Raw genomic sequence first — 72,089 nt, 5'->3', positions numbered from 1 at the left:
CATTCTACTTATTTATAACTATTTTAATAATTTTTAAATGGACGTAGTTTTCTATTCTTTTGTCTTCATTTTCTTTTTTTCCTTTGTTGTCTTTTGTTAACATTTTTATTCAAATGTTTCTATTTTTTTGAAGTACCCTAATTTTCTCTAATATTTTTTCTCTCTCATCTTTTTACATATACCATTTTGAGAGATAATGACATATATAAACATAGCTAGAATATAATATGTTAACCATACATCGATAGAGAATGAAGTTGCAAACCTTTTAGATGATTCCTTTGATTTGTATAATATCACCAAAATATTTTCACAAAAAATTTTGGCAGCACCTCTCAGTCCACTCTTCCTCCTCCTTTCACTTTGCAGTAATGGCTTGGGCTGGAGGAGGAAGAAGACCTATAAAAAGAAAATGATCTTTAGTATCGGTAGGTAATACCCACCAAAACTAAAGATCCTGAGGACCTGACACGGTCTGACAATATTTGAACTAGGATTAAAAATGATCAGTACTGATACTAAAGATTTTAATGTGCCGTTGGGTATTTTAACCGGTACTAAGGAATATATTTAGTACCGATTTGTTTTACATTTGAGATATTTCTGATTTTGGCCGATCGAGCAAAGATCGGTTCTCTAGCAGTGATAGGTCGAAATTATTGGGAAGCTTGCTCTAATATCATATAGACAGGTCAAAAGAGTCGCGCATGAAAAATACACCAGTGTATGTACTAGCGAAAAGCTAAAAAAAAAATATAAATCCAAACTCCTAATCCCTACCACTTCTAATAATAGGTCTTGAATACCATGTACCTTAGATTATTTACAGTGTGCTCCCTATTTTTCCCTCCCAATTCAAGGTATTAGGGAGTCTCCTTATCCAAACTAGCTAGGTCCCTATTTATATGTGTTTGCTTCTAAAATCTGACTATCTATTTCCATCATCTTTATATGAATTTCTTGCAACTACCATTTTGCACTATGTATTTTCAACGACCCTTTTTTTCTTTTCATATCGGCCATATTCAAATGGGTATATTATTTTCACTGTCAACGCAAAATATATCATTGATACCCATGTTATTATGTCCACGCAACATTTTCAAATACCTAATTATTCTTTCAGTGGTAGCGATGTACCCATCGATAGTGAGGTACCTGCGCGTGGTGACTTCGTCAATCACAAGATATGCCGACCGAATCTTTTGGAAGTGCTCATAGGGGTAGGGTGCTTGTGTGTTCATAGGGGTGAATATGCACGCATTGTGGATACCTACGTTTGTACTGTGTTACTTAGAAAATAAAATATTTCCAAATATCTCTCCATTACGCCAAAACATGCACCCATAATTAACAACATATAATTACTTCAATGGAATTCTCTGAAAACAATACCATTCTACTGAAAATCGTCGAAAAAACACTCATAAATTCAGAAAAAATTAACACTGATTAAATCAGTGCAGAACACTTTAAAATATTGTGTTCTTAGTACTTAACGTGGAACTGCATCAGAATAAATTAACTCATTCTCTCACTCTACTTTTGATATCCCTCCCCTCTCAGCCTCTAGATCTCTCCCTCTCCATATCTCTGTGCCCTCATCTCTTTCTTCCTTCGCGGCTGCGCAGGAAGAGGAGACCGGGGCGGTCGGTGGTGCTTGGGTAGAGATAAGGTGAGTGGCGGTGTAGAATTATCGATGATAGTGATATTTATATTTCGAATCTCATTATTGTTGCTGCACAGTAGATTGTCCTTGGAAATTCAAATTCATGAAGTTTACATACAAAATCAGGGGGAAACTGATTTTTATTAGTTATTAAGATAATAAAGAAAATGTGCACAAGTTCTAACAATTTTTTTTACCTAGGCCACGCCTACTGATACAGCCCTAGGCCTCTTGCAAACTGTTTTCTTCCACCGTTGGAACTCTTTTTAGTGAACTTTTATCTAAAGATGACAACCCTTTAGATATTTATTCGACGTGACAGATTTGGATTACATTGTAGCAGTAGTGGCAAAGCAAGCTTATCAATAGTACTATGGAATACTGGAATATTGTGTCACTTTTTCTTGATGTGCACCTTGAACCGTGTACGACCTATGTGTAAAATAGCTCATCAAGAATCCACATTGCTCAGTTCTTCCCTGACATCCAAGAACAAAGGGAGCTATAAGATTTGACAAGAAATTCTTCGTGTTTGCTGATATGGGTTGCTTGTAACCGAACAAGTGAAAATGGCCGGACAAAATGATATTTACTGTCGTGTTCATGAACTTCTTTTCTTTTTTTTCTTTTTTTTTTCATCTGCAAATATACCACTACCAAAAACTGTTACAACCACTTTTCATCTGCAAATATACCACTACCAGAAACTATTATACCTCTGAAGACTAAAACCCGTTAGAAGTAAATGAAAAATAACAACAGGAAATAGGTCATTGTTAGAGGCACATTACTCCTAGTATGAACTCACGTCAGGGAGAATTTTTACGGTACAATTCACCGGCAGTATATACTACCGGTATAAACGATCCAATGGTGTAGATTAGTTCTTCTACCAACTTAAATAACTTGTGGTATGAAATAAAAAAGGGTAAATTTGTCTTTCCATGTGCTACGTAACTACTTAAATTACTGAAAGTTTTATTTTCAATTATAAATTATTGAAAGGTTTATTTTTATAATTAAGTTTTTTAAAAATAAAACTTCCAATATCTATATCTCATCGTGTCAAAATCCCCTTGCGCAATTCTTTGGCTCTGGCTTCACAGCGCATTCTTGAATACCATGGAAACATGGTTTTGCATCATTTAAAAAAGGGTTTTGCAAACACATTCATATTTCGCAGCCTCAGAGGGGTGCAATAATTAATGACACAAGCTAGCAAAGATTTCAGGTACTCTCTCCCTTTCAGGTTATAAGATGTTTTTGACTTTGGTCAAAGTCAAACTGTTTATGTTTGACCAAGCTTATAAAAAATTAGTAATTATATGCAGGCATATAATTACTTTATTTGACCAAGTTTATAGAAAAATTTAGTTTGACCAAAATCAAAATATCTTATAACCTGAAACGGATGGAGCACTATATATGCATGCATATCACATATGCAACTGAGCATCTCAGATGATCTATATATGTTATGCAGAAATAGGCAATAGATTTATCGGTAGTAATTATACAGTGGAATGGCAAGTTGCTATATATTGGCACATCAAATCTGAAAAACAAAATTTTAGAACTTTTATTTCAAAAATTGTTGTACCTGTTGCGGTCTCCGCCAACGAATCCACCACTCTAGCCGGTGGTGGCAGATACACCCATCGCAGGGCCGCCAGTGAGGATCCACTCGTGGCAGTGTTGGCAGTGGTGGATCCGCTCGTCACAGGACAACCGCCACCTGATCAAGTGTCGGCTCCCTCCAGCTAATGTACTGTCGGCCGCTCTTGTCATCGCCTATCGATTAGGGGGTTGCGAGAGAAGGAGGAGAGGAGAAGTAAGCAAAAATAATATTATTTTCGTATATGGGTCTCTTAAGTGGTCTACCTGTGAAAATTAATTTTCACAAATGAGCTTTTATTGGGCACCTCTAAACTCTTTTACATACGAATCTTTTTTTAACCTGCATGTAAAAATAAGAGGGTCTGTAAAACTCAGTTTTTTTTAAAAGTAGTGTTGGAAACTCGAAATGTATTAGCTAGCCTTGAGTTGGGATATGCCAGCCACGGGCCCTGATCGTGTCTCGGGCGGATAGATGGTATGGTTCCTGGTTCCTGCTACAAGAGTATACTAGTTCTCCTCCACTGTGTTCTCTTCAAAAAAAAAAAGAGTATACTAGTTCTAAAATTTTAAAGTAACAAATTGCAAGTTATAAACATATATGAAGATCTTCGGTAGTTTACATATATGAAGCTTTTAGGATATATATGATATATCAGTTTAGAAATGAAGGAGGTGACTATATCATCTCAATACATGGAAACTAACTTTGGTGATGATTTACGCACATGAGACAAAGCATTGCCTGAATCTCGATATATATACAATGTTGGTCTATTTATTAATTGGTGGCTAGTAGTGTTCATCAGATCCTAGATGGTACTGTACGTACATGCTAGTTATAAGTTATTGGTGGCTTCAGTTGTTTTCATATATGTGCTACTAGATACTGTTGACGTCGACGCAGACACTTGTAGCATTAGATTTCATTGTTTTGTCCATAAATATGAAGTCCTATTTGTTGAACTTGATCTCAAATTTACATCATATAATATATATGTGCCACGAGTGCCCTTGGTGCAATAGCTTTCTGAATGATTGCACTGAGCACAATCCAAAGATAAGTATAAAAAAATCGATATACCTCCTGCTGTTGCTCTTGTTCACTTGTGCTCACAGCACCTGGTAACCCCACATACAGTGATCACACAACAAACAATATCTGTTGTTTGTGTATAAATAGCCCTAACATGGCTTCCTAATTCCTATAAACAACAAGTGTGAGAAAACCCAAGAACGAAACACATAGGAGAGAAATGAGTTCTCTGGATGCCACTACTCCTAGATATGACGAGTTTAAAAGGATCTACCACCTTTTCCTTTTCCATGCACACCCATTCTGGCTCCAACTGCTGTACTTCCTCTTCATCTCCCTCTTGGGTTTCTTGATGCTGAAAGCTCTGCCGATGAAGACCAGCATGGTGCCGAGGCCCATGGACTTGGACCTGATCTTCACGTCGGTGTCGGCGACGACGGTGTCGAGCATGGTCGCCGTCGAGATGGAGTCCTTCTCCAACTCCCAGCTCCTCCTCATCACCCTCCTCATGCTGCTTGGTGGTGAGGTCTTCACCAGCATCCTTGGCCTCTACTTCACCAACGCCAAGTACTCCTCCAAGATGATAGCAACCTTACCTGATGATGACGACCATGGTGGCAGTGGCAAACCACCACCACCAACGACGTCACCTTCGTCTACCCTAGTGGAGCTCGAGCTCGCTCCTCCCATGGACGTCGTCGTCGTCAACCCTACCACCACTGCGACGACGCACGACGAGGTAGAGCTAGGGTTAGGACGTCGGAACAAGCGCGGCTGCACCTGCACTACTACTCACACGTCGTCGTCATCATCGGCATCGAAGACGACGACGACGAGGCTACTGATGTTCGTGGTGATGGGGTACCACGCGGTGGTGCACGTCGCCGGGTACACGGCCATCGTCGTGTACCTCAGCGCCGTCGGCGGCGCGGGGGCGGTGGTCGCCGGGAAGGGGATCAGCGCGCACACGTTCGCCATCTTCACCGTCGTCTCGACGTTCGCCAACTGCGGGTTCGTGCCGACGAACGAAGGGATGGTGTCGTTCAGGTCGTTCCCGGGGCTCCTCCTCCTCGTCATGCCGCACGTCCTCCTCGGGAACACGCTCTTCCCGGTCTTCCTCAGGCTGGCCATCGCCGCGCTCGAGAGGGTCACCGGGTGGCCGGAGCTCGGCGAGCTCCTGATCCGGCGGCGGAGGGGCGGCGGCGAGGGCTACCACCACCTGTTGCCGAGCTCGCGCACGCGGTTCCTGGCCCTCACCGTGGCCGTGCTCGTGGTGGCGCAGCTGGCGCTCTTCTGCGCCATGGAGTGGGGCTCCGACGGGCTGCGGGGGCTCACCGCGGGCCAGAAGCTCGTCGGCGCGCTCTTCATGGCGGTCAACTCGAGGCACTCCGGTGAGATGGTGCTCGACCTCTCCACCGTGTCGTCGGCCGTCGTCGTGCTCTACGTGGTGATGATGTATGTATATTTGTCCTCCTCAATTATTATATTTTTGACAGGCCCTCCTTAATATATTAATTACTATCACATGCATGTGTGCACACGTAAAAACTAAATAAATTACCATATCATACATGTGGGTACTTAATTTAGTACTCTGGCCTGGGACATATTTTAAATCCTATTGGACATCTCCTTTCAATTTTTTTTTTGAAACAAAGTAAAAACGCAGGCGCTTATAACGCGTGCACACTCACCCTTATGAATACAAATCTTACCCCTATAAGTACCTTCGAAAGACTGAGCTGACATATCTTGAGATTGACGAAGTCATCACGGGTATCTCACTGTCAACAAGTACATCACTACCTACCACTAAAAGAATAATTAGCCATAAATACAAGCACCCGTGTCAAATTTATTATTTGAATCTTTCATTCTAATTATATGCGATCAAAATAGTTATGAAAAATTCTACTTTATATGGGGGTGCAGGGTCTCGAGGCATCTAAATAGTTATGAAAAAATCTATAAAAATATAAGAGATATATGGTCTTCGATGCTGTGGCACAAGTGGACTAGTGGTTGTCATTTTACGCGCTCAAAATGTAACCGAACGAGGCGCCGTCATGGATCACTATCAAAAGCAGCTTAGTACCGAATTAACATATGTGGCTACAAATGCTAATCAGCTAAATGATAGGAAAGATTGATTGCTACTGATAGACATGGATTGACGCTTTCAGTTTGTTGGAGCCCTTGATTTGGCACTTTCACGACGATAATCCGCAAGGATAATTCTCCAAGTCATATTTTGCAACAAAATACAACTACATCTAGTTTAATTTCCTCTAAGTTAGTAAGTTGTGACTGCAAATTAACAAGTGTATTGATGTCCGAAACCTAGCTAGATGAAGGTTATGTACATTGGATAGGGATCGAAAGAAAATAGACAGAAACAGAGAACGATAAGTCAACTGCAAGCACATACTCCCTTCATACTCATAAAGGAAGTCGTTTAAGACAATGTTTAAGTCAAACCTTGAGATTATAAATCATAAATAACTCTCAAGTTGTTGAGTTTGAAAATGTAAAAATTATATGAATAAATTTGTCTTGAAAAATACTTTCATAAAAGTATACATATATCACTTTTCAATGAATATTTTTATAGAAAGAAGAAGTCAAAGTTGTATTTTGGAGACCGTGTCGATGTCCTAAACGACTTTCTTTATGAGGATGGAGGGAGTATATATACTCTGTACTTAAGTATACGATAATGTTATCTTTGTTCAGTGAAACTTTTGGAACTTTGATTGTTACTAGCTATCAAAATGTTTAGTTTGAGAATATAAAAATTATTAATATTATAATTTTGTTAGATATTATCGTTATGTTTTAATAAAACAACGGTGGTCAAAGTAGTACACACCAAACACCGAATGAAGTCAACATCGGTGTGTGTATATATATACGCGGAGGTAGTACATGGTACAACTTTTGAATTAAACTCCCGAAAAACATATGTTCTCATGCATGCTTTTGTATACAGATATGATATAGCTCTAAATTAATAACTTGCATGACGGAAATTGAACATATTTGCTACACTGAATTATACTGCGTGAACCTTAATTTGCTTATATATTCTCATGCTTGCTGCAGGTACCTGCCACCTTACACCACTTTCGTACCTGTCCAAGACAAACACCAGCAAACGGGAGCACAGTCCGGGCAGGAGGGCAGCAGCAGCAGCAGCATATGGCAGAAGCTGCTCATGTCGCCGCTCTCGTGCCTAGCCATCTTCATCGTCGTCATCTGCATCACGGAGCGGCGGCAAATCGCCGACGACCCCATCAACTACAGCGTCCTCAACATCGTCGTCGAGGTTATCAGGTACGCATAGTGGTGGTCTAACCTTAATTTTAACTGCTGGCAAGTGCCAAAAAATTACTCTCTCCATCTCTAAATATTTGACGCCGTTGACTTTTTAAAACATTTTGACCGTTCGTCTTATCAAAATTTTTAAGTAATTATTAATTCTTTTCCTATCATTTGATTTATTACTAAATATATTTTTATGTATACATATAATTTTACATATTTCTCAAAAGTTTTTGAATAAGACGAACGGTTAAACATGTTTAAAAAAGTCAACAACGTCAAATATTTAGGGACAGAGAGTATATTTCCCCCTTGAGGGTACATACATTTCTCCTCGTTTTTATATGTCATCCCAAAAATTACAAAAGAAAATCTAAAAGTTATTGATAAAATGGACATGTGATATATTACTACACTAATATATACACGTTCAAATATAACTTGAACACATGTTAGAAAAACACAATAAATTTAACTATAAATGGCATGTTCAATTCGCAATTAAATTTAATATTTTATTTCTGTTTGAACAAATTGAATATCATATATTTAAAAAGAGATTAATTAATGATTTTTTAAACGAATGGATAAAATAAGAGAAAGTGAGGAAAATCCACATCCACGGAGATAATATATATAACTAGAACCATCGTGTAAACTAACTATATGTTACATACTCCTGGATGCAGTGCGTATGGCAATGTGGGGTTCAGCACGGGGTACAGCTGCGCGAGGCAGGTGAGGCCCGACGGCAGCTGCAGAGACCTGTGGGTTGGCTTCTCAGGGAAGTGGAGCAAACAAGGGAAGCTCACTCTCATGGCCGTCATGTTCTACGGCAGGCTCAAGAAGTTCAGCCTGCACGGTGGTCAGGCATGGAAGATAGAATAACGCCTAACTGCAAGCACCCATGCATGCATGACAACTTCGTTACTAATTAATGGGGCATTTCAGCCGGCCGCCGTACTAGACTACAAGAGATCGATCGATAGGTCTCCCCTCCTAAAACTCCTCCTTAATCTGATCTCCACGAGTTCTTGATCAGGGTTACTTATATATTATAAAGGAATGATCAGATAAATATATGTCTATATCAGGATCTGGTCGATCTCTAGATATCTGTCTTTTTTTTTTTTGGGTAATGCATGTAAGCAAGTAGCAATTGCTAGACATATATATGTGTTAGCTTACGAGAGTATATACTGGCGCTTGAGTCGTGATGATGTGTTTTTTCCTCACCATATAGACCACAAAGGACATGCTAGTTTTCTTTTCTCCACTACTACTCCCTCCGTTTCTAAATATTTGACACAGTTTATTTTTAACACATATTTGACCGTTCGTCTTATTAAAAAACTTTTGTGAAATATGTAAAACTATATGTATACATATAAGTATATTTAACAATAAATCAAATGATAGGAAAAGAATTAACAATTACTTAATTTTTTTTATAAGATGAACAGATAAACATATTTAAAAAAGTCAACAGCATCAAATATTTAGAAATGAAGGAAGCATATAGAAACGTAATTGTCCTCCATATCTCTCAAGTTGCATGCAACCACATATCCTCGAGAAAATCTCTATTACTATAAAATCACTTCTTCTCCCTCTCCCTCACGTTGCATGCAACCACAACATCCCCAAGAAAATCAGAAAAACTGTAGGATCGAATCACAAGAACTAAGCCAACCAGAAGGGGTGAATGGTTGAGATACCCAAAAACCAAAAACTTTTAGCGGAAATAAAAGTTACCCTCGAAATCGATGAATCGCGGTCTGACCGAGATAGTTGTGCCGGTCTGACCGTCTGAAAGCCACCGGTCTGACCGAGATTGGAACTCCGGTCTGATCGCCTGATCAGCTGCCGCTTGCTGTCGCCGCCGCCGGTCTGACCGCCGCTGAGATGCCGGTTAGACCGCCGAAACCCGGTGAAACACAAATCGAAGAACTCTCAAAGTAGATGACAACTTTATTACTTCTATCTGTGTTTACAAAGTGCACCAACATCACTCCTTACAAAAATCTCGACTAAACTTGAAACCCTAACTAAACTAGCTCTCAAAAGCTATACAAAAGCGATACCGGGAAGCCTCACGCTCCCCCTCTATTTATACATGAGGTAGGCAGCCTAAAGCCACGAACTAAACTCATACTAAGAGTCCTAAACACCTTAGGAAACCCTCTAGTACAAGACACAAACTTTACATAACCAATTGTACCAAATTTAGACTCCTTCCAAATTCGACTTCGCATCCCATACGCACACAATACCTTCATCGTATGCCATATGGAATCTTCACCAACCACGTGCATCAACTCTAGCCTTAGTATCCCGCATGATATTTGACCACCACGGACATCGTCTTACCACCAAGCCGACTCCCGGTCCATCACCGCAAATACTCTCCCGAGGTATCGAGTCACCTACATATGAAATAAACAAAGAAACCATATTCCGAGACCAAGCTATCCCCAACTTGACTCATTGTTAGCAAACAACAGTATTACATACGTATAGTATCCATCTAGAAGCCATAACCATGAAACAATCACGGATATCCAAAGAAACAACCCGAAACCGAAACCGACACAGCGTCGGCCAGTCAGACCGCGGGCCGGCCGGTCTGACCGCACACATAACACCGGTCTGACCGGCAACCTCCGCCCGGTCGGACCGGACACATAAAATAACAGAATCCGATCATCACCTTTGATTATCTCCAAAACCACTTCAACGATAATCTCCAAATATTAAAACCAATAATCACAGATGCCAATTGTTCATCACAGAATAAGAATCAAAACACACTTTGATCTTACAAAAACAACCAAGCGTGACTAAAAAGAAAATCAGAATAACCCAAGTGATGGATTAAACAATTATTAAATTAACCGATTCAATTCATTTTCAACCTATATATATATATATATATATATACACACACACACACACACACACACACACACACACACACACACACACACACACCTGTGCAGCCAATATCCCCTATATAAACTTGTTATAATTCACAGGTATGTTACTAGTAATTACATAAGGAGAATGCATAAATGCAAAATATCATTGTATATGCACATCGTAGGTAAGTAGCCTCACGAGCAGAACCAGAAATTATCAAAGCTGAGAGCTTAGCTAGAGCATAACCAATGGGTTATTGATTTTCTCCAAACTTTTCATGGTAATTTAAAACGATCTAAACATGATTATGGAGGCACTGACCTTAGCTAGTGCAGGCAGCCATGAGTTTACCTCTTATACACAGTGGCTGAGCCACCATCGATCCTGGCTGGGTGGACGGCCGCTGGAGCTGTGGGCTAGCCATGGCGATCTACTAAATTTAAGTTTGCCATAAAAATATATAGCTCGAAAGCAGTATGATCTCTCATGCTGCATGCTCGACCTTTGCAACACTCATGGCTCCGTCACTGCTCTAAACATCTCCAATGGACAGAGGCCAACGATAAATCCATAAATCTCCTAAGTATATTATTAAGAGATATTGAAGAGAGGAGCATGAGAGAAGAAGAAATCAATAAGTGAGTTATGTTGAAAATAATTACCTAGACTAATTTCTATTTAACGGCTACTAGAAAAATATTTTTTTCACAGCACCTAGGTTTGTTTTTCTTTTCAGGTGAACTGTAAAATTCCTGCTTGTAAAAATAGCTAGAGGCCCTACAATTCTAGTTACTACAACAGAAACACTCATCAGCGCCGGTTGGAAAACCCCCTTAGGTGTTGGTTTTCTTAACCGGCACCATGGAGGCGGCACTGATTACTCAGACCTTTGAGGCGCACGTACGAGCAAAAAAAAAATCAGCTTGATGTATCAAGCCGTCAAGCCGATCCAAAATAATACCCAAATCCAAAAATTGCATCAAATCCATGAACACATGAACTAAATTGCCTCAAATCCATAAATTGCCTTAAATCTATGAACACATGAACTATAGTCAATAATCCCTAGAAAAACAACACATCTAGATCAAATAATACACATCTAGATCATATCAACATCAATAAATCACAAAGAGGAAGGGGAAGAGATGGATTCGTGGCCGCCGACGCCATCACACCTCCACCCTTCCGCCGCTGCATGCCACCTCCCGCTGCTAGGCTGCTGTTGAGTCACCGTCTCCCCTCCTGCTAGATTTGGCGGAGGGGAGGACCCTGTCATTTCGTCACCTCCTCTCCCACCGGATCTGGCGGAGGGGAGGGTGTCGCCGCTGTCGGACCGCTGCCTCTCCTCCCGTTGGCTATGGCGGAGGGGGAGGACGCCGCCGTGCTGCCACTAGACCACCGCCTCCCCTCCCGTTGGATCTGGCAGAAGGGAGGGCCCCGCCATGCTGCCGCCGTTGTAGATGGAGGAGGAGGAGAGGAGAAGAGGTGGAGAGGAAGAGAGAAGGAAGAAGAAGAGAGGAGGAAGTGGACTGCGGGAGAGAGTTCGAGAGAGAGAGGGGGAAGAAGAGATAAGGGAAGGAGTAGATAGGTTAGCTCAACGATCAGCTCGGTTGGTTCGGCAAATAGGTGTCGGTTTTTAAAAAACCGGCAACTATAATATATTTTAGGTCTCAGTTTTTAATTAATTGACAGCTATAATATATTATAGATGTCGGTTTTTTCACCTATAGTATAAGTGTCGGTTTTTCTTTAAAACCGACACCTTTAGCTGTTTGAATGTGTCGGTTTTTTACATTTTCATTCCGTGGAGGTGGGAAAAGAATTATAGGTGCAAGTTTTAGCACTTCTGGCACCTATAGTGCCGACTTATATGTCCCATTTTTAGTAGTCTCTCCTACGAAAATATATTTTTACAGGTGGGGCCTATAAAAGGACCATCTATAAAAAATACCGTAAATTTTATAGGCAGGCCTTTTAAGGCCGCACCTAAAAAATTAATTTTTGCATGCGAACCTCTAAGGCTGTGCCTGCAAAAATCGATTTTCACATGCGAGGGCTTTAAGAGGTCCACATGCAAAAATTGGTTCGCATTTTTGAAACACCGCATAACACCCTTTCTCCTCTCTCTCGGCTAGCCTAAGTCCCTCCGCGTCTCACCTCTCTCTTCTCACCCTCACCCTCTCCTCTACTCTCCTCTAGCCAGAGCGGATGAAGCTGGCACATCAACGACAGCCGTCCCTCTCCTAGAAGGCGGCGACGTGTCCATCCTCTCACATCCCTCCCTCTCCTAGATATGCCAACAGCAGCAAAAAGCAGGGCTGGCTGAGGAAGAGGGTGGGCGGTGCGGCCCTTACCTCCCTCCCTCCCTCCTTCTTCCTCCCATATCTGGCCATAGGGGGAGGCTGGCAATGGGAGAGGGTGTGGCGGTGTGGCCCTCCCTCCCTTCCTCCCTCTCCCTCCTAGATCCGAACAAAGGGGGTGGGTGGCGGCAGCTATAGCAGAAGGTGGCAGCGGTGAGCAGCAGAAGGCAAGGAAGTAGCAGTCCGACCAGGCGGACAATACCAGTCAGGCCGGTGGCATACGGATGGTCAGACCGGTGTGCACATGGCGGTCGAGATCTCCATTGATTCGAGGGTAACTTTTAATTCCGCAAAAAGTTTTTGGTTTTTGATTTTTCCTACCATTCACCCTCACCCTCTCTAGTAGGTTTGTTTGATTTTGTTCGATCCTACAATGCATACGTGTATGCCCACTTCGCAAGCCCTGAAGATCTAGCACTACTACAGAAAAGGGGAATAGTGCCGGTTGGGAAACCCCCTTCGGTGTCGGTTTTCCCAACCGGCACAAGGGAGGCGGCACTGATTTGAAAATAAAAAAAGGTGTCGGTTCAACCGACACCTTTTAGATTCGGCAAATAAAAAAAAAGCCGGCTCGATGCGTCAGCTTGATCGAGCCGACGCATCAAGCCGAGCAGTCCCTCCTCCTCCCACATCGAGCCAAGCAGTCCCAATACACAAAATGAAAAAATTGGCAACATTCATCCCACAACATTCAAAGATGGGTTCATCCACATCAAATTTTGGCAACATTAATCCCACAACACAAATTTTGGCACTCAAATTTATGCAATAAAAAAATAGCACCTCATCGTCGTCACACGGTCGGTCTTCGAGCCGTCGCGCATTCTCCCGTCAGCGAGCCCGCTGCCGCTGTCGCCGCCTCCCCTCCTGCCAGATCTGGTGGAGGGGAGGGCTCCTCCCCGCCAGAGAGGCCACCGCCGCCTCCCCTCCTCGAGCCCATCGCCTGCTGCCAACTCCTCGAGCCGTCCACCGCCTCCCCTCCTCGAGCCACCCCGCCCGCCGCCGACCCCGCTGGCCCCGCCTACCGCCGACCCCGCCCGCCGCTGATGCCTCCCCTCCTGCCGCCGCCACCTCCCCTCCCGCCGGATCTGGCGGAGGGGAGGGCGCCGTCGCTGCTGCCACCTCTACCGACGAGCAGAGAAGGGAGGAAGAGAGAGAAGAGAGCAAGAGAAGGGAGGGAGAGCGAGACAAGAGAGAAGAGACGATGAGAGCGAGACGACATCGACCTTATCTCCTCTGGTAGGGCGGTGGTGGTGGGGCCCACTGGACGACTCATCCGATGCCGGCTCGGCTCGATTTCTATAGGTGTCAGGTTTTTTTAAAAAAAAAGGCACCTTTAATATATTATAGGTGTCGGTTTTAAAAAAAACGACACAAAATATAATAAGTGTTGGTTTTTATTTGGAACTGACACCTATAATTACTTAAAGGTGGCCACAAAGGTGGAAAAAGGTCTATAGTTGCCGGTTTTAGCACTATCGGTACCTATAGTGCTGACACCTATTTGATGTTTTGTAGTAGTATAGGCCTCATAGATTGCAGGTAAACACTTTTCCAACTATCCATTGTCGACCACTATGTCAACGACTGAAACCATATAGTGTTATAGATCAGAACAAATATTTCCAACACGATTACACGAAATAATTAACCACAACTGCACACAACCTGATATGTCCTAGGCTGTTTCCATGTTAATTCTGATGCTAGACAGGCAGTGCATAGAGGACATATAGCTAGCTAGACCAAGGGCCGGGATTTAGCTAACTTTGGAAACAAAACTGACATGATTCTAACAAAAGCACATATCGATATGCTTGTGTAGTTTTAAAGGATGGTTGAGAGCTGAGGACTAGGATATGGGCTATGTATATGGCTTTTGATCTATTTTATCGACTGATGTTAATCTATATTCCTTATTCCAAGTCTATCTTAATCTCTGTATGTTTCTTTTCCCAGAACTCTCCTTTTTGATTGCAAGACAGAGAGACCCACCTACTCCTAGAAAGGCAAATGAACTTCTAATAAGAAGGATTAATTGATGTAGAGGCCTTAGTTTGGTGAAACTGGAGATTCTGAGAAGCATGTAACGAGTTAGCTGAGTGAGAATCTGAAAGGGTTGGGTTTTTCAACTTATGGCTATTAGTTTATTTTCTCAATTAGTAGCTACTAATTATAAGTATATTCATGAATCTCAATTGTTTGTGTGAGATGAAAATTTTAGGAGAAGCTACAGCTGTGAGAAACTTCCTCAATAGGGCCAGGCGGTTCTTTGCTAATTGTTATAGCTTTATCTTTTCCATTGCATATTTATGTCTCGGAATATGATGCTTATTTCAATCACAAATACAATCCATCTAAAGCTGGACAGTACTACCAGAGCTTCCAAAATAATACAACAACCACTACATTTTTAATATAAAATCTGCATATAATTTGTATATATCAAATCTAAATATGTATTGGCATTCTCCACAATAAAAAAAATTATGTATAAATATACTGGTCCAAACTATCTCAAATTATGTACTGGTGAATGTTCAAAACACAATGCGCGCACAGTACGTTGTGATGCAATGGTGCCCTGGTGCAACGACCATGTATGACAAATAATTAATCTATAAAGAGAAAAACTATAATTTATTTCTGGAAAATAAAGCTTTTTCTACATGAACAATATATATCCTCTTGATATTTTTGTAGTGAAAAGATAGGCTAGAAAATTATCGTATTTATCTCTTCTTTCTTACTTTGTGTGCTTAATTTTATATGAGTTGTAAATGTAAAGTGGGAATTGGGTGAAATTTCTTGTTTTATTTGTTTTGTTCTGATATTGATTCTTAAGGTAAATAGGCATGCTTGGCCTATGCGCTGCTGTTGCTCACGCCGAAAAAAAAGAGGAAATTAAAGTGCATGCACCACTACGAATCCAGGATGCTGCGCCCACTACTGATGCCCGAGACAACAGCTGGTAGATGTAATAAAACTATAAAAGTGTAACATATAGAGAATATTAGTGTACAATCAGAAATACAGAAAAAGTGAAATCCAACTAAAATCCACCAGGAAGAGATTCACACTGTAAAAGATTCCTAAAGAGAAAAATGGATCTATAAATTAATTAACTAAATAGATCATGATGATTTGAGATAGCCTGAAAAATAAGCTGATAACTTTTTTACTGGGATCTAATAACGACGCTTTAAGAGGCTTCATGGGTGAAGAAAGCACAAGAGGCTTTAAGAGGTTGACGGGAAAAAAAGTAAGGGGGAGGTTGGGATGTATAAAGACAGGAAATTCAGAGGAAAATAAGAGTGCAGTGCAGTTAGCCAGCCCTGTTTTATCACTCCTTGTATGGTGGCTGACTGCAGATTAGGATCTTCCAAAAAAAATTTAGTGATAGTCACAATTAAAATCTACCAAATCATTTTTGTTTGAAACAGAAGAGCAAAGCTCCTCCCATTTCCTTATCGGAAACACCACTGCAGGAAACACTAAAAAAGCAAAAAAAACATGGTGCTTTCACCTTTTTACATGCATAAATTCATCATAATTAAGGCCTAAAAAGGTTTAAAAAGATCATAACAAGAGAAGGAATGCATGGATCTAACCATTGCAGAAAAATCCACCGAAATTTCGAGTTCAAAACATCTTCCCTATATTTTGCTTATTTTTGTAGAGAGACTTCAGATGAACTAAACATGACATTAGGAGGAAAAAGATTGTATCTTCGCAGACTGTATCTTAAGTTGTACGCCTAGGAGGATGTATCTTTGTAGGCGGGCGGCCATCCCTCCCCCCCCCCTCCTGGGCTATGACAATGATTTTCATATACGAGATGCTTTTTACTATGTATAATATAGACATGTACTTTTTTTTCACCAAACGTCATTTTGAAATATGGGAGCGGGGGTAGGGGACGAGATGGCCGTATACCTGTGAGGATGTATCTTCATAGGCGGATGGCCATCTCGTCCCACACCCCCACCCCCCATCCCGCCACCCCAAAAAAAATCCCCAAAAAAATACTTGATTTGTAAAAAAAAATGACATACTCCCTTTGAAAAAAAAAATCATGGTACATCACAGCCAAAGGCGCTTTCCCCAGCCGCTTGTCCTCCCATAAGGCCAAAGTATCTTCCCCTTGTCAACCTTTTTGGAGCAGCAATTCAGAAAAAGAAAACTCCAAAAGAAGGAATCGCGGCCCAGATTTTCACACACATTGTTTGAGAGTTTTGTTTCTCAGGTATTTTTCTCTTAACAGATCTTGCCAAAACCCTTTTCATTATCATTTTCCACAGCCATTTCCCCCAGAGTGCTTTGTCCATTAGCTCCAGGCATTACACTGGCCAAGGTCACCTGTGACGGGCCCAAACCCTCATCTTTGACGGCTTCGCGCATGGTCAGTGATCAGTGGTCACTGGTGAGTCCAGTCACCTTTGACGGGTGGCCGGCCGTCACAGGTGACACCCACCTCTGACGGGCAAGTTACTAGAAGGCCGTCAGAGGTGTTGGTCTCCGCTAGCCTTGAGCGAGTTAGGACCCGTCACAGGTGACTCATCTCTGACGGCCCTTTAAATAAAGGCCGTCAGAGGTTGAGGTCTCCATAGTTAGAAGCTGTCACAGGTGATCTACCTGTGACGGCCCCAAAAGTAAAGGCCCGTCACAGGTAGGTCACCTCTGACGGGCCTTTATTTGCTAGTCCGTCACAGGTTATGTTACCTTTGACGGATTTTTGTTCCGACCCGTCACTGATGAGTTAATTCCAGAAAAAAAATAAATGCTAAATATTGGCTAGCCTCAGGATTTGCTAGCCATGCCCTCTGAAAAATAGAAACATCACAGATATATTCCAGTGACAGATCCATCACAGATACATCACCCCCCCAATATAACATCATAGATCTCCAACAACACATATATGCAGTTCAAATGCCACAATTTTGCACAGCAAATTCACACCCCTTGAAAGCCACAATTTCGGTCGTTGCTCATAGAACCGCATATATACTTACCAAATGGATTAAAGCCATAATGTCATCGACCTGCACAACCTGTCAATAAGGAAAAAAAAAGGAGAAAACAGATGAATAGTACAACATAAATCGTAGTTGATCAAATGTGATGACAATTTAGTAAAGTACCATAAATATTGCACATATGAAAGTAAATTACATTGCACTCTATAAAAACATAATTTTTTACATCGCCAGAAATTATAAAAACATCTTTTTTACATCACAATAAATTATCTAGCCAATTTCATGAGTCTATTTGGCATGAAAACGTCCTTTCTTGTTCATTATTTCTGCAAGAATAAAGGCGCACAATTCGCCTCTGATAGCGGGGGGGTTGATGGGTGAGATCTTGAAGCCAGCTCTACCTTTCTGTTTAATAAATAAGAGGTTAATTAGCACGTTTTGAATAGCAATGTAGATATTGAAATGAGCTTATTCGCCATTAGCAACAACCTCAGGGTCGAAATCTTTCACCTCTCTTAGAAGTGTTGACATGTTGTGGCACACGTGGAAACCACATTGGTCTCCGATCTGTTGTGCGCATGCAAACTTGGTGTCATGATAAAGTTCATTCTTGCCCTCCTTGTGCCTACCACCCTTTTCCACATATGGGCCCCAAGCCATATTTAAGGCCTTGGTGATTTCACTGAAATCATAATCTTTGGACTTATTGGAGTTAAGGTAGGTAACCCTACTCCACTTAGGTACGATGACTAGGAGAATCCAATGTCGCCTGCGCAGTGGTTATGTAGCGTTAGTACTAAGAACCTTAACTTCAAAAACAATATACACGAAGGGTATTGTCCTCTTACTCTTGGTTGTGTGCGCACATGATGTACTCCTTGTCTTGATGGGCCCATAAACACCGGTTGACATAGTCAACCACCTCAGTGAAGCTCTGTCGTAAATTAACCTCATTCACCATGGATGGATCAAGGAACCCAACCTGATTACCATGGCGACGACTCTCGATCCAACACAACCTTAAAATATTTACGTATTAGAACTAATTTAATTAGGAGATATAGTCCAGTCATATCACAAGTATAGAAGGTATGCACTTACAAGGAGTAGCATTTTAGAAGACCAGTGTCCAACTTCCGGATCCTGAAAAGGTCGAAGAGGTCATCAAAGCCTATAGTTATATAGGCAGGCGACGATAGGAACGGCTGGTGGTCGTGATGTCCAACTATGGATGACTCCCTCATTTTCCGCTTGGCATTGCTTAGCTCCATGTATTGCTTATGTAGCTCTCGGCAAGCAATACCCATCACAGCTAACACATTGTCCTCCACCAATGGCATGCCTAGCTCAAATTGGGCTGGCGCCCTCACGACCTTCCCCGATTTGCTCACCGGCATCGACGTCGCAGCCTTGCCCCTTTTTGGCTCCGGCGCCAACTCCCCGACCTTCCCCTTGCCGCGTTCACGCTTCTGGCCCTTGACAAGTGGTGGGGAGCTATCGGCCTTTCTTGTGGTCTTTATTGGAGCCAAGCTTTGAGCTATATCTGCCAAGTCCATATCAGCTCCACCGGGAGAATGAGGTACTGACAATGCCGGTCCACGGGGAGCCTCAATTGATAGCTTACACTTGGGAGGTGTAAGCTCCGTCGGTCGACTTGGACGAGGAGTCATCTTCACAACTATGTCTTCTTTGGGCCATTGTATGAACGTCTTGCGCGCATCGCCCAAAGTCATGATTTCATCATTTGGGGGCACGGGCAGCGGATAGACTGACCAGGTGTCCTTTACTGTATCGATGGACACCTTGGCATACCCAGCTAGCAGGTCTGCGCCGTGGACCTTGTCTGTAACCGAGGGCTTGAAAGCCATGCCCTCAGCGACTTCAGGAGCGAAAGTTGGGTGGACTCTCGCTAGTAGGACACACTGTGCTGCGCCCTGCATAAGGTGAAAGTTTGAATTTAATATTGGAATGTGTAAATGTCTTTTATTAGATATGGATCGGATAACAACAATTACCTCGATGTGGTCCACTGCAGCTAGTGGTGCGATCGGGAGACCAGGGGCCGGCACCTCTGTGGATGCACAACTACTCCTATGCTGTGACGGACTCGCGTCGTGTTGTACACGAGGAGTTGGTTGCACAGCAGATGTTGTGACTCGGGGTATATTCATGTCGGCGAGCACCTTGTTAACCCTTTCTTCCACCCTTGCATTCATGCTAGCTTCTAGTTCTTGAATGACCTCAACCTTAAGTTCGGCCTTCAAACGAGCGTCCCTCTCTTCCTTGGAGACTTTCCGTTTCCTGTATTGGGAGCTGTACTGAGGGAGTCCATGCTTCCAGGGCACATCGCTACCAATTCCCCGAGTTCGGCCAGGATGTTCTTTGGTTCCGAGCGCCTTTGTGAGGATGTCATCTTCGCGCCTCTTCGGCACGGACTCAACCTCGCTTTGTGAAGCTTGTTCAGCAACCAAGCCCAACTAGAAAAGAAGATAGTCATTTATACGAACTTGTACTTTATACGAACGGAAATTAGTTAGGTTAAGTAGTGAACTCACCAGTTCCTGATAGACGACGGCATCACTTTTGTTCTCAAATGTGACAGAGCCGTCCGGGTTGACCTTACCCCTTGCCCACGCCCAGTTGCGAGCTCTTTGTTCAGGGATGTCTGAAAACGGGGCAGGGACATTCGCTGCTGCAGCGGCTGCATCTTCTTGGGCCCATATTGCCTCCTTGCCGATGTACCCTGCGGTGCCCAGCCGATGCGGGTGCTCATTCCGCTATTGCAGTACGCGATGTGCCTCGCTGGATTCCCTAAACTCTTGGGTGGTCTTGAGAGAGCAGAATTCCTCCCACACCGCTTCGGTTATTTGAGGGTATTCATCGAACGGCGTATGATTGCCGGGCGGGTTGACATACTCGGTGAAGAGCTTCGACTTCCAATTCTTCCAAGCTTTGCCCATCTTTTGGAATGCCTTCCGCTTGAGCCTATCCTTTGCTTCGGCTGGAAATGTGAACCATTTCTCCATTGCCGTCCAAGCTCGCTCTTTCTCGGCTTCTGTGACCTTCCCGATATCTTTATGGAGGATCCCGAAGTTCTCACGTGCCGCTAGCCCGCAGCAGTTAGACCATCTTCCAATGACAGTCCTGGGCGCCGTGGGCCTACCACTAGCATCAACCTCTCTTATAACTTGCACTGTGGTCGGCCATATATTTTGTGACCGCGGATTTCTACTAGACCTACTTGCACTTGTCTCGCCCGACATCGACGTATGTTGTTCCTGCGGCAATTCTGCAGCACAAACAGAAGGCAATATTTGCTAAGGGGTGCTAGCTAAAATTTATGTGGTCATGTGGTGAAAATTTATCCTATAAATTACCATGAATTTCGGGTCGTTGGACCGCCGTTGTCGCGGGATGACCTTCGGCAACTGCCTCTGTGGCTGGGTTTGCTTCTTCCTGGATCCTCGCAGGTGTTGGGGAGGGCGGGTTTGCGCCGGGCGTTGACATGGTTTAACTTTCGCGAAAAAGATTATAAATTTCCTACCATTAGACTAAATAGAATTAGATCCAATGTAATACGGGGTATACTATGAAAGATATGGCCTCAGTTTTGCTGAGAAATATGCATCAATTACAATCATTTGCATGAAGGGATAAAAAGAGGAAATCAGCTACTAGGAGAAAAAAGCAACCCAAAGAAAATAGAACAAGTGTAGTTCATCTGTTCTTATCCATAAAATAGAACAAGTGTAGTTCATCTGTTCTTATCCATAAGGAAAAGAGCAAGTGCAGGAAATTAGAGTAGTAGCAACAGCATGGCCATATAATAGCAGCAATAAGAGCAGTAGCAGGGCCATATAACAGCAGTAGGGGTATATATGCCACAGGGGCAGCAACAGCAGGGGGAGATTCACATAAACAGCAACAGCAGGGTGGAAATTCACATAAACAGCAACAGCAGAGGGAAATTCACATAAACAGCAACAGCAGAGGGAAATTCACATAGACAGCAAGGGTATATAAATCAACAAGTGTAGATAATCTGTTCTTATCCATAAAGAAAAGAACAGGTATAGATAGAATGTTATTAAGCAATTCATCCTTGGCCATTTAACAAGAAGTACAGGGGCAACAACAGCAGTGGTATATAAATCATGCATATATTATTGTAGATAAAAAAATGAACAAGTGCAGAAAATCTGTTCTTATTGAGCAATTCATCACTGGCCATTTAACAAGGAACACATTGGGCAGCAGAAGCAGGGGCAAAGATACTCCACAGGGGCAGCAACAACATAAAACAAGGAACAGGTGTATTAACAAGTAGCCCACAATAACAGCAGTAGCAGGGGTGTAGATAAAAAAGGAGACAGTACTACTAACTTCATGTAAACAGCAATTCATCCATTCAATTCAAGCAAGTCTAGATAATAAAACAGCCCACAATCATTGTGGCAGCAGCAGCAAGGGTATATAAATCATGTATATAAACAACAATTCATACAATTGACCTATTCATAGACAAAAAGGGTATATAAATCAACAAGTTTAGATAATCTGCAAAGCCTCCTTAATCATCAAATTATGACAGAAAACAAAATGCATGGAGAATTTTGGTGTCTAGGTCGGTTCCGTCCATGGACTACACTGGCCTATCCACCAAAATTCCCCATGCATTTTGTATTCTGTGATGGTTTGATAACCTCGGAACTACATTAAATCTGCGGCCAATCTATCAATTCTTCCCTTGTAACTAGATTTCAAACCCTACACCTAATAAAGGTCCTTAATTATCAAAGATTTCAAACAAAATGCTTAATAAACTATTTCTAGCTAGCTTAATAACCCTCAATCCATCCTTTTTCAGCTAAATGTAAACATGATCCACAAAATTCAATAGGTCTAGCAAAAGGGAACAAAACAACATATATAGCAGTACACACTCCATGGATGGTTATATAAATCAATAAGTGTAGATAATCTGTTCTTATCCATAAAGAAAAGAACATCCACTGCAGCAAAATTCATGCTAAGATCCTCTATTGATGCTAAGATTCACTGCACCAAAATCATGTATATAAAATCTAGCCCCTACATTCATCCAAAACATCCACAGACAACAAATCACATTTAATTCATCTATACAGCAGCACCAATAATCGAAACAACAAATCACATTTCATTCATCTAAACAATGCAATTCATCCATCGGAAAAAAGGAGGAATGGGGGAGGGTGGCGGCATACTTGGAGAAGCGGCGTACTTGGAGACCGCGGCGCAGGCCGTAGTCGTCCTGGATCCTGGTGGCGGCGGTGGAGAGGCAGTGGCGAAGAGGTCGAGGCGGTCGGCGGTGGTCGGGGATCCCGGCGTCGGGGAGGTCAGGGTCGGGGAGGTCGGGGAAGTCGATGGACGGACGGCGGAGAGGACGACCGGCAGCGAGGGTGGCGGTGGAGGCGGCGGCGGAGATGGCGGTGGAGAGGACGGCGGAGATGGCGGCAGAGAGGGCAGCGGAGATGGCGGCGGAGAGGGCGGAGGAGAGGTTGAGGCGGCGACGGTGGAGATGGCGGTGGAGAGGATGGCGGCGGTCGAGAGAGTGAGTGAGGAGGCGGCGGTGGAGAAGGAGGCGGCGAGGGCGGCGGAGATGGATGGCGGCGGTCGAGAGAGTGAGTGCGGCGGCGGTGGTGCAGGCCGGCGTCGGGAAGGTCGACGGAGAGGGTGAGCGGCAGAGAGGTCGGCAGTGGAGAGGTCGAGGCGGTGGTGGGGAGGTCGAGGCAGCGGTGGAGAGGAGGGCGTAGAGGGTGGCGGAGAGGACGGAGAGGGCGGCGGATTTGGCGGCGGCGAGGACGGCGGTGGAGAGGTCGAGGCGGCGGTGGAGAGGAGGGCGTAGAGGGCGGCAGAGAGGCGAGGCGGCCGTCGAGAGAGTGAGTGAGTGAGAGTGGGCGCCGGATCTGGATCGATCTAGAAGATGTCCAACCCTAGGTCAACCCTAGTCAAACTCACCTGTGACGGGCTCCAACTATGTGGCCGTCACAGGTGGCCTCACCTGTGACGGGCGCCAACCGTGGAGCCATCACAGGTAAGACCACCTGTGACGGGCCCAACACTCTGGGCCGTCACAGGTGAGGTCACCTGTGACGGCCCTACAGATAGAGCCCGTCACAGGTGAGTTTGCCTAGAGCAATTTTATTTTATTTTATTTCACTTAATTATTTTATTTCCAATGCTTATACTTGCTTAATTATTTTATTTCACTTCTAGTGGGTGCTTCACTTAATTATTTTATTTGACTATTTCATAAGCAATATACTATTGATCATTGCGAACATATTAGAGTCATACAGATAACAGACATGTAGACATAAACTACGTACATAAATTACAAAAATAATCCTTCCTCATGGTCGACACGTGCATATTGAACTTCATCTTCTTCCTCCTCCTCTTCTAGAGGTATTTCTTGACCTATGCCGTGGACGTGCTGGTTGTAATCATCCTCGTCTGCAATATTGTCCAATCCAACAATTCTCCTTTTCCCTTCACGAACAACATGTAGTTTCTTGTTACACGGGTCAACTATGTAGAACACTTGAACAACTTGTTTGGCGAGAACGAACGGTTCATCCTTGTACGCGTTGTTAGCCAAGTTGACAGTGGTGAAACCTTCATTGTCAACTTTTACATTGCGAAGATCGACCCATCGACAACGAAACAACGGGACTTTGAACTTCAAGTAATCTAGCTCCAATATTTGCTCAACTCTACCATAGTATTGATCACGACGACCACCGTCACTAGCAGCCTCGATGCGTAACCCACTGTTCTGCACTGTGCATTTGCTGTCTTGCTTTACCGTGTGAAAGGTGTATCCATTTATGTCATATCCTTGCCAGGTGGTGGCACTCCATTCAGGACCTTGTGACAACCACTGAAGTGTTTCACTAGACAAGTTCTGCAACCTGGCAATTCGGTTCTTCAGCCACTCGTTGAAAGAAGACATGTGCTTATTCCTGACCCAACTCTCTGATCGGCCTGGGTTCTCTTGTCGGATAACTGCAAGGTGTTCGTCAACGTACGGCACCACCTCAGTCATATGCTGTAGTACCGTGAAATGAGCTTTATCGTACACCTTCCGATCCAACCTAATAGTCTTTCTTCCAACAGTACCAACACCGTCAAGCCTCCCTTCGTGATGAGATCGTGGTAATCCAATTGAAGATGTTTCTGACATGTAGTCCACACAAAATTCGATGGCCTCTTCGGTGGTGTAACTCTCGATGATACTCCCCTCGGGGTGTGAATGGTTCCGTACATAACCCTTAAGGATCCCCAGGTACCTTTCGCAAGGATACATCTGCGTCATGAATGCTGGACCACAGCACTTTGTTTGCCTCACAAGGTGCACCGGAAGATGTTCCATTATGTCAAAGAAAGTTGGAGGAAAGTACATCTCAAGATGACATAGGGTTCTCACAAGTTCTGCCTGTAGTTCATCTAGTCCCTCGGGATCAATGATCTTCTGGCCGATTGCATGGAAGAAGGAACACAACCGCTGGATCGTGTGTCGCACCTTAGGAGGCAAAATATTCCTTATTGCAACGGGCAACAGCTATGTGATAAGAACGTGGCAATCATGCGACTTCATTCCAACCAACTTAAGATCTTGCAGTGAAACGAGCCTACTGATTCTTGATGAGTAACCAGATGGAACCTTTATACCACTCAAACATGTTAGCAAATCAATCTTCTCTTCTTTCGAGAGAGTGTAGCAGGCTGGAGGAAGGTAAACCCTGCCGGATTCCGTGGTTATGGGATGTAGCTCCGACCGAACACCCATATCTTCCAGATCTCGTCGGGCGTTGAGACCATCCTTTGTAGTACCTGGGTTAAGCAGTAATCCCATTAAACTCTCGCATACATTCTTCTCGACATGCATCAAATCTATGCAGTGGCGAACTTCAAGATCCTTCCAGTATGGTAGTCTCCAGAATATTGACTTCTTTTTCCACATGCTCCTCTCTTTTGTCTTTTGTTTTTCCACATGCTCCTCTGTTTTTTCCTTCGATGTGCTCTTCTCTTTTCGCTTTCCAACTTTCCTCTTTTTTCCAAACTCGTTGGTTATTCCCATCACTAAGTTGTGCACCTCTGTCCCTGTTAGCTCTGTCGGGGGTCCGGCTGTATCTCTGTGTCCATTGAAATTCTTTCTCATATTCCTATACGGGTGATACCTTGGGAGAAATCTCCTGTGACCCATGTAGACCGTCTTATGTGAATGCTTCAACCATTTGCTTCTTCTTTCCTCCATACACTCCGAACACGCCCATTTCCCTTTCACAGTTTGGCCAGAAAGGTTGCCAAGGGCCGGATAATCGTTGATGGTACAAAACAGCATCGCATGGAGGTTGAAATACTCTTGTGCATATGCGTCCCATGTTCGTGTGCCCTCATTCCATAGCCTTTCGAAGTCATCGATTATCGGTTCAAGGAACACATCGATATCGTTGCCAGGTTGTCTCGGTCCTTGAATGAGCATGGCAAGCATAATGTACTTTCTTTTGAAACACAACCAGGGAGGAAGGTTATAGTTAACAAGCAGAACTGGCCATGTACTGTGACGACTGCTCAAATCACCAAAAGGATTAATGCCGTCCGTACACATTGCGAAACGCATGTTTCTTGGGTCATTTGAGAATTCCTGGTAAATCCTATCGATTGTCCTCCACTGCACTGAATCTGCTGGGTGCCTCAGCATAGTATCGACTTTCCGTTCTTCGGCATGCCAGCGCACAAGCTTAGCTTGTTCCTTGTTCGCAAACATTCTCTTCATGCGCTCCGCAATTGGGAGATACCACACCACCTTTGCTGGGCCTCCCCTCTTTGACTTACTTCCTTCACCTTCACTCTTTGCTCGTTTGTATCTTGATCCCCCACAGATAGGGCAGACATCCAAGTCAGCGTATTCCTTGTAATACAAAATGCAGTCGTTCGGACATGCATGAATTCTTCTGACCTCCAGGCCCAACGGACATAATACTTGCTTCGCTTCATATGTCGTCTGAGGTAAATTGTTCCCCTCTGGCAACAGATCCTTTAATAGCTCAAGGAGTTCTGTAAAACTCTTGTCCGACCAGCCATTACTAGCCTTAAGCTTCATCAGTTCCAACACGCATGACAACTTGCTGTGCTTCGACTTGCATCCATCATACAACGGCATCTGGCAATCTTCCACCAACTTACTAAACTTCTCATAATCTCTGTCGTTGTCCTCTGCGTCTTCAATGTCATGCAACATTGTAGATAGACATTGAGTGTCCAAATCTATGGTCTCTCCACCTAAAGGAGAAGGTACGAACATGCCTTCTCGAGCTGCGGCGGTGTTCTCTACATCCTGATCCAACACTTCTTCAGCTGCGACATCAGGCGCCTCTTGCTCTCCATGCTTGGTCCAGCAGGTATATTTCTTCATGAATCCATTTATTATCAAATGAGCATGCACTTCATCCTTGTCTTCGATCATCTGTTCATTCTTACAGTCCCTACATGGGCACAACATGTGCATGCTCATCCTACTTTTTCTGTCATTATCCGCAAATGTGACAAATTCAGTGACCCCCTCTCTATACTCGGTAGACGAACGATGCGCATAGTACATCCATCTACGATCCATCTGAAATCAACAACATACGAAGAAAAATAAATGATGATCGATATGTTGAGAATGAATGGAGAATAATGTGTTTTTTACCTTGAATTTTAGCAAAAAATCGCCCCCCTTGCCCTCCCAATGGTCGGGATGGAAAGCAGTTGGCAGTTTGGGGGTATTTATAGACCCAACACACCTCAAACGGGTTAGATAAAAAAAAGCCCGTCAAAGGTATTGCTCATACCTTTGACGGGCTTCTATTCAACGGCCCGTCACTGGTATCCGCTCACCTGTGACGGGCCAGAAATGAAAGCCGTCACAGGTGGCGGCCCATCACCTCTGACGGCTTCTAATGTATCGGCCCGTCACAGGTGAGGGGATACCAGTGACGGGTTGGAAGAAAAACTCGTCACTGGTATACCTCTGACGGGTTTTCCTTTCGGCCCGTCACAGGTGAGGGGATACCTGTGACGGGCCGTGGCCAGATGCCTCACCGGTGACGGCATCCCGTATAACCCGTCAAAGGTAATGGTCACTACTGACCAAATTCGTTTGCCCGTTACAGGTATCCCGTCAGAGGTGTGAGGATCTGGCGTAGTGAGGGCCCCCCTTGATGAGGTTTGCAAACTTTAGGCCAATCGACCAGCCATCTGTATAATAATTCTTAACATGCATGTTTCCAGTGGAGATTTTTCTCTTCGCTGTCAGCTTTACTAACATTTCATTAACTGCGCTCCATGAGCTTCATTCATCATATCCACGAAATTATCCAAGAATTATGTGCGTCCTGTTTCAGCCCCCAGGATGATTTTTTTTGTTGCAATGTGCTGGAACGAAATTGCAGCCAAACTTGTATTAAATCACAAGATTATCTAGATAAATACCCCCACCGTGTTGCGCAGGAAATTAAGTTGAATTTAAGTTGTATAATATGTAAATAAGGTGCAATATATTTTTTTAAAACCAAAACAAAATGACTTCCTATGTTTTACATAATTTGCACATGGTTGTAAATATAGTGCAAAATGAACATATTTTATGTGACCGATATTTATAAATTTTGAGAGAAGGAAAAAGAGACAATTTATGCCATGGATCTATTATCTAAGGGTAGAAATAATTAGAGTGACATGGTTTCATGAGATATTAGAATGAATTATATGAGTATAAAGAACTATATTTGGAGTTGAAGGACCGCCTAATGACCATATATAATTCAGAAGATTAAGCCCATTTCTTGGAACAGGAAAGTTTTGAGCCCACGATGTTCCTAAGAATTGAGGAAGCTTGGTCCAGGAAACTAGATAAATTCAGGCCCACTAGTAATTAATCTTGCTCAATATACATAGGAGTAGATGACATCTGCTCCTATTATTCCATAAGCATTCCCATTTTACCAAGCATAATCACCGTATTGATAATTTGATCTACTGCTACCTCCGTATTCAATACAGTAGCTAGACTGATCATTTTTACAGTTTATTAATTTTGTAACCTCTAGCAAATCAAGTTTGATCGATCTCCAATTTTTATTGTATGATACAACATGCATCTTCTGCACATGTAACTTTTTTTATACTATTTTAAAACCTACACATACATTTTAATTATTTGTACAGTGGAAACTACTCAAATTGGTGGTTCCACGTGTAGAGTGCACTGGGCCAGTCCACTAGCCCACATAAAGTGGCCCACTTTCTTCTCTGCAGTTCACATGATTTTGGGTTGTTGGACAAGATCTGGTCAAGAACTCAAGACGAGAAAATTGGCATCGTGTCATATGGGCCGAGTAAATCTTGTAGTATATTGTTTTTCTTCAAACAAAATTTCATTTTACTATATCGAATTGAACTATTTTGTCAGTTCAACCCCTAAAGTATTTATAGGGCTGGTGGATGGCCTGGTTTCCGCCACCGTGTGCATCGCTGGTGGATGGCCTCCGATCTACAGAAGTTATGTGTCGCTTGTCGCCGATGGGTGGCACAATCCCGCAAATGGCAAATTTCGATTGGGGATCGGGAATAATTTGAGATAATTTTGGAGCCGTGGATTCGATGAATAATCAGGATTCGGGAATCCAGATTTGGTAAAATAGGGAGATGTGAATTGAATAATCATGAGTCGGTGACGTGAGGAGGCTGTGGAGCTCGAAGAGGCGGAGGCAGAGCTAGAGCCTGTTTGAGAAAGCTTAAAATTCTGAGAAGCAGCTGGTTGGTAGCCAGCTTCTAAGAATCTAGAAAAGATGGGTTTCCCAGCTTCTGACTTCTAGTTCATTTTTTGGAGTTTACAACTACAGCTTCTCAGAATCTGGACTTAAAGCTGCGGGGGAGCTTGATTCTGAGATAAGCTGCAGCAGCTAGAAACTCTCCCAAATAGAGCCCTAGACCTCAATGAGGCAGCTATTGGTGCGTGCTTGTTGGCGCGTGCTTCTAGAGGCAACATGACATGTGGAGCTGTTAGAGGCAAGCTTCAGCAAGGGAGGGAGAAAAGAGAGGGGCGAGGATTAACGAAGAAGGGCAATATGACATGTGGACCATATAATTTTTATTTATTTATAGTGCCGTGTATGAGTCACGTGGGATTAAAAATGTTCTACATTGAACTAGGGGGTTATTCGCCTGGTTTAAAGAGTTCAGATGTAGAATGTTTGGTTTTCTTCTTCAGGGTTTAATTTGAACTATCGTGATACACTACTAAAACTGGATTTTTCCAAACAGTCAAAATTGCTCTTTGTAGGGGCAGACCAAACGCTTGGAGCCAGATGTTTGTAGAAAAAATTTCGTAGGTGGGCAAAACAACCATACCCAAAAATAGATTTTCACAGACGGACACATTAATAAGATGCCCGACCACAAAAACATTTTTCACAAAATTGACTCTATAGCATTGAAAGTTTCAATTTTTAATTTTATATCACCGAAAGTTCACAATTCGCTTTAATAGCACTTCATCCAAGGTTCTGTTAGTTTTCTTCAATTTTTATTATTTCTCACAAACAAATATAATTTGGAATAATAGCAACACTACCCTCTTCTTCCTCATGTCTTCGTTCCCCATCTGGCCATCTCACACGAACTAGAGTCCGGCATGGTCTCCATGGTCAGCGGTCATCCTGTGTTTGTTTCTCTCTGCCCTCAAGATTGAATACTTCTGCTGCTTCTCTCAATCTTGCGCATTGCCCGCTCCGCAACCGAGCCACCATGCCACCGCCGCCGGCACCATCGGACGCCACCTGCTTCATCCATGCGCTCGCGGCACTTGCTGCGCTTCCTGCCGTGTCCTCGAGCTAGCTGGTTCCTGCAGCCGAGCTCTAATTTGCTCTCCCCTCCAGCCAAAACCGAGCTTGCCGGTTGCCGCCGTCGCCGTTGTCAGTCTTTGTCCTGTAGGTTGCAGCTCACTAGCTGTTTTGCCGTCGACCTCTTCTGACGCGGTGGGTGACTGGGTGCTACTGCTACGAGGAAGAAGAAGAGGGGTACGGGGGGAAGAATTAACGGAAATTTTGACGGAGTGCTAAATAGAAGTAACGAGGGTAATTTTAATTACTATTAAAGTGAACGATGAACTTTTAGTGCCATAAAACTAAAAGATGAAAACTTTTAATACTATAGAACCAATTTTACCAACATTTTTGGTGCAAAATAAAATCCAAAAAAGCATTCAGGAAACCCTAGCTTGGTCGTTGTTGTTGGATCCATGCCTAGTGAGCTCCCTACTGTCTGATCCCTGCCCTACCGAAGCTCGACACCGCCACTCCTCCCTGTTGCAATCATCCGAAGCTACATCCGCATATACTGATGCCCATCGCCGTCGCCATAGGGGGAGGCTGTTTGATCCACCCTTCCCACACCACCGTTGCCAACGGGTCCGCGAGCGATGGGGGCGAAGAGGTGGCAAGATTCGTGTGAGGGGGAGAGGCTGCCAGATCCGCCCCTCCCATCATCATCGCTGGTGGATCCGCGCACATGCGGGTGGAGAGGCGGCGGGATCCACTCGTGTGGGGGCAGAGAATGGTGGTGTTGGAGAGGTCGTCGTCGTCATCGCTGCTACACCAGATCCACTGCCACTTCGTCGTCACCACCGTTGAATCCACCGGGGAGGCGGAGGGGGTTTGCATCCTCAATCGACACGTGCCTGCTGGCTGCTCCCAAGGGATAGAGGGAGAAGAAGAGTGAGGAGAAGGCGAAGGTGGACGAGGGAGCGGAAGAAGAAGCCAAGGGAGAGAGCGAGGACTTAAGGCCTCTTTACATGTCTGACGGTGAACATGAATCTATTTTCGTAAACGGGTTGTTATTGGGCAGCTTCTAAATATTTTTGCATAGGAGAGTTCTTTTAGTCCATATGAAAAAAGAAATAGGTTGTCTGCAAAAAAATTGTTCTTTATAGTGATAGTTTAGGGGAGTAATTTGGATTTTGTCCTATTTTCTAATATTCAATTATTCATCCGACCTATATAGCATATGAAATTTTGGAGTGCATTTCTTTTACCATGTTTATGAAACCAAAGGATATGACACCTCAAATGCAGATGACATGAATTTGTCACCGGGAGAATATGGCGCCCATCTCGGTAAAAAGCTATGGATGATACCAATATCCACTTATCTCTTGTTCTCTACTTTCTTTAATCTAGTTGTTCAACTTGGTTACATAAGTTGGGCACCTACACTAGCTTCAAGCTTGGCCATTTCTTTGTGCACCGAATCTTGATCCTATCTGCTGGAATTGCCACTTACATCCACAAGACTTCGACATGTACCGCTTGCTTTTAATTGTCTTGAAAAGGGGTGGAGCTATCTTGACAAAAAGAAGAAAAGGAGACAGACTTTCTTTTTTCTCTGGAATTTGGAATGTAGGTACATCAAAGGACTATTGACATCACTGGTTGCTGAGGACCTTAGCATCTTTGATTCTTCTGTGGGAATATTAATTCCTTGAAACGGATAAATGATTGGTGTGTGAAAAGATGCCATTTTTGCATAAGTTTTTTTTTTTTGGGGGGGGGGTGGGGGGGGAGGCTTCTAAACATTGCTTGAGTGCTTAGTACACTGAACTAGTGAACTGCTGGAATATTGGATGAATTGGATTCAGACCTAACAAGAATTCAAGGACTGCTGAAAGTTCAATTTTTGACAGAACTACAGTTAGAATTCGATCAAAACTGTCAATTTGTATGCTTTGCTTTTTAGTCAAAAACAGTTGACCGCTGAATTTATATGTGTGCTCAGGGTTTGGTGTAACGGTCCAACTGATACTGTATGTATGTCCACCTGTTTCAATTCAGTTAGACCCACCTATTTAGTGGATCTGGTCCTGCAATCCACACACTTAAAGTCAGTCTCTTTTCTTCTCCTTATTATCAATTTGGCCGTTGCCAAACCATCCAAGCAACACTACCCTTGTACGGCTGTGCCTTTTGCATGCTTGCAAGCATTCCCATGTTGCAATCTCATTGGGGATTGTTTACTTGTTTTTTCTTGCAACCAATCACTCTCTGATGCAGCAGCTGTAACAGGGAGTGTTGCTTGCATTTGGTTGGAGTCACGGGTCAGTTCACCAACTGAGCTTGTGATGCATTTTGGAGAGTTTGTGATCATAGCTGGATATTATATTTTACTCTAGACATTATAGGACTATATATATTTTTTTGTGAGGATTATATATAGGACTGTATTTTGATAGGGCCAATGCCATCCTGGTCATTGAAAAATCCAAATTATGCGATACCAGAAAAAATTGTGTCTATCCAGGGTCTTTTAATAGTACTAAGAATTGGATGATTTATGACGTTTTCATTATGGCTATACTATGGCCCGTTTTTTTCTTCAACTAGGGTTGGATGAAGATTAATATTTTTATAGCACGTTTTTCAAACTACTAAATGGTGCGTTTCATACGAAAACTTTCTATATGAAAATTGCTTTAAAATATCATATTAATCTATTTTTCAAGTTTGTAATAATTAAAACTCAATTAATCATACGTTAATACCACATTGTTTTGCGTAAAAAACATAATCTTCATCTTCAGAAGAAAAGAACACCACCTATATTAGAGTATGAGTGCAATGCAACATATCTCAAACAAATAAACTAAGAAAATATGCTTTGAAGAGAAGGGATGCTCTACGCTACAAGAATTGTGTTTTAAAATACATGTTGTAAGTCTGGTCAAGCATTGAGGGCTAATTAGATCAAGGATCATATTAGAGAAAATTCTTGTCATGAGTCGAGTCAAATTAAGTTAGAAAACAGGTGACATGTTGAATTTGAAAGTGAGATAGCCAAACATGTTGATCAGTCTCATAAATGAACCTGCATTGTGAAAAGGAATATTATCCCTTTTGCTGAAATCATCCCCAGCATGTCTGTACTTGTTTTAAGTACTGTTCACTCTTTCTGTGGATTGAATCAGAGGGCTATTTCTTCACACACACACACACACACACACACTGACACACAGGCCCATTTGTAAGGCAGATAAAGAGCAAGAATAGCTATTCATTTTTGTCCTAACCAAAACCTACATTATGATATGCATGACCGGCAACCCGGGAAATGTGATAGCTTAGTTACTACTTAGGTCAAGGGTTTTGTTCAAAGAAATATTTCTTATAAGCGTAGTCAAACCTGGGAAATGTGAGGGCTAGAGTGTTGACCGTTGAGTACTAATTCGAAAAATATGTAGACTAGACCGTGGCCATTAAACCTTGACTGAGATGAATTGATCGAAATGGTGAAAATTGTTGATTTGTTCAAATAAGTTCGTATTGCCGTGTCGTCCGACAAGGGCTTAGATTCTTTTCGAATAATTTGGTATTGCACGATGTGTGTTGGTTATTTGGTTCTGCGCTCTTTTTGCCCCTGTTATATATTCAGCGCATAATTTAGTTGGATTCTGTTGGGTTCACGTCAACGTCGAGCTGAGATGCCAAGGCAACATTGAGATTAACACATGCTTACCGTTTGGATCAAGTCGGATACAGAAATATGATCACAAATTTTGGCACTACGGTGTTGAAAAGAAACGCTGAATGTGACAATTTTCAGTTCAAATTAAATCAGACGTGCAACAACAAATATTTTAAATTAGTGTTATGTTTTTTTTAGCTTCATTCGAATAATTAGGTTGAAATATAAGTTTTTCCATTTTTCTTTTAAAAAAGAAAGTTATCCAGTCAATTCTTTTGCAAGAAGTTACTGCAAACATTATATTCACAAGAATGTAAATTTCTAGTTATATTTTAATAATCTGATGTGGAGTGCCGTCACTTCATTTATAAAAAGAAAATCTAATGGTTTATTCTTTTTTCTTCAGCACAATCGTCCTCCTTCGCACCCCCCTCTCTCCCTCTCGCGCATCGTTGGTATACTCCACCACCCACCCAGTATACTTCGCATCTATAATCACTGGGTCTAATGTTTTATCTTCAATCTTTTTTTAGCCTTGTTATTAATTATATGGGTCTGGTCCATTACAATCCATTCCCAATTTATATATATATATATATATATATATATATATATATATATATATATATATATATATATATATATATATATATAGATATATATATATATATATATATTTCTGATCCGTTATAATATAAAAGCATGTTACTTAGTATTCATGAAAACACCAATTAATAACATAGAAGTTGCCAACTTAATTTTGTGATAAATATAGTAGGCAAATTGCATAATCCCTCTGTTCCTTTTTGTCTGAGAGATGTATATATAGGTAGTATTTCATTTGATGAAATAATGAACTTAAGATTAACAAATATTTACTGCAACTCATCTATGAATGTTCGCATAATTTTGTAAGCTTCACAGATTTACTTGAGTTGAGAGGGCACTCAAAACTGGTATAGATAAAGTATATGGTATTATGTGTGCACACGTATATATATCTTCCGTATAATCGGGATAACAAGTACAAAAGCAATTTGAGATTAGAAGATACGCTGTGTACCTTGGAGGGCTCGAGGAAACAAACATGACTTTCAACCTTCGCGCGCATAATCTCGAGAAATCCGATGCATCTCGATCATTTTCTTCTATCTACTCGACTATACTACTCCTGAAAGTAATTAATTAACAACATGTATTGCATGTTTTTCTACGCAAGAAATCCAAAACCGCACAAGTTTCCAGCAATTATCTATGACTATGTTATATAATCTCGCATGGTTCTGCAATCCACGGCATTCAAATTTCCAGACGTACCGTACGTGTTTCCGTTTGCTGCCGCGGCCAACTACCGATTCCGCCAAAATAAATACAGTACCATTTCTTTTTCTTTTATTTGTTTATCACATTATACTTCTTATACTTCTTAAGGGCTTTCACGGTCCGTCTCCTTGGCATTCGGCCCCAGCCAGACACGTCAGAGATTCAACGCCATGCACGCATCTAGAGTTACCAACCTGAAGACCGCAGTCTACGGAGCCAAATTGAGGCATGTGTTCTTTGTTATATTAGGATTTGGTAGGCCTTTGTTAGCGCGGAACGAGTCACGGGTCGAACGGCGTGTTGAGTGAGGATGGGCCTCGTACAATGCCCCCACACCCCATGCGAGGCAGTGGCGGAGGAAGAGGAGGCGGCGGATCTGACGTCTAACCTAATTGTTGTCCCAGTTCCACGGCGCCGAGCCTGTCGTTGTCCCCACTCTAAGCCATCAAGTCCATCATTGTTCCCCGATCCGTGCCACCGCTCGTCGTCGTCTCCCGCTCCAAGCCACCTTGGAGCCGTCCTTGACCCATCAACGGCACTAGATTCCTTGTCGCGCTGCCATCGCCACCCAATGCCATCGAGCTCGTTCTCTTCGTCGCCACCACCATATCCATTAGGGAGAGATGAGGGGAGAGGTGCTCGCGGTGGGGGGAAAGGATGCCGGTGGAGGAGGGAGAGTGGCGCCACGGAAGAAGGAGAGGGGGAGGAGGAAATGGTGTTGGCGTGGACGTGGCCGATGGCGGCGAGCGGAGACATGATGGGGGTACGGAAGGCGGTAGCGGAGAGCTCCTCAGCTTCCTCCGTCAGTGGGGAAAGGCAGAGAGGAGGATATGAAAAATGTCGGTTGATAAATTATATGGTACGATTTATTTAAAGTTGCGTGCACTTTTGAACGAGTTGCCTTTTAAGAGAGCTCCATCCTATATATGGCATCTCGGTTTCGTCTTAACAGGGTATTGCACTATGAAAGTCCTTAAAAAAACATATTGGTAATAATAGTAGGGTTAAGTGAAATTTACTCATAATTCATTTTTATCTATAGCAATATTTTAGCTAGTATTTATTTATTATATATATATAAAGTAGTATCCATATAGGAGTATATATAATTCGCAGGCCGTCGCTTGCTCTACCACAGCAGCCGCCGCAAACGACGCCCTCTTTTCTCTGTCTCCCTCCCTCCTCCTGCCGCTCACATCAAAATCCTTCTCTCTCTCGCGGCGCTCGGCTGAAGCCCAGCCATGTCCGTCCCCGGCGTCGCCTCCCGCGCCGCCGACCGCTTCTACTGCCCGCCGCCGCGCCGCCACCTGCTCCACCACCACCACAACCAGGCGTCTAAGGCGGCGGCGGCGGCTGTAGAGAGGCAGCCGAGGAGCGCCGCGGCGGCGGCGAAGGAGGAGGAGGAGGAGACCAATCTCGAGTGCTTCATCGCGTCCACGGCCGTCCGCGTTCCCGCGCATCGGCTCCCCCGGGTGCGTGTCCTCGAGCGGAGGAGGAGGAGGCGCTGGATTTTTTTTTTTGAGATTTTTACTGCTAAGCTGACGCAGTTTCTGTTGGGGGTGGTGGTTGCGTATGCGCGTGCAGACGAGCTCGAGCTCGCGGGAGAGGGGAGCGGCCGGGGCGCCGCCGTACTACGAGCTCGCGGATCTGTGGGAGGCGTTCGCGGAGTGGAGCGCCTATGGCGCCGGCGTGCCGCTCCTGCTCAATGGCACGGACGGCGTCGTGCAGTACTACGTCCCCTTCCTGTCGGCTATCCAGCTGTTCGCTGCCCGGCCGCCGTCGTCAACCTCAGGGTATAAACCTCTCTCTCTGTCTGCCTAAATATGAACGGCACTGCGGTCTGAGTGCTCAGAACTGTGGATATATCTGGAACGGCAACTTATATACCTAACTGGATGAAGCAAACCAAGAGAGGATTATTAATTTGATGGAATCCATGAAATGCGTATCCAGTATTTTGTAGAATCAAATGAGTTCAACATTGGTAGATAATGGCTTACCCTTTTGTGTGGTTGTTGGGATGTTAGGCTAGGGCCGAGCAGGTATGGATTGGCTTGTCATTTTTTTCACCATGTGTGAAATGGGAGAATTTCCCAGTTTTTTTTTTTTTGTGTATAGTAGATTTTGTATAATCAAAGTATGTTTCCTCACTAGCCGTAAATAGTATATGACAATCTGCAGCTCACTTAGGCAAACAACACTATCAGTAGAAGATAAAAATTGGCAAAAAAAGTACACCAACCTGAGAAGTCGTATCGTGGATGGAAAGGTTGATGATTAGATGAAGGTAACCAGGTTGAGAAGCCGCTGTTGCTGCCTCCTCCCTAGAGGTCATGGTCATCTCCTGCAAGCATGGGTCACGCTAGTGACTTGTCTTGTGATGCATGTAGCTTGTTGTTGCTGGTGCCTCCAGCTGCCACTGGTTGACAGGAGGTGGGGGGCCTGGTTATTTGAAAAGAATGTGATGAGAACAAGCCATTATGGCAGAGAGGGAGAGCATTCAATGTGTGGAGCAAGGGGTAGAGTCGTAGAGAATCTGATATACGGAGTACTTACAAGTACATATCCACTATACATAAAAATGGCTATTGGTTGGGTTATCAATCACTGACCCGGATTTGTTGGGTTCATGTCCCATGTCAGTCCCAAACTATGGTCTCAAAGAGGTATACCCTATGATACCATACTCGACCCAATCGATCCGGGTTCATGGTGATCTTTGTAGAGATTAGAGAACACCTTTTGATGACCCATACTGTGTGGACTCCTGACCAAGTAACATAGGAATAGTAATCTGTAGTTTCCATTTCCCATATTACAGCTGGAGAGGAGTGGCATTGTTTGTAATAGCCACACCTCTGCTAAGTGTTGTAGTTAGCAATTGCCTTTAAAGAGTTAATTTTCTAGATATGGATCAGAACTGCAGCTCATGCATGTTTTTTCTGTAAGGTTTGCATTCTTCTCTAACTCGTAGAGCTACCTTACATATGACGTCACACATGGCCATGTCTCATGGTCTGGTTGCATGTGGTATCTACACACATCCATTTACTACACTAGTTTGTATGTGAAGATTTTTACTTTTCTCTGAAATAAGAAGTAAAAGACACAGCATTCTGGCAAATCATGATTATCACAAAGAGCTAACATATAGTGATATAACATCGTAACAAGTCCTTGGATTGTACTCTCTCTTATTGCTTGTATGTGAAGATTTTTACTTTTCTCTTATTGCTGCATGTGCACCCCACACCAACCATTTGAAATCCGCTGATCCAATTTGAACCACAGTTGCCGTAATTCGTGATTTGCAATCTACTAATTCCTAAAACTACAATTCATCAGGGCCTCAGGCTCAGGGTCCTCTGTGATTTGCAAATCAGAGATGAGGTTTGTGGCCCTGGTGTTTTTGGTTCACATGTGCTAAATCAGAGATGAGGTGGGGAGATGAGGTTTTTAGTACATTGAGGAACCATTGTCCTGGACACATGTACTCAACCTTAATCTCGACTAACCATCCTAGCAATGGTTATATTTGTGGACGGAAGGGGTATGAAATGATTGTGCTAGCCATCCTATCCCTGAAAACATGAGAATTGAATATCATGGGGCTGTGACTGAGTGGTGGGCCTGACCACATAACAAGCCCAGGAAGGACCCTAACTCCTTCTAGCTCACTACATACAGTCATTGCCTCTCCCTCTAGCTACAACACCCTGATGCCACCTCCTCCTCCCCACTTCTCTGAGGATTGTGCTCATGATAGAGGTGCTATCTTCCTCTTTCCTTTGCCATCTCGATGCAAATTTGAATGTGTATTGGTGTGAATTAGATTGACCACGTACCATGATGGCGTGGCAGCCATTTACAACATTTGCGGTTTGTGGGGGATTTCTGCGAATTCAGTAAATATGGTGTGAACAAGGAAAACTGTGTACCACAGTCAGTAACTAGGTATGGATATGGTGGCATACAGGCATACAGCAGTGCTTGTAGAGCCTAACACTGCTATTATCCTGTAATGGCTATAACTGTGAATGGGAGTCTCATTTAAACATAATATTGACCAATCTATATCATAAGCAGTTAGCAGTGTGATGCAGGGCTTCGATCATGCAGTATTAGTAGCTACACTTGTTATTTAAAGTCCATAAATTTCCTAAATGTGACCATATTAATCTTAATATGTTTCCAAGTTTCAGTATTTACTCTTGGTTGATGTTTGAACACATCCTTTTGTTGTACACATCTTTCTTTTTTTCCTTTGAGAGACAATGAAATTTATTTCTGAAAATAGTTTTACCTGTTTTTAATTTCAGTAGACTTGGTGAAGATAGTGATGGTGAGAGTGCTCAGGATATGAGCAGTGAGAGCGACCATGAGCATTTAAGATGCCGATGTTTAGTTAACAGTATTTCTGCAGATCAAGATGGTTTCTCCAGTGATGATAGTGAGTCTGGCAACCAGGAATTGTACCCTGTTTTCCAATATATGGAGCATGATGCACCATATGGAAGACAACCTTTAGCAGACATGGTACACTTCTTTTTTTTTTTAATTTCTTTTCTTCTGGCCAATGAATATTGCAGCTGCAACCAAGATGATGGGTTTTCTTCTGTTTCTGGCTGCAGATATCATTACTTGCTAATAGATTTCCTGATTTAAGAACATATAAGAGCTGTGATCTTCTACCATCCAGTTGGATTTCTGTAGCATGGTATTCCCTGTTACTCCTTAACTACTAGATCCATTGCCTCACAGGTTGTCTTACCCATTGGACGTTGGATGCAGGTATCCCATATACAGGATACCGACAGGACCAACATTGAAAGATTTGGATGCTTGCTTTTTAACATTCCATTCACTATCTACACCAGCGGAAGGTAATCCCCTTTTTGCGCTCAAAGCTAGACAAGATGTTGCTAATTGATTTTATATCACGTACTAATTAGATATCTTTTTACATCTAAAAGAAAATAACTGAGCAATTAGGAAACTGGAATCATACAGCTAATTAATATGCAACGTTGGGCAGGTACACTAAGTGGGCATCCTGAGACAAATGTTTTCCATGATAGCAAAATTTATGATGTTCCTGGAAAGGTCACACTGCCTCTCATTGGTCTAGCATCACACAAGTTTAATGGTTCCATGTGGACATCAAATCAAGAGCATGAGCAACAGTTAACTAAGTCGCTCCTGAAAGCTGCAGATGACTGGCTTTGCCAGCGGCGAGTCAATCATCCCGATTACCGCTTCTTCCTTTCACACTAATACACATGTTTGTGAAAGTTCCCTGCGTTTTGGCAAATAGCTCAGCCAGATGCCCACTAATTAAGTGATGAACTTAACATACTGCCATTGAGTCCACGGGCACTGATATCATTATCTCTTTTTTTATTATTATTATGGGGCTTCATTTATGTTATAGCCCCATATTTATTTTTACCTAGATCTGCTTAGTTCACTGGTATTTTGGGTTACTTTATAGTAACTAGTTAGATAGGGGTCACCAGAATTATTTAGCATCTCGTAAGATGCTTTTGAGTGGATGGTATGTGGCAGAGCTAGGTAGGCAGTGAGTGGTTAGAGATGTATATCGGTCTGCTTCAGATATAGTGATGATGATGATAAAGTATTTCAACATTTTGTTTTAATTGGGATATGTTTGCTCTTTTGTGCCTGCATGGGTTTGAGATTACTGTAACTTATAATTGATATTTGACATGTGAGAATAAAGTGATATATGGTTGAAGCATAGTATAACATCTGTTTTTCTGTCGTGCCCCCTTCGTGTGATAAAAACTGGCAGTTCTGGTTGATTTGCCAACCTTATATACTGAATTATACTAGTTCAAAGTGGCTTAGTTACCAGTTGCTCTCTCCGTATTTTAATGTATGACACCGTTGATTTTTTGACCAACATTTGACCATTCGTCTTATTTAAAATTTTTGTGCAAATATAAAAATATTTATGTCATGCTTAAAGAACATTTGATGATAAATCAAGTCATAATAAAATAAATGATAATTACATAAAATTTTTTTTTAAATAAGATGAATGGTCAAACGTTGGTAAAAAAATTAACGACGTCATATATTAAAATATGGAGGGAGTATATTTTAAGCGAACTGCCGAAGCACCACTTGTATGGGTGGATTATTTCATATAGTTCGCCTTGGTCTTTTCGGATTAATACCAGATTATTGAAATTGATTATTTGCTCTGTGCTTCAAGAAAATGTTTTCTTAAAAAAACTTTCTTCTACCACTTGTTTTAAGCTATATGTTAAGTTTATTTTTTGAAATATTTAATTCATCCCTGGTCAAGTAAATAATCTGTGGGAATAATCAGCTCAATAATCTCAATCAAACGGTGGAGCAAAACGTGGACAACTAGATTGTCTTTTGCCTATCTTTTCTTCTGATAAATGGCTTGATTGGTTTGCATCCATGCAATCTTAACCAAGCCGAAAATTTGGTAATATCAAAATTTTAGCCATCCATTTGGTTTCCAGCAAAAAACTTGGTGTGCCAAATTATTTGACATGGTTAAATTAAGGCCCAAGTCCAAATACACATTTGGAAGAAAACCAAATAAGAGGTTAGGCAATCTTTGCAAAAAAAAAAAAAACTTGGCAACAACCAACCATTGCCATTGCCAAAATTAATTCGACATGGTTAGGATTGGGAAAGAACCAAGCAAGCCTGAAACGTGGACGAATGCTGATGAATGATGGATTTGTTTATAAGAATGAATTGAAGATTATATATTATAAACCTAACAAATAGTTTAGAACATGTTATCTAAGCAATATACTAATATCAAATGTTTTAGAGAAATTGTGGCACGAATAATCTGTAAATAATCTACAATCAAATTATCAGAAAAGAACTAGGGCTGTAAGTGGGTCAGCCGCGAATCCACTTATAGATCAAAATAAGTGGGTTCACGGCTTATTTCAGTCTATAAGTGGGTTTTGCTGGTTAGCCACTTATACCTCTAAAAAGAACTACCTATAGTGTTTACTAGTCACTTTCATCACTTCCAACAGTTATATATATCAATATATTGAAAGATTAATCTTACTTAGAATGCTACGTACTGAATTGATCATTGATCTCATGTATTTCCGCAACAATATCACTCCATCTTTGTTTTATTTTTCAACGATCAATTCTATATGATTTAAATTGTTATAAACCTCACCATCTTAATTATTTATAGCTTGTTTTTAATAGTTGAAAATTATACATGCACGGATATTTTTCTACTAATATCATATATAAAACTCCATTAACAACATGCGGGGTTTTATCTAGTTTAATCTTATAGCACAGCGCTTGATCGGTAACCATGCATGAGAAAAGTGTCACTAATTAACTACCCATCCGTTTCATATTAAAAGTCGTTTAACTTTTTTCTTAGACAAATTTTTTAGGTTTGATTAAGTTTATAGAAAAAATTAGCAACACTTAGAACACCAAATTAGTTTCGTTAAATTTAACATTAAATATATTTTGATAATATGTTTATTTTATATTAAAAATATTATTATATATTTATATAAACTTGGTCAAATTTAAAAGAATTTTGACTAAGAAAGTCAAATGACTTATAATATAAAAATGACTTATGATATAAAATTGAGGGAGTACAAGTACACGACAAGCTCAACATTTGTTTCCCTAGCGGTCATGCATGCTATTTTTTCTCTTGTTATAGAATTTTCTCTTGAAATTATTATCCGATTTACGGTGCTACTATTACACTAATGTATTCATTGTAAAAAAATCTTTATAACAAATTCTCACATGATTATATTGTAATAAAAATATATGTATTTTAAATTACTTTTATCATATATGTATATTACTTTTACATGTTAGACATTTATAAAAGTAAATGTAATTTACATAAATCGTAAAAGAAACTTAGTACAAAATAAAAGTAAATTATCACAACATCAAAAGTAAATCCTTGAGGTAAAAACATAAGTCTTAAGTCTATTTAGAAATTAAATTTAATCAGCATAAATTATAAACTAATAAAGATAATAATAATAAAAGTAAACAACTCATGAGTATATAAGAAGTAATTTAATCAAATTTAAAAGTAATTTATATAATAACATTAATTTACAATATCTATCTTTTTATACATGCTTAATTACCATTAATACAGTGTATAAGCGAAGAAGTAATTGAAAAAAAAATTTTATTTGAAGCTTAGTTATTTGGAATCTATTCCTTACTTATTGTATGCTTGCATACTCCCACATAAGAAAGAGATGATGCATACTATTTTTAGAATCTGTTAAAATAATAGTTAAGACTAAGTCCTCTACGAATAGATTTGGAGAGAGATGAATTTGGAGGAATCTACCCAACAAGTGTAACATTAAGTTATATATGATGAAACAAAAAAAATCAGCAACTGAAACATTTAAATATTTTAGAAACATGGTGAAGATACACGTTGAAACATGTCGCTGTCACACATGAAACAACAAGTATTAACGGATTGAAACATTTGTTTTTCTTTTATCAAAATATAATCATGCGATATCTTATTGTAAAGATTTAATTACAACGAATACAACGGTGTGATCGGATCATAGATTGGACAAGTAATTTAAGAGAAAAATCATTTTGAAGCTTGCTAAAATACATACATGTATGCATGGATGAGGTGGAGAGAGAGAGTAGTAGCAGTTAGTTTCAGGAACTTTGTGAAACACACCGAAAACACACATTGAAACATATCACTATCACGTATAAAACATTTAGTTTTAACGGTTCGAAACACATGTTTTTCTTTTGACATAATATAATCATATGGTATATTGTTCTAAAGATTTAATTGCAACGAATACAACGGTGTGATCGGTTCGTAGAACGGATAAGTAATTTAGGAGAAAAAATATTTAAAGAGAGGAGGAAAGAATGAAAAGAAACAACTAGGCATGCATCTTACAGTGAAACAGAGTAGCAAATAGCAAGTAAGGACAGAGCTAGCCGCATGCGTCCGACATTTTTTATCTAATCGGGCGTTTGAAGTGAAGCATTTTCGGATAAATTTACACCTTCACCTTTGATTCAGAGAACGTGTAATAGCTAGGCATATATATCCGCATCAGTCATCAGTGTACTTTGTCGTTGTGATGCACGGATACTAGTGCATGCCTAGTATTCGCAGTTACTACTAGAAGTGCCCGCACGGCGACACGCCGTGCGTGTGGTTAGCAGATAATTAACTTTTGTTATCTTTTTTTATTATTTTGGTGGTGTGTCCGAAGTTTAGTGGATCTATTAAGAAATGGGTCATTGTCCTCGATGGGGCATATCCTATGAAAATAAGTCCTTTTTTTCCTAGTAGGCTGTAGTTACACCCTCTGTATACACAAATCGGTAGAGTAACTAAACTATTAAATCCTCATTAATTAAATTAATTAAACAAAGGTTAATAGTTTATTTGTTGGAGAAGAGTCGATTCTTGAGGATTGATCATCTCGAATCCTCTATTGAGGGTGGAGATTTCATAATAAATAAGTCTTAACCAAACTTGTTTATTTCCTTTTGTGAACTATATTTCGTTCATATGATAGAATATGGGTTTAAATAAATTGAATCTTTGCGGAATTTTTCCGATAAATACTTAATTTCTTTTATTAAGTTGGAACAGATCCAGCAGTCAGGACCCCAGAACAGAGCATGGCAGCAGGGAAATCCTGATTCATTAGGATGACGTTGGTCACAAACAAAAATATTAATATCAACCAGACAAATAAAGGGAGAGGGGTAGGGAGGGAAAATAACATTAAACAAGGGAAAACAAAATAAAGACCTCGACGTCCAAACAACGAAGCAATAAACAAATGAGCTGAGTGAAAAACTGAAAGAAACGTCTTGCACGAACATAGCAGCAGACATATATTTAGAACAAGTATACTACTTCAATTGAGAGGGGAAAAATACGTGTGCGGCAATGACAACCGATCACAGAGGAGCCGACCGATGAGGAGTAACACGGAGCTAGCATCTTATTTATAGGACCAAAGAATAAAAGAAAGGGCTACGAAACAAGTAAGCCACAACAGTACACATAGTGGAAGCAACGTAATGGACACATAATAGCCATCTCCGATTGTGTCCAATAATTGGTGTCCATGGTCGATAATTGGCGCCGCCGAGGTGACCGATAATTAATATGCGTCCATGGTCGGTTGAAAATAATTGGTGTCCATCTAGCACGGCACATTTTTAGATATCATAGTATGTAAATGTATTTGCAAGACAGAGCATACATAGGAAGCAACGCAACTGACGCATGGCGTAATAAGGAGCCATCTAGACTAAACAACACAACACATAGCAAAACACAAGGGGAATGAAACAGGCACACCCATATGTAACACCGCCATCTAGACTAAACAACACAACACATAGCAAAACACAAGGGGAATGAAACAGGCACACCCATATGTAACACCTCTTATACTTAACAGCTCTTACTGGACCAATTTTATTTTTAAAAAGATAATCACTGAGTTCATCATTGGTTTAAAATTAATTTTTTTAATGTCTATATTTCTACTATTTATTTTTGGCAGGTAACGCATTTGATCCTTTCAATAATTTTAATAACTAATCCAATTTAAATCTAGTTTTCAACCACAAACCACTTTTGCTTTTGCACAATTCAGACTACCCCTGATTTTTTTTTGTTTTATCCTACTTTTTCGTATCTCCTTTGTTTTCCAAGCAGGACCATAAATTTCAAACCAACTTAAAGCCGTATTGACCATCTACGTCTTTATTAACATGTATTTTTTTAATTCGCTCTTCTGTTATTATGGACCAAACTGCTAGCGTTGTTTTTACAAATGAGGATATATAATTTTTGTAAGGCTAGTTAGAGAACAACACACATTCAATACATTTGCGCCACCAATTACCAACCATGGACGCCAATTATCAGACACGCACCGGATACTGCTGCTGCCGACTACATCATACAGCCCAATAATAAATCAACAAAAAAAGCATTAATTGGCAACATCTTTGTGACTCACAATCATAAAATCAAGAGGAGAGAACAATTTGGAAAAACAGGGAAAAAGGAACCCCACCAATCTTAGGGAATTTTATGATACGCAGGCTTTGGGATGATCATGATACACTTTACAATTACTGCACCACTGGCATTTTCTTTCGTCCAACAGGAGGGAAGCAAAGCAGATTGAAGTCCATCTTTGCAAAAAGCAGCAGGGCACTACCAATCTGCAGTAACTACAACTAGAAAAATACCGTCTCTGCATCAAGACTACAACTATAAAAATATCATCTCTGCATCAAGACTACAACTATAAAAATACACTTGCAAGCTCACTCTTCTGAATCTTCGTCGTCCTCAGATTCTTGCTCCTCTGGATGTATATACTTCTTCATGTATTCTTCTTCGATTGTCTCTTTAAGCAAAGTTAACCTCTGTATGATCACTGGGTCACTCATCTTTCTGGCATCCATAAAATCCGTCTCCTCCTTATTGAGATGGTACGAATCAAGCATCATTTTGGTCCATTTGTGGAGTTCGTTGGGAGTTCTGCAAGTAAGCAACAGATGACACCTCATAAGCAAGTCTCAGAGAACAGTATCACACACGTTATAATAACCACCTTTCCCGAAAAAAAGTCAATATAAATTAATAACCACCTTGTTCAAACCAAAGGTCATATACAACAATACAAGGTAACAACTTACTGAATCAAATTATGGTGCATCCCTCAACAGCTTGTTCGAACTTCAGTAAAAAAAAAAAACAGCTTGTTCAAACAAAAACCATTTTATTCTGATAAACAATGCTCTTTATTTTTATTTGCAAGTTCAATGCAGAAACATGTAGTTAAAAGTCAAAACAATGTTCTCCTGACAAATTGTGAAACGTTCTGGTTAAATGACTTACATTTCACTGGGTACATGTGAATGAAGTGCAATTAAACATAGGTAATCCCCAATGATGAATAGTTGAGGAAAATAGAAAGAGAAAAGGCCAGAGGAAGAAGCAAGAACTATTACAACCTTGACTACAATTCTACTACTATTTTGGACGACTGATTGCACACAAATATTAGAATATGTCTTGCAGATCCAACTTCATGCATACCATGAGAATATTGATTTTTCAGATTAGATAAGTAAGATTAATGCTTACACATCACTAAATGATAGTTCAGTGGAGCATGTTAATCCTAGCAAGTGTTTACTTTAAAAATAATATAATTAACATTATTAATCGACTATTTTAATCAACTAAAAAGATTATAACAAAAGGAACAAAAAAAAACCTCAAATAGTTTCTGGGAAAGGAATCAGTAAAACTTTCTCATCACATATATCTGTCGATAGTTTCTTACGTGTACAGAGCATCTTCATCCTTGGCTTCATGCTCGACTTCTGGAGAAAAGGCTGTTGCAAGAGCACCAAACCGCTCTTCAGGATCTTCAATATTCAATAGGTACTTCAGAAGCTTCATCTCTGGAGGCGAGATGCTCTTGAGACTTTCCTTAGTTGTTGTATAGATATGACACATTATATCTTTAACCTATGTCAAAAATGATAATCATGCATAAACAGACATGTTTACAGGTCTTAGAGACCAATATTATACATTTAACTAATCAAAAGCTTCAAACAACAATAGTCACAGCATAATTTTGGATAATGGAATAAATAGCCTCTGCATCATAGGATGAGCACAACCATTTCTTATTACAAAGTAGTAGCCCTAGTGTACCACACCGTAAAGCAGTAAATGGTCCAATGGAAACAAACTTAATTATAGGAAAACAGCAAGCACATATCCTATTCGTTAACTTCAAACCATGCTTATTCCATACACCATATTCTCTGCATATAAACACATGTGCAACAACATGGTAGGAGGGTGCAAAGATTATGTGAACTACTTATTTGCTCCAATAAGCGGTAAAAGTAATGCAGTTCATGGTAGGGTGCAAACATTCATCTCTCCAACCTCAGCTTCTCCCCCTCTTCCCCCGACCGTTCTTTCAGTCTTCCTCTTGTCCTTGGCAGCATGACCTTTAAAGCAATCTCCACTTGCACTCTGCTCCTATGAGGACCACAAGTCCTCAATGCTATCAAGCTCACTGGCATCCTCAATGGTTAGTAAGTTGCGACTTGCTGACTCACATGCCTAGGGAGAGGGGTCAACTGGTTGTAGGTGCCTTCCCTGGTGACAGTGGTTCTCTATAAGAGCTCTCTGAAGGTATTGTTATGGCTGAGATCATCATCTTTTATATTCACGAGAACTATTAGGTGGGGTCTGAGCAGATATGAAGAACTCAACAAGGAAGCACAAGAAAAAATGACTATGGAGCTATCTGTGTACAGAAGATTGCCCAGACCCATTCGGAGGTTGAGAACTTGAGATAAAGAGGGAGCAGGAAGCCGCAAAGTGTGTGGTCGGGTGTGATGACTGCAGTAGCTAGCAGAGAGAAGAGCTTGCATATATCACTTTGCTCACACCATAATTAACAGAGCTTGTGTAGTCTTTGGCAGGTTAGAGATGGAATAGGAGAGAAAAATACTTGAGAACTAGGGTAGTACGGAGTAGAAAGCAAAAAAGATGATGTATGATACCAAACTAGTGCCCCGCGTGCCCATGTGTTTTCGTGACTTGCTACGCACCTTAAAAAAGTCGTTTGATTTGGGCAAAATACACCTCTATGACACACTTCAACCTAGACAAGTTGAATCTGCTGGTGATATGTAGTACTCTAAAAATTATTTGGTGGAAGAAGGGAATATAAATATTCCAGCTACTTCATCTATGATGCACAATATATAAAGCAATGAAAGCATTAAGGTTTCACGCAACTCATTGGACCACGTCATCTGAAATAAATGGAGCTGTCTGATGCACTAGTCCAGAGATGGGCTAGTGATAGTAAAGGTTGAATTCGCAGGATGATTATTAGAATTGAAAATAAAAAATGCAGAACAGAATAGAACATTTTTCATTTCATATCTAGGTAGAATTGGAACACTTTTTTCCTACCAACTTATATAAACTGCTGGAGATTGAAGTATACATATATTCAGTGAAACGGTCCATATTTTTTAAGGTGGGTTGAGTTGCCTAAGTATCCCCAAAACTCAGGTGAGGAAACAAGAAATCATGATTCAAACATAGAATACTTATAGAGCTTTGTTTAAAGTTCACAAAGACCAACCTCATTCTTCATAGTTGTAGAGTCTTTTGCAGCAGCCCACGCTCTGTTTATTAGAAGAATTAAGGACGAATCAAGTTCTTTAGTCTTGGCTAAGCTTTTAATCTTGTCACATGCATCATCCAGGGAAGAAGAATTCAGAATGTCATCAAACTTTGATTGAGCAGAATCAAGGTCCAACTGCTCCAGTGTGCAGTCATATGCATGGATTGCAGACAGGCACTTCGCCCCAAGCCTGGCAATTGCTGCAGTATTTAGAGACAAAAAAAATATATTTCTTTTAGCACACACAAGAAGTGCAACCTCATGTTGGACTGAATATCTAGCTTTGCCAATTATTAATCACATGGTCTTACAACTCATCAAGTGGTACTTGGGGACAAAAGTTAAAACTAAAGGCGAACATATGCTTTTGTTACGCCAATTCACACTCTTGAAATGAACTAAATGAACATGCTCGATAAAACAGATCGATTGGATGTGAAAACAAGTCAAAGCAGTAAAATACCAAATATATGTATTTTTTTTAACTGGGAACTAGATAAATACAATCTAGGTAGCTTCTAAATTCCATATCTAACTTTTTTTCATTTTCCATTTCCAACTGTTGGAAACCAGTGATCATGCTAAAGCAATTCAAGATGGTCAAAAACCCAATGTCCAGTTAATTCACAGTGAATTCTTTGAGTTGTTTGTTAGATAAGCGCAATTTGGGAACGAACAACTGTTAAAAGGCATATAGTTACCATCTCTCTCATCAAGACCATTATATGCATTAACAAGAAAATTAAGATGTTGGAAGAACCCTCCAGTGAAATCCTTTCGTCTTCTTGCGACAATGGCATTAATATCTGTGGGATTCTCGCGGAGCTGTGTGAAGAGTTCCATGTGCTTCTCTATCTCATTGTCAATCTGAGAAGTAAATTGCAAACATGAGGCAAATTCACAAGTCACAACATTATGATTGATATAAACATATATGTTGATTATGAGTTTTGTGACCTACTGTCCAATATGTTGTGTCACAAAAAATCTTAAGTTTTCATGGTGGATTTTAACAATCATATTATGAAATAAATCTTTGTTCAAACAAATTTACAAAAGATAAGGATGCATATAGAGACCAAATAATAGCATACCTTCTTAACTTTTCTAGCAAGTACAACCAACTTTTGCTTCATTGAAGAATCATTTTCCATATCTATACGTGCTTGACAGTGCTTGTAAAAGTATGGTCTGTATCTTTCCCACTCCTCTCTAAACACCAATACTTTTCTCCAGTCCTTTGTTTGTGGTTTCTTGTACATGAAGAACTCAATAAACTTATCACAGATTTGGGTCATTGTGTACCCCAGTGCACCTTCACCTTCAGTGCAGTCATCCACATTAGCAATAGTAGGACTAGCCACACACCCTGCAATTTCATGTTAAAAAACTTGTGATGCGAGAAACATTTTTGTAAGTGAACAAAGTTGTACACATGCTATTGGAAAACTAGAGTTCAACTGTATACAATTACAAAAGACAATGTCAAGTCCAGAAAGTTCCCCTTCCTAAAGCCAGAATGAATTATCATAATAGAATAAGTTTAGCAAGCCCATAAAAACAGATTATTTTTTTCCGGGTAAAAAGAATAGTTGTCTCTGTGCCACTTCCAAGCTTTGCAGTTCTGAATAGATTATGTAATCTCAATCCTCTTTAGGTAATCTAGGAAAAGTAGTTCAAATAATTCAATACGCTACTGTGTTTGGGACAGTATGAACTATGAAGGCTAACATTGACCTCCCTTCGAGGCTCAGGGCCTGGGCCCTTAACTTCTCAATTTTTGTTCTCCAACATTTTAAAAGATATTCTGATTTTCTGAGATGTCTCAACTAAAGGACTGCAGTTAACCTCAATCAGATGCATCTCAAAGTCCAAGGATGACATATTGAAGGCAAATTTACAAGGCCTTTGCAGCCATAAAGGATGAGGTAGTAATATGGAAGGAAGCTGGTATGTTGACAAATAATGATGTTTAACTAGTTTTCTTGCTTGCTTTGTGTCAGGAGTTTGGTCCGCTGGACCCTGTTATCGACAGCTTAATGTCGATGTTATGTAATCTTTGTAATTTGTTCTCATCCTATCTTAATTAAATTTGGTCAGCCATTCTTTCGGCCAGCCTAGCAAAAAAAAATTCACAAGGCCAATTTGCCAAACCACGACGGGCAACAAATGCAATGGCCGGCGGCATTCGTGCAATTCGCTGAACACCTCACGGGCAGCACAAACCCCTCCCAGTCCAGGGGAGGGGGAACAAGAAAATAAAAATGCTCCGCAGTGAATAAATGGGATTAAAAAAAAGAAAAACAGGAACCATGCCTTACATGGAGGTGGCGGTGCAGCGACGAGCCAGGGGGGAGGGGGGGGGTGGGGTGGGGGGGAGGGGTGAGGGGTGAGGAGGAAGGGGCGGCCGCAGCTGCTTCCACGCTGGCGGGGGCTTGAGGTGGCTAAGCGGGTAGCGTAGGAGGACATAGAGGTGGTATGTGCGGATGGGGCGCGGAGAGTAGAGAGGAGGATGCCCGGGCTTGCCATCGACGAAACGAGGCGACGGGAAGCTCCAGTGCCGACTGCCCAACAGCCCAAATGCCAAGCGCTCTAGGAAAGAAGTTTATCCATTATTACTTGTGGAATTCTGCAGTCTAGTGCTTACAGATCAGGGGTATTATCTCTGTTGAAAACAACTCCATCCGTCCTAATTACTCAGTTGATTTATAAAATTTAAAATTTATCTTGAAATAAAATAAAATTTTAGCCTTTTACCTAGGGAGTTGCTAAAAAAATTTGCACAAGATTTTTTAGCTAGAAAACTTTCAAATATAACTATAGTATAATTATATAATTTAACTAAAATGTAATTATATTGTAATTATATTTATAGTGTAACTACATTACAACCTCACATGCCTTGCAAAGTTGCTTTATATTCCAGAAGGGGATGGCTAAACAGATAGCACTCTCTCAGGAGAAACAAGTACGGTTGGTAGAAAAAGACAACAGCAATCCTCCATCCGATGATGGACCTATGTTCCCTGACTCCAACCATCACGTAGCACATATCTTTGGAGGATCCACCTCCTATTCTTCCAAAAGAGAGTACAATAAGGTGAATCGCGAATTATGCTCTACGACTGAGGTGCCAAACTCCAAGATGCGATGGTCAGATCAAAAGATTGAGTTCTCGGATTCCGACCATCCTACTCTGGTGACAACTCTTAGATGGTATCCCATAGTGGTCGAACCCACTATCCGAAACATCAAGGTTGCCCGCATCCTCGTAGACGGTGGCAACTCGATTAACCTTCTCTGCCAACACTCTTGATGCTATGGGGATTCCTAGACACGACCTTGTACCATCAGACCAACCCTTCCATGGAATTAGTCCAGAATCATCTTCAAAGGTTGGGAAAGATTACCTTGCCTGTGACTTTTGGCACAGCCGACAACTTCCTGAATTAGATGTAGTCGAATCAACACAACCCTACAATGCTATTCTCGGAAGGACGGCATTGGCTAATTTCATGGCGGCATCCCACTACGCATATCAGCTGATCAAAATCCCAGGGCCCAAAGGAGTCATTGCAGTTTCGGGGAACGCAAAGATGATAGTGCAGTGTGACAAACAGAGTCTTGACATGAAACTATTCGGCTATATTGGGTAGGCTCCATTTGAAAGCGTAAACGATTTAGGGGCTTATTTGGACCCGTGCAAAATCCACAGGGAACAATTTAGGTATCCTTTGTAATGGAGAAATTTCAAATATGCGAACCATCTAAAAGAACATTCACATTAGTCCACACTCCACACATATTGTTTTTTAAGACAAAGACACCACTGTAATTGCCATTGGGACAAGGAATAAATCCATTTCATATCATGGGTTTGTCTTAAAAGTACCCCTCAACTACAAAACTGAATATTTTACACCCCTGCAACTATAAAAATGGCTAAAACAATCAAATAAGGAAGATACAACTCGGTTAGTTTCATGATTTTGACATCCAAATAGTTTTTTACTTATATTTCACTCATTTTTACATCTTTTGTTGACCATGTGTCATTCAAGTACAAAAATAAGTGTTATTTGAAATTCAAAGTCTTTAGAACTAGAGATCAAAATGGTCATGGAAATTCTTGACCAAGCATTGTTTCCATGTAAGTGTTATCGTTTCTAACCATTACCATTTTCTAGCAATATATAAAATTAGATTTTTTTTTCTATTTTTTAGTACCGTATTTTTCAATATTAAATTAGTAAATATGATCGATTCCTGACTGACCGAGAATTATTTCTGAAGAGATGCTACCGACTCCGACCATTCTCTTCCCTATTCAAGACCACCATGAAACCTATGTCTATTGCTCTTAGGGAGGTATTTTTTATTGGCTTTCGTAGTTGAGATGTGTAAGATGTTTTGTAGTTAAATCGTGTTTTGACACAAATCCAGTAAGTCGGGCGAAGTGCATTTTAACTGATAGTATAGATGCAACTATTTTTCTTTCTTTCATACCAACAAGATCTAAGTGTAAACAACTTGTAAAATGTTCAAACCAGTGCAACAACTTGGTATAGCCAATAGAACAAGGTCAAACCAAGTCAAAATCATTAACACCAGACCAATTAGGCTTTGCTTTGACACTGCTAACCTCGCACCTCGCATTTCATTACCCGCACTAGTCAAGTCGTGCCTCAACTTCATGGTAAAGCAACTGATGTTAAAATTGCTGAAATGTATGACTAAAAAATTTCCTGGGAAATGCAACTGATGTTCTATGCAGGAACCACCTAGCACACTCGTTATATATTTCATCAAATAAAAAATCCCAAATACGCTTCAAGTGTATATGGACAACTAAACTAAAGAAATTACCACGTCTGGTGGACATCAATGGCTTGGGGGAATGAAGCATGTTTGGTTCCACTTGAAGATTGCCACCTCTAACAGCATGCATCAATTGTATTGAACTCAAAGTATGCCTGCAGAAACATGAGTTAACATTAACCAGAAAATCAATATCCACGAAAAACGCAAACCTCCCTCAACAAAAACAGCCAAAAATTAAGTAATTAGCATGCTAGCTCCAATTCAAGCGAAGGATGCCAGCAGGAATACAAGTGGAATTTGCAGGGCATTATTTCAGGACAATTATAGGCAAATCTGGGTTAAGTAATTAGCATTCTAGATATGCTGATTGGAGTGAAGGATACCACCAGAAATACAAGTGGAATTTGCTGGACATTATTCCAGGACAACTATAATAAGCAATCTGGGTTAAGAAATTTCAAGAACCCGCCGCCATAACTGCAAGCCAGCAATTGAGCAAAAATAAAGGGTGTACCAGAATGATATATCCACCAAGGCACCAAGCAAGGAGAGGAAAAAGGCGAGGACCAGACCTTCCCCGGCGGCCGGAGAGCACCGCGGCTCCACGCCGGTAGCCATGGGTCGGCGGCGCGGCGGCAGCCGGGGGGCAGCGAGGAGCCTGCCGCGTGGCTGCGAGAGCGTGAAGAGGAGGTGGACCCAGCGCGCGGGCGGCCATGGCGGCGCATTAGCAGGAGGAGGGGCTCTCGGTTCCGCGCGTGGCCGCCTCCACCATTTGAGCCGATGACGCGAGGCGAGCGCGTTGGTCGGAGGAAGAGTGGACGGTGCTCTGCTGGGGTTTTAGGGGGGATTGGATTTGGAGGGGATAAAGATAAGAGAAGGGTATTTTTCGTGAGCTTCTCCTTTCCTTTTCACTGTTTTTCTTTAACAAATTAGCCCTTTTCAAAAACTTATTTCGAAATTAATCCCTAAAAAAATGTTAACTCATCCCATCAACTCTACCGGACACAATATATAGAATGCATGTACACTAATCGACACTGCATCCCGCGAATCAGCAGCCTTCTTCACCCAGTCGAGGAGACATGAACAAAAAGAAAACGCGTGTCATCATGAGTAGTAAGGACACAGTAGGAGTGTTATTTATTGATGATAAAGTAAGGGCACGAACAATGGTGATGTTACTAGGCCCGTAGTGTTTATATAATAAGGGCATGAATAATGGCACGTGTAACGTCACCATCTAGCATAAAATTTTATGTAGGATATTTGACAATGTGTGTAAAATCAAAGTGTTTGGTTGTTATTTTGTGATGAGCAATTGGCATATGAGATTATTGATTTTGATATTTGGAGATTATTGGCGAAGTGTTTTTGGAGATGATTGAATTACATGTGATGGGTAGGATTGATTTGTCCGACGGTTGCGGTTAGACCGGATGGGTAAGGCCGGTCAGACTAGCCAGCCCGCGGTCTGACCAGCCAATGCTGTGTCGATTTCGATTTAGGGTTGATTCTTTGGATATCCGTGGATGATTCATATTTATGAATTCTAGATAGATACTATGCGTATGTAATACTGTTATTTGTTAACAATGAGTCAAGTTGGTGAGAACTTGTGCTTGGATATGGTTTATTGGTTGATGCATGTGTAGGGTCTTGATACCTCGGGAGAGCATTGCCAGTGATGGATCGGGAGTCAACTTGGGAGAAGATGATGTCCAGACGATCAGGATATCATGTGGGATTCTTAGGCTAAAGATCAGTGCATGTGGTTGGTGAAGATTCCATATGACATACGATGTAGATATTTACGTGAGTATGGGATGTAGAGTCGAATTTGGAGGGAGTCCAAATTTGGTACAATTAGGGTTTGTAAAGTTTGTTTCTTGTATGGGAAGGTTTCCTAGGAGATTAGGACTTCTGGTACAAGGTTGGTTCGTAGCTTTAGGCTGTCTACCTTGGGTATAAATAGAGAAGGAGGGGTGTGTCCTCCCGGTATCTTTTTGAGAGAATTGAGTTTAGAGTAAAGTTAGGGTTTCAAGTTTAGTCGAGATTTTCGTGAGGAGTGTTGTTGTTGTACTTTATAACTTTATAAACACAGAGAGAAGTAATAAAGTTTCAATCCACTTTGAGAAATCTTCAATTTGTTTTTGCTCGGGCACGGTGGTCCAACCGGCAGGATACCTACGGTCAGACCGATGGCATCGCACCGGCCAGACCAGCAGGAGCATGGCGGTCAGATTGGCGACGCGACAAGTGACATCGGCGATCACAGGGCGGTTAGACCGGGCGATCCACACCAGTTAGATCGGCGGAGCAGGCACGGTCAGACCGGCGGATAAACTCCGGTTAGACTAATCTACATCGGATTCGAGGGCAACTTTTAATTCCACTAAAAGTTTCGATTTTTGTGTACTACAACCATTCACTCCCCTGGTTGATTTATTTCTTACTATTCGATCCTACAATGTGGAGGCAAGAGGAAGAGGAGAAAGAAGTATGCCATCTGTTGAACTGTACTACAAACCACTTAACAAAAATATTTGATAATTAAGTTGTTTGTATAGACAATAGCCGTCCGAACTATTATTCATGTTCAATACAAGATTAAACTAGGACAACATCAAACAAAGGTCACGTATTCACGTCAGGACCTACACCCTCTCCCCTAGCAGGAACAGAGCAGCCCCGGCCGGGAAACCACACCTGAAAAACTGACATGCATATCAACTGGAAAAACCGAAACAAGACACAAACCACACCGCAAATATAAGCATTGGCGACACTTTGGCGGCGCCGCCCCGGTGGCCTAGCTTCTTCAGGGATGGCGGCCACCGTGCTGCGCCGCGTCAGTCACCGGCACGCCGCCACCGCGGCAATGGCACAGGCTCATGTCGTGGCTGATGAACCCGCCCCGGGCTCGTGACTCGGTGCTGCTGACACCGCCGGGAGACGCTCCACCTGCAGGAATAACGACGGCCGCCGATGGATGGTTCCCGTGGCCGCCGGCAGGGCTGGGGCCATCGTTGGTGGGCGAGGTATCCACGACGTCGAAGCCCTCGGTCTCCGGCGGCGACGGCGGGTGGTGGCGCGCGCACGCCACGGTCAGGAGATGCGCGGCCAGCAGACAGAGGGTGAGGAGGAGTGGCACGGCCAAGGATCTCGCCGCCATTGCAGGGGTTGCTCAAGCAGTCTTAGCTCCTGTATTGGTTTGAGACTTGGGAGGAGGGACCTGCCTAGCTAAGAGCGTAAGACGTCGTAGGTGGTGGTCTTGTGCACTTGTGGATGGCATGGTAAGTGTGTGCCCGTAGAGCTTTTATAGGCAAACCGGCCTGAGCTAGCTGTTAGAGTGTTAGTACTTATCGGTGATTCCGACACTCAGTGGCTAGCAGCAGATCAGTGGTGAGGGAATCGGTGTATCAAAGGTTTTAGGGTACCAGATGAGGACAAGACAATATTGTTTTGGTAGTTGTCAAGGAACACTCCGAGTATTTTCTTGGAGAAAAAAAAGAGGGCTTTATTTACTTGCAGTATATATAAGGGTAGGTTTGGTATTTATTAAAAAACTAGGAAGGGTTGTTTAGTCATTTGAAGTTGAGATTTAATTATCTCCATAGGGAATAATTGTCCTGGATCTCATCGCCGGGCGTGCTATCGCTCCTTAAGAAGACATTGCGCGTGGCGACGGTCCGATTGTCGATGGCGCGCGTGAAGGCGGAGCGATTCCTTCCAAGCTCGGCTTCTCCTGTGTCCCTGGCACCCTACCTCCTGCCCTGGCCCATTCTCCCCCACATCTGATTCTCGTTCGCGGCGGCGCAGGCGGCGCTTGCTCGCGGTGGCCGTCGGTGGTGGCGGTAGCTTATGTGACGAAGGAAAGGAAATGGATTTCTCTTGAGCGGATTTCATCTGAGCCACCGTTTCTGTCGAGTGGGATCGGACTAAAGAAGGAAACACAAAAATACAAAAGTACCCCCAAGCAAAAAGATGAAAAGACAAATATACCATTTTCAATTTATACTGCAAGCTAATTGGAAGAAATATTAGATGAATCTACACCGTTAGATCATTTATACTGCAAGTATATACTTGTGGAATAGTGTACCATAAAAGTCCTCAAAAATACTGCCGTATGGTACACCATAGAAAACCTCATCTATAGGACAGCATTGTACTCCTTTATTAATTATGGATCCTCTGGAATACAGAATTGGGAATACAAAAACCATATGATTGATTGGAGTGTCATGCTATGTATGTTAAATTCTCTAGAAAAGAGAACTACATGAATTGCGGAAAACATTTGTTTTGGATGTCGTATCATAGGAAGAACACAGGAAGCTTTTAAGATCACGTTGATTTCTTGGAGAGAATGGAAAAAGAATGAAAAAAAGATGCTTTAGAGCTCTCGAAAAAAGAATTTAAAAACATGAGGTTGGACGTTACGCTAGAATCCTCCAAGAAATGAAAGAAAATTTCCTATCCATCGATTTTTTTTCTTTGAAGCAATCGTACAAACGAAATGAGTCATATAGGAATTGCTCCTTTGGATCGAAGCACTAGTGGAGAAACCATCTTTCGTCGGTCAGGCTAATTCCACAATAGTCCCGGTTGCAACAAAAACCGGGACTAAAGGTTAAAAAGGGTAACGAGTATATTTGATCTTTAGTCCCGGTTAGTAAACACCAACCGGGACTAAAGAAAGATGATCTTTAGTCCCGGTTCAAATGTTGTCAACACCAACCGGGACTAAAGATCCCGGCAATCTTTAGCCCCGGTTCATAACACCAACCGGGACTAAAGTCCCACCCCTATATATATGTCTTCTTCCTCCTTCAGCCCGAGCAAGCTTCAAAATTTCTTCAAAAAAGAGAGGAGGTCATGCCAAAATTTCTAGTGAATTTATTTTGGTGATTATATACAAATCGGAGGTGCCTAAAAGGTTAGCAACTTCATCCTCCAATGTTTTTTTTTCATATTACATTTGGAGCTATGTTTTGCACACTTTTTTGTCTCCAAAATTCTGTTGTTAGTTGATGAGAGAGAAAATTTGTGTGGAGAAGAAAGAATATATAGAAATTTAGTTTATTTGCTAAAGAAGATTTTATAAAATAGTTGAGAAGGAGAATATAGTGAAAGTTAATCTTGAATAATAGAAAACAAAGTAAAATGAAAAATTAAAATAAGTACAACACATTATATTAATATTAGTTTAAAACTTTATAAATAGTAAATATATAATTATTCGGTGTAATATTTCATAATTTTTGTATGAATAATGATATGTCATTATTGTGTGACTGTTGAAAGAGTTTGTAATTATTTTATAATTATTGCATGACTGTCATTATTGTACGAATAATTATGTGTGTACGATTTTTTTTCATGTCATGTAGATGGATCGGCAATGGATGTACGCTGACCGGCGGTCCAAAGAGTTTATTAACGGCGTGCATTATTTTTTGAGAGTGGCCGAAGCTAACAGGAAAAAGGGTTTTATTTGTTGTCCATGCAATAAGTGTAAGAATTGGAAGGAGTATTCTACATCCAGGACTATTCATTTCCACTTGTTTGAGTCGGGGTTCATGCCAAGCTATAATTGTTGGACATCCCACGGAGAGCAAGGTGTTGAAATGGAAGAAGATGAAGTGGAAGACGACAATATTCCGGACTTTGCTCAGTACGCTGGATTTGAAGGAAATCAAACGGGCGAGGAGGAAAGGGATGCTGATGGCAACAACGTTGCGGATGATCTTGGTCAGATGTTGCAGGACGCAAAGGAGGATTGCGAAAGTGAAAAGGGGACCCATAAATTGGACAAGATGTTAGAGGACCACAGAACATCGTTGTACCCAGGTTGCGAGCAGGGGCACATAAAGTTGGATACCACTCTGGAGTTCTTGCAATGGAAGGCAAAAAATGGTGTTAGTGACAAGGCATTTGGCGATTTATTGAAACTCGTGAAGAACATTCTTCCGGAGGGAAACAAATTGCCCGAGACAACGTACGAGGCTAAGAAGATAGTCTGCCCTCTAGGACTAGAAGTTCAGAAGATTCACGCATGTCCGAATGATTGTATCCTATATCGCAGTGAGGAGTACGAGAACCTAGAAGCATGTCCCGTTTGCAAAGCACTACGATACAAGATTAGACGTGATGATCCAGGAGAAGTTGACGGGCAGCTAACGAAGAAGAGAATTCCTGCTAAGGTGATGTGGTATTTCCCTATAATACCACGGCTAAGGCGTTTGTTCAGGAATAAGGGGAATGCTAGAATGATGCGATGGCACGCTGAAGAGCGTCAACAGGACGGGATGCTGAGACACCCCGCCGATGGTTCGCAGTGGCGAAACATCGACAGAAAATTTAAAGACTTTGGAAAGGACGCACGAAACATACGGTTTGGTTTGAGTACGGATGGCATGAATCCTTTTGGAGAGATGAGCAGCGGCCATAGCACTTGGCCCGTTACGATGTGTATCTACAACCTCTCCCCGTAGCTATGCATGAAGAGAAAGTACATAATGATGCCGATAATAATTCAAGGCCCCAAGCAACTTGGTAACGACATTGATGTGTACCTAAGACCACTGGTCGAAGATCTTAAACTGTTGTGGAAGAAGGAAGGTGTCCCCGTATGGGATGAGGACAAACAAGAGAAGTTTAACCTACGAGCGCTGCTGTTCGTAACCATCAACGATTGGCCTACACTTAGCAACCTATCCGGGCAGTCCAACAAGGGGTACAAGGCTTGCACTCACTGTATGGATGAAACAGAAAGTATGTATCTTAAACACTGTAGGAAGGTTGTGTACATAGGTCATCGTCGATTCCTTGCAGCAAACCACCCGGTACGGAAGAAAGGCAAGCACTTTGAACATAAGGCGGACCACCGTACGAAGCCTAAACATCGCAGCGGGAAAACAGTGTTTGCTATGGTTAAAGATCTTAAAGTAGTGTTTGGAAAGGGGCCTGGCAGCCAGCCTATAGAGAGCGAAGATGGTCACGCGGAGATGTGGAAAAAGAACTCTATATTTTAGGAGTTACCCTATTGGGAATTCTTGGACGTCCGCCACGCAATCGACGTGATGCACCTCACTAAGAATCTTTGCGTAAACCTTCTTGGCTTCCTAAATGTATATGGATAGTCGAAAGATACACTGGAAGCACGTAATGATCTGAAGCATATGGAACAACGCAGTGACCTTTACCCGGAACCAAAGTTGAAAGGAAGCCATTACTTGAGTCCAGCCAGCTACACTCTTAGCAAGGCAGAGAAGGAAAGTATGTTTGAATGCTTGGAGAGCATCAAGGTACCGTCTGGATACTCCACGAATACAAAGCGAATAATAAGCACGAAGGAGAGGAAGTTCACAAATCTAAAGTCTCATGACTGTCACGTGCTGATGACACAGCTGCTACCAGTTGTAATAAGGGGTATCCTCCCAGACAATGTCCGGGCAACAATAACAAAGCTATGTGCTTTCATGAATGCAATTTCGCAGAAGGTCATCAATCCTGATAGATTAGAAGCCCTGCAGAATGATGTGGTGCAATGTCTTGTCAGCTTTGAGTTGATATTTCCACCTTCATTTTTCAATATAATGACGCATCTGCTTTGTCACCTTGTCAAAGAGATCGGTATTCTTGGTCCTGTGTACCTACACAACATGTTTCCTTTCGAGAGGTATATGGGCGTTCTGAAGAAGTATGTTCGTAACCGTGCTCGTCCAGAGGCAAGCATCGCCAAGGGGTATGGAATAGACGAGGTCATTGAATTCTGCGTAGAATTTATCGAAGACCTTCGCCCAATCGGGGTACCTGAATCACGCCATGAAGGGAGACTATGGGGAAAGGGGACTCTCGGAAGGAAAGCAATAATGACGGTAGACAACAATTTATTCCGTAAAGCCCATTTCACGGTTCTGCAACAATCTTCATTGGTGGCTCCCTACATCGAGGAGCACTTGGCTCTAGTTCGCGCCAGAAATATCGGTAAGTCCGATGCATGGATTACAAGGCATCACATTAATACTTTCTCCACGTGGCTGCGACAACATCTCATGGGTAACGAGACGATTAACCAACAACTGGCCTTCCTGGCGAGGGGACCATCTGGCTCGATCGCGACATTCCAGGGATATGTAATCAATGGGTACACATTCTACACGAGGGCCCAAGACATGAAGAGCATGAACCAGAACAGTGCTGTTCGTATCGATGCCATGGGACACGATGGTACAACTGGCACGTATTACGGTGCCATCGAGGACATATGGAAACTTGACTATGGACCTCTCAAGGTCCCTCTGTTCCGGTGCCAATGGGTTAGGTTGACTGGTGGAGGCGTAACGATTGATGACAGTGGGATGACAACGGTTGACCTTAACAAGGTTGGATACTCGGACGAACCTTTTGTCCTTGCCAATGATGTAACCCAAGTTTTTTACGTCAAGGACATGTCTAGCAAAGGAAAAAAGGCCAAAGGGCTTAACGAGCCGAAGCGCCACGTGGTTCTCCCAGGAAAAAGAAAAATCGTCGGAGTAGAGGACAAGACTGACGAGGATTACGATCAGTTTGATGGGCAACCCCCTTTCACAGTGACGATTGACCTTAGCATCCTCCTATCAAATGAAGACACCCCTTACTCACGTAGCGATCACAAGGAAGGAACAATAGTGAGGAGAAAGTACGTGCGGTCAACCGTCACCGCCGATGTATTGCCGTAATTGTTCTGTACACGATGTAAACTATGTTGGATGTACTGAATATCCATACAAATCAATTGTTGTATGGCATATGTTAAATATGTATGATTATTAGAATTTTTATCAAATTGAAATCATCCATATGCTAGTTATATATGATTATTAGATTTTTTATTAATTATGTATGATTATTAGAATTTTAATCAAATTGAAATAATCCATATGCTAGTTATATATGATTATTAGAATTTTTAAAGGTTTTAAATCATGCACGTGGTATTTACATATGTTAATTATAATTTTCAACAATTTAATTTCATGATATGCTAGTTATATATGATTATTAGATTTTTTATTAAAATCATGCATGTGGTATTTACATATGTTAATTAGAATTTTCAACAATTTAATATCATGATATGTTAATTATATATGCTTATTAGATTTTGTATTAATTTTAAATCATGCATGTGCTATTTACATATGTTAATTAGAATTTTTAACAATTTAATATCATGCATATGCTAATTATATATGATTATTAGAATTTTTAACAATTTTAAATCATTCATGTGCTTATTATATATTATCCACGTATTCTAGTACATACAACAATAATTTTTCGAAGGTTTTATCATTAATTGTTCGACTTTAAATAATTGTAATGCATTATTTACTATTTTAGAAACACATATGCAATTAAATTCAAGACACAGCTGCTATTATCTTTAGTCCCGGTTCCTAACCCTAATCGGGTTTAAAAAGAATTTAGAAATAGTGGGAAAAGATCTTTAGTCCCGGTTGGTGAGAACAACCGGGAGTAAAAATATCTTTACTCCCGGTTCGTACGAACAACCGGGACTAAAGATCATCTTTAGTCCCTTTAGTCCCGGTTGTACGTACGAATGATCTTTAGTCCCGGTTGTTCGTACGAACCGGGAGTAAAGATATTTTTACTCCCGGTTGTTCTCACCAATCGAGACTAAAGATCCGGGGGTATATATATTCCTGGTGCGCCCTCGTCTTCTCCACCAACACTTATACGTTTTTCGATCTCGGCTTCTCCTTCGCCGCCACCGTGCCTAGGGCAACCCCGCGCCGACACCGCCGTCGTCTCTCGCCGTCGCTTGGCAGTCCTCGCCGCCTCCGCTGCAGACGCCACCGCCGCATCTCTTGGGTGAGAGCCGTCGCTGCCTTTCTCTCTCTCTCGATCTCGATCTCGATATCTCTCTCTCTCCACGGCCGACGACCGACTTCGACGCGGCTGCCGCCGCCGCCGACGCCATCGCCACTACCACTCCGCCGCCCCTGCCTCGAGCTCACCACGCCGCCGCGTCACGCCGCCGGGCCGCTACGCCACGCCGCCGCGACGCCACGCCGTCGCCAGTGCCACTCCGCCGCCACCACCTCGAGCTCGCGATGCCACGCCGCGGCCGCCACACCCCCACGCCGCCGGGCCCCGACGCCGCCGCCGCGCCCACACGCCACCGTGCCCCCACGCCGCCGCCGCGCCCGCACGCCGCCGGGCCGGCCCACGGCGCCCCGACACCGCCGCCGCGCCACCACGCCACTGCCGCGCACGCCCAATATTGCCGAATGTTAACGAACGTGATTGAAACGTGACCGAACGCGAACAAACGTAACGAAATGTTAACGAACGCGAACGAACGTGCACGAAACGGTAACGAACGCGAACGAATGTGAACGAAACGTTAACGAACGCGAACAAACGTGAACAAAGCGTTAACGAACGCGAACGAGCGTAACGAAACGCGAACGAACGCGAACGAACGTAACGAAACGTTAATGAACGCGAACGAACGTGCACGAAACGTTAACGAACGCGAACGAACGTGAACGAAACGATTACGGAACGCGAACGAACGTGCACGAAACGCTTACGAACGTGAATGCACTTGTACTAAAAGTGTGAGAACGAACGCGTTTATACTAATACGATTTACTGGTAATACATATATGATTATATATGTAACTTGGCCCGTTTAGACTAATACATTTTCCTGGTAATGTTGCAGAGAAGACGTCGTCGTCGTCCCTCAAGCCGAAGTGGTAGCTAGCCATCGAAGGAATTCACGCAGGCAAGTGAAGTAAAGAAGTGATTGTTAGATATTTAATATAAGATTGTTAGACTTAGCATATATGATTATTACAATTTTAATATAAGATTGTTATCGATTTAATATAAGTTTGTTAGACTTAGCATATATGATTGTTAGAGATTTAATATAATATTGTTAGACTTAGCATATATATATATGACTACTACAATTTTAACATAAGATTAGTAGCGATTTAATATGAGATTAGTAGAGATTTAATATAAGATTAGTAGCGATTTAATATAAGATTGTTATACTTAGCATATATATATGATTATTACAATTTTAATATGATATTAGTAGCGATTTAATATAAGATTGTTAGACTTAGCATATATATATATATATGATTATTACAATTTTAATATAAGATTAGCCACGATTTAATATGAGATTAGTAGAGATTTAATATAAGATTAGTAGCGATTTAATATAAGATTGTTAGACTTAGCATATATATATATATGATTATTACAATTTTAATATAATATTAGCCGCGATTTAATATGAGATTAGTAGAGATTTAATATAAGATTAGTAGCGATTTAATATAAGATTGTTAGACTTAGCATACATATATGATTATTACAATTTTAATATGAGAATAGTAGCGATTTAATATAAGATTGTTAGACTTAGCATATATGATTATTAGAGATTAAATATAAGATTGTTAGAGATTTAATATAAGATTGTTAGACTTAGCATATATATATGATTATTACAATTTTAATATGAGATTAGTAGCCATTTAATATAAGATTATTAGAGATTTAATATAATTAAGATTAGCAGAGTTTTAATATTACGGTACGCAAATACATCCTATATACCTAACAAATATTTTTTGTATGCACAGATGGCTGATTGCGATGAGGAACAGATACTATACGATACAATCACAGAGGGAAGCAGCCAGTACTGGAACGAAGGAGAGGGGAACGAGGATCCAAACTAGTACTTGAACAAGGAGGGGAACGTGGAGAGGGATACGGAGGGGAACGATGAGGAGGAGGCTAGTGGAAGTCATCCCTCCGCTGGACAGAAGAGGGCACGCGGACAACGAGGTGCCGCAAAGAAGATAGAGGGTCGGCACATCATAACTGAGGTGGACGAAGACGGCCGACCTAGTGCCCCGGCAGAAGCAGCCAAGAATTTTGTACGCCACAGCGGTTGGGTTGTGAGGGACAACGTGCCTGTCAGCACGGTGTACTGGCGCAGAACAAGGGCACGCGGGGATAATGACAGCTTTGTCCCGGACTCAGAGAAAGAGATGCTGTGGACCACAATGCTCGAGATGTTCACGCTACCCGCGGGTACGGAGAACATAGTGAAACAGTGGACTCTGAAGAAAATGGCAGAACAGTTCCAGAGCTTCAAGGGAGATCTCTACAAGAAATACATCCTGAAGGGACTAACACTGAACTTCGACGTATTCCCAAAGCTAAGGGATCATTGGGACGAGTTCGTTGCTTACAAGACAAGGCAACAAGGGCAAGCGATGATGGCCAGAAACAAAGACAATGCCGCCAAGAAGAAGTACCATCACCACTTGGGGTCAGGCGGATATAGTGTTGCAATGCCGAAGTGGGAGGAGATGGAGGCAAGTTTGATTGAGAGGGGTATCGAACCGGCCACCGCTAAATGGCCGGATCGATCGAAGTTTTGGTACTATACTCACAGTGGAACGCTTAACCCAGTTGATGGCTCCCTTGTCTTCAGCGATCAGATACGCGAGGCTGCCAGTCGACTAACGGACACAGTGGTAGCCTCTTCTCAGGGCACATTCCGACCCGATAGAGAGAAGGATGAGCTGTCACTCGCCCTACAGACTCCCGAGCATCCAGGACGAACACGAGGGAAAGGCGTGATTCCCTGGAAGATTGGATTTAAGGAGAACATCCACACGTACAGGAGTCGGATGAGGAGCAAGAGAGATACCGAGGTGAAGATTGCAGATCTTGAGTACAGGGTATCAAGCTACGAGCTCAGCATACAAGAGGAGGTGGCAAGGAAGGTGGATGAACGTATGGCCGCACATCGGTCCCAGGATCCCCAGCCGTACATTCATCCTGCAATGGTCAGCCCATCAGGCAATCATAGCAGCTGCGCCTCAACGGGGCAGGTCGGATCACAGAGCATGGACGCCATGCAAACCCAGGACGAAACCACCTGCCCCGTTGATGAGATCACGCAGCGGACACCATGTGAGCTGCATATTCCCTTCAAGAACTTATCAATCAAGGTATGCTCGTAGTTTGATAATTTTTGACTTGTACATTCCGCAAGTTGCTGCTTAGGTTGATTACTAATAGATAACCTCTCATCACGTGAAGGTTGCGTCGGGAATGGCCATCCCAACGGACTCTTCCGGGACTTACCACTGCAGGCCGATTCCAGCAGGATACTCAAGGGTCGAAGTTGAGCTGGTGGAAGCCGCGTATGAGGACCTCGAGTTGGACTACCCAGGAGGAGACGGTTAGACGCATCTACGAGACACAAGCCACGCCATCATACTATGGCGCAAGCGGTACATCATCCTTCCTGGGAGACAAGCGGCGTCTCGTGCACCATCTCCTCCGGCTCCGCCATCTCCTCCTGTACCATCTCCTCCGGTTCCTCTGCCACGTCCTCCTGCACCATCTCCTCCGGCTCCTCCGCCACCTCCTGCTGCACCATCTCCTCCGGCTCCTCCGCCTCCTCTGCCTCCACCGTGTCCGCCTGCACCTCCCAAGACAAGGTCTCGCCAAGCTCCACTACCTGCCCGCACAAGGGCAACGAAGAAGGCGAAAGTTGACGCCACCAAAAACAAGGAGCCACCGTACGATTGCAGTCAAGAGGAGCTTGATGCTTATGTGGCAGGAGAGGTGAAGAGGCAACTCAAGCCTCGGAGTCCTGAAAAGAAGATACCTATTGACCCAAGCGTGAAGAACTTCTTCAAGGGAATGTCCACAACAAACAAGGAGGCGTTACAGATATCGGACTGTGACCGAACACTTCAGAGAGCCTATCACAAGAAGTCCAAACCAGTCCCTCACCTTGGAGAACAACCAAACCAAGAGGTCGAGCCGTTGGTGACCGGCGAAGATTTTGGCATAACGGAATTCATTTCAGACACCGGTCTAACTGTGGATCAGTTGATTGGAGGCGCACCAATCCCGAAGGCGGAAGTGGCATACAAGTTTGAACTCGGTAAACCGCTTGTCAAACCTGAACAGCTGCAGTCCCTACCGACACAGATGTACAAATTCCATGAACGGTACATGGAAATGAACGCCAAGGGTAGAGAGATGTTCGGAGCGAGGATCAGAAACCCTGACTTCTTGCAAGGAGAAGATGTTCTCTGGATCCATTTCAAGGATCTCTTCGATCTGTACCAGTTGGACGCCTTGACGTCTCTCTTCTGAGTGCATGGATTTTGTGAGTATCTTTGAGTTCGATTTGTTTCGTTCAATAATTAGCTCCTGGCATATATGTAAGCAATAATACTTTCCTTTCATCGTTGTAGAATGGAGATTTAAAGGGCCCGACGGCGGAGGGTCTACGATACTGGGTTCATCGACCCTCGGAAAATCAACACCGAAATGATCGACAAGTACGAGAAAGACACAGAGGACAATCTTGTCCATCTCCTAACGCAGCAGCATTTCAAGACGTACATACTACTGCCGTACAACACAGAGTGAGTTTTTATTGTCGTTCGAACAAATTTCATTCCCATACATATAGTATGTATATTTTCGATCATATATATCTCATCTCACGCATATTCCAGATTCCACTGGGTCCTGTTATTCTTTGACTTGGACGCATGCAGAGTCACTGTGTACGACTCAATGAATAAAGAGGAGAAGATTTTTGACAAGGTCTTCAAATTGATAGACATGTAATATAATGCCATCTATTCCGAAGTCGCGGGGAATCTATTGCTATTATGTTGATCTCAGGTAATAATTAATTAATCATAGCTTGCAACTGCATATGTAGGACTTGGGATTGGTTCCGTCAATTGGTCCGCGGGACTTGGAAAGAAAAACTTGGACAGAGGTTTCATTTTTCAGTGAGTACATGCATGATCCAAAATTATATTGAATTGAATCTCTAATTACAGTTAATATAAAGAGTATATTAAATCTCTCATCGTTTCTCATGTAGTGTGCAAAGCAGGACCAGGGAACTAACTTATGCGGCTACTACGTATGCGAGTATGCCCACTGCCTATCAAACCAAATATGCACAACACGAGAGCTCGATGTACGTATACATAAACCATTCAAAATTTCATTGTGTATCGATTTGTTAAGTTGTTTATTAATTTCATATATTGATACGTCATTATTTTTCAAACGATAGCGTATTCACATGAGGGATAATCTCCCACACAAGGATTTTATCACGGCCGTTCAAGAACAACTGATGTGATTCATCAACGAAGAAGTCCTTAATCCCGACGGTGAATTCTACTACGACGGATCGACAATTCATAACGTCGGTCCTTCCTCTTCTGACATAACGCCGGCGTCAAAGTCGTAGCTATAGCTACCGAGCAAATGAATTGTACTATATATGCATATATATATATATATATATATATATATATATATATATATATATATATATATATATATATATATATATATATATATATATATATATATATATATGTACACATTTACTTTTGTGTTAATATATATTTTGGTAACATATATATATGCACATAAAATGTTAAGTGCTTTAAATTATACATATGTGTGTGTAATATATGATTTGTACATACACACACATATATATATATATATATATATATGCATATATATGTATTGTAACATATGTATGTATATATATATATAATCAACCATGCAGCAAATAGGGCCATGCAAATAAAAAAAATGGTGCACCGATCTTTAGTCCCGGTTGGTAACACAAATCGGGACTAAAGATGGTTTGGCCGGCCTCGTGGCTGATCGATCTTTAGTCCCGGTTGGTAACACGAACTAGGACTAAAGATCGATCTTTAGTCCCGGTTATTTCACCCGGAACTAAAGATAGCTATCTTTAGTCCCGGATTCATAGTCCCGGTTGGACAACCGGGAATAAATGGGGGTTATCAACCGGGACTACAAACGGTTTCTCCACCAGTGAAGGGAATTCAATCCAAAGGAGCCCCTAGTGAAGTTTCCACAAATAGCACACTAGTCTTAAAATGCTACCAAAAGATCTATAGGACCAAAACACAGTACGGTTAGCAGAAAGAAAATACTAGAAACGTCATGGCCGATTGGCCTCCTCTGTTGGCTTTTGAATGTTTACGGAGAAACAAAGTGCCAGAGCCGTTCTTTCTAGAAATGCTGCATTAGAATCTTATAGTTAATTTTTGTGTTGTTTGATAATTAGTGTGTCTAAGATGGGAATACCTCTGTAGTCTGTAACAAATCCTAGTAATGTAAAAACCAACTGGTTAATTAATTGTTTAGCCGTCTTGAATACTCCCTCTGTTAAAAAAAAAACCAACATTGTAATAGGATGTGACACATTACAAAGAATGTAAACATACTCTATGTCCGGATTCGTTATACTAGGATCTACATTGGCTGGTCTGATTTGCTGCCTTGCCGGTGATGTGCATTTCTGTGGTGAATTTCCAGCAAGCAGCTCGGTGGTAGCAGTCCGATGCAAAGGACGAAGAAAGATCATTGTAGCACAACTTGAATTGCTTTTGGAACCAATTCCTCGCTGTTAATCTGCGATGATTGCTGGACTGTGCGAAATGTGTTCCAGAAAATTACAAATTACATGAACATGTACAGCTTTCTGTTTTTAGTGTTTCAAGTTTCAATTTGTTCAAAAAATAAAAGACTTTCAACGATACATTTTGATCAGTATGCAATGCGTATTGCTGGTGGACAATGTATGTCTGCATGCAAGCAAAAAGATCCCTTTTTTTCATGCCTCAAATTTGTATCAATTAAGTTGATTCGTTGTCCTTTTTTCTCATTTTATATCTGCTCTTCGGAGCACTTGTATTTTCTTATTTACGAATCTAGTGCTCCAAGTTCACAATTGGAGGATACATGCTTTCAGGCGTACCTGGTCATCTTCATAGGAACATGATAATATTTCTATATCTTAGTTAATTGTTTATCATTCTAGTGAAAAGAAACCAAGATGGATTGTCTGGCCATACTATTGCTAAACTTGCCGTATCTGGAAATTTCTTTTGCTAGGACAGGATCTATGGCCATGGCAAGAAGAAAGTTCTCACGTCTCTTGTGCTTAATTGGTCAAATAAATGTACTTTTGAGAAACAATGAAAACAAAACTATGAAGCTGCAACTTGTTTCTAGCCTTATTTTCCCATTGGACTGGCTGAC

The 72,089-nt window shown here is 41.8% G+C and overlaps 4 protein-coding genes across 5 annotated transcripts; 2 read left to right on the top strand and 2 right to left on the bottom strand.

Annotated features, from left to right (window-relative positions):
• Nucleotides 1-4,372: 4,372 nt before the first annotated feature.
• LOC4327757 (cation transporter HKT8-like) lies at nt 4,373-8,860 on the top strand. The gene is made up of 3 exons (NM_001401720.1): nt 4,373-5,774; nt 7,422-7,652; nt 8,330-8,860. Exons 1-3 carry the CDS (start codon nt 4,540-4,542, stop codon nt 8,526-8,528), a joined length of 1,665 nt encoding a protein of 554 aa, NP_001388649.1. The 5' UTR covers nt 4,373-4,539; the 3' UTR covers nt 8,529-8,860.
• An 8,992-nt stretch (nt 8,861-17,852) lies between these two features.
• LOC136356220 (uncharacterized) lies at nt 17,853-20,367 on the bottom strand. Its single transcript, XM_066309816.1, has 5 exons — nt 19,920-20,367; nt 19,006-19,838; nt 18,753-18,923; nt 18,394-18,673; nt 17,853-18,309 (listed from the first exon to the last, which is right to left on the bottom strand). Exons 1-5 carry the CDS (start codon nt 20,118-20,120, stop codon nt 18,193-18,195), a joined length of 1,602 nt encoding a protein of 533 aa, XP_066165913.1. The 5' UTR covers nt 20,121-20,367; the 3' UTR covers nt 17,853-18,192.
• A 16,539-nt stretch (nt 20,368-36,906) lies between these two features.
• Nucleotides 36,907-41,560, top strand: LOC4327756 (uncharacterized). 2 transcript variants are annotated; one of them, XM_015766683.3, is made up of 6 exons: nt 36,907-37,247; nt 37,360-37,568; nt 40,098-40,311; nt 40,407-40,492; nt 40,567-40,658; nt 40,811-41,560. In XM_015766683.3, exons 1-6 carry the CDS (start codon nt 37,017-37,019, stop codon nt 41,047-41,049), a joined length of 1,071 nt encoding a protein of 356 aa, XP_015622169.1. In that variant the 5' UTR covers nt 36,907-37,016; the 3' UTR covers nt 41,050-41,560. The 2 variants fall into 2 exon arrangements, with proteins under 2 accessions (XP_015622169.1, XP_015622162.1); XM_015766676.3 differs by having other exon boundaries at nt 40,095-40,311.
• Nucleotides 41,561-46,877: 5,317 nt separating this feature from the next.
• On the bottom strand, nt 46,878-55,774 carry LOC4327755 (uncharacterized protein At4g37920). The gene is made up of 7 exons (XM_015768197.3): nt 55,466-55,774; nt 54,939-55,045; nt 51,167-51,441; nt 50,774-50,939; nt 50,031-50,272; nt 48,192-48,379; nt 46,878-47,380 (listed from the first exon to the last, which is right to left on the bottom strand). Exons 1-7 carry the CDS (start codon nt 55,606-55,608, stop codon nt 47,164-47,166), a joined length of 1,338 nt encoding a protein of 445 aa, XP_015623683.1. The 5' UTR covers nt 55,609-55,774; the 3' UTR covers nt 46,878-47,163.
• Between the last annotated feature and the right edge of the window lie 16,315 nt (nt 55,775-72,089).

This window comes from Oryza sativa, chromosome 1, assembly GCF_034140825.1.
Source record: "Oryza sativa Japonica Group chromosome 1, ASM3414082v1".
In the NCBI taxonomy this organism is placed as follows: domain Eukaryota; kingdom Viridiplantae; phylum Streptophyta; class Magnoliopsida; order Poales; family Poaceae; genus Oryza; species Oryza sativa.
This window is presented reverse-complemented; position numbering and strand designations above follow the sequence as displayed.

Coding starts and splice junctions, on each gene's coding strand:
- LOC4327757 (NM_001401720.1), top strand. CDS start 4,540: ATGAGTTCTCTGGATGCCACTACTCCTAGATATGACGAGTTTAAAAGG. Junction 5,775..7,421: donor GTGCTCTACGTGGTGATGAT/GTATGTATATTT, acceptor TGCTTGCTGCAG/GTACCTGCCACCTTACACCA. Junction 7,653..8,329: donor ATCGTCGTCGAGGTTATCAG/GTACGCATAGTG, acceptor TCCTGGATGCAG/TGCGTATGGCAATGTGGGGT.
- LOC136356220 (XM_066309816.1), bottom strand. CDS start 20,120: ATGAATGCAAGGGTGGAAGAAAGGGTTAACAAGGTGCTCGCCGACATG. Junction 19,839..19,919: donor CTGCAGTGGACCACATCGAG/GTAATTGTTGTT, acceptor CACCTTATGCAG/GGCGCAGCACAGTGTGTCCT. Junction 18,674..18,752: donor ATGTGCGCACACAACCAAGA/GTAAGAGGACAA, acceptor ACCACTGCGCAG/GCGACATTGGATTCTCCTAG.
- LOC4327756 (XM_015766676.3), top strand. CDS start 37,017: ATGTCCGTCCCCGGCGTCGCCTCCCGCGCCGCCGACCGCTTCTACTGC. Junction 37,248..37,359: donor CCGCGCATCGGCTCCCCCGG/GTGCGTGTCCTC, acceptor ATGCGCGTGCAG/ACGAGCTCGAGCTCGCGGGA. Junction 40,659..40,810: donor ACTATCTACACCAGCGGAAG/GTAATCCCCTTT, acceptor AACGTTGGGCAG/GTACACTAAGTGGGCATCCT.
- LOC4327755 (XM_015768197.3), bottom strand. CDS start 55,608: ATGGCCGCCCGCGCGCTGGGTCCACCTCCTCTTCACGCTCTCGCAGCC. Junction 50,940..51,166: donor TTGCTAGAAAAGTTAAGAAG/GTATGCTATTAT, acceptor TTTACTTCTCAG/ATTGACAATGAGATAGAGAA. Junction 48,380..50,030: donor CTACAACTATGAAGAATGAG/GTTGGTCTTTGT, acceptor TTTTTGACATAG/GTTAAAGATATAATGTGTCA.